Genomic DNA, 72,089 nt, shown 5'->3' with positions numbered 1-72,089 from the left:
GGTAGAGGCTTGGAACAATCTAGTCCATTCCATAGCTAATCAAAAAATCTCTCTAATATTCTGAACAAGTGGCCATCCAACTTCTGCTTGAAGAAGTTCTATATTAGCAAATCCGTTACTTTTTCTAAGTAACCCATTCAACTTTTTGACAGCGTTAGTACTGAGAAATTTTTCTTAACATTGACCCTACTGTTCCTAGCTCTATCCATAGGCCCAACTAAAAACAAATCCAATTCATTTCCCAAATAACAGCTCTTTAAAAATTTGCAGTCTATCATCAAGTCTCCCTTATTCTTCTCTTCTCCAGACTAAATGCCAGTTTCTTCCACTGATTCTCAAGTAACATAGTCTTTAGGATGCTCATCATCTGGATGTGATCCAGTTTATTAATGTTCTTCCTAAAATGTGTCGCTAAGAACTGAATGTAATCTCCAGACATTATCAGACTAGAAATCTGACCATGGTCTAATTAGCATTCTTTAAACATGAAAGACAACTATATATGTATATGCATTTTACAAAGGCACAAAAAGATCCAAAACCCAATAACAACAAAAACCAAAGAGACATTAGCTTCCAAACAGAATAGTCTTAATGCAGACCATTTTAACTGCTTGTTGGAGAATGCTTTAATCTTGACATAAAAAGAGAGGATAGTAGTAGATGAGAGAACAGAATACAGAAAAAAGAACTGCTGAAAGTGAGGCAGGCAGAGAGCAGTGGATGCTCTAAGCCAAAAGACATTTACTAGACCGTACATTCAAACTTCAGATGGGATGCCTCCATGACTTTGGCATATTTGTACTAACTCATAAATCATCTGCTGAAAACCCAAGTGTGCAGTTACAATGTTCTTCTGATTATTATGTCAGTATAACCCATGGTGATTGTTTGGTTTGGTGTGATTAATTTGCATAATGTGACTCAGTGCCTCATGGGAGTGAACTGGAGAACCATTAGGGTAGCCAATTTCCAGGGCAGCTTGCCAAAGCTGATATGCTACATGGAAGGAAAAGGTACTGATCTGAGAACTAAAAAATTCTGGATTCTAATCTCAGCTTTGTCAGTAACTTGGTTGGCGGTCAGCTAGGTGGTACAGTGGATAGAATTCGAGCCCTGATGTCAGGAAGACCCAAATTCAAATGTGACCTCAGACCAATAGCTGTGTGACCCTGTACAAGCCACTTAACCCTATTTGCTTCAGTTGCATCATCTGTAAAATGAGCCGGGGAAGAAAACAACAAACCACTCCATTATTTTGGCCAAGAAAACACTCAATGGGATCACCAAGAGTTGGACACAACTGAATCACACCACATAACCTTGGCTGAAGAAGGCTATGAGATGATCCCAAAGGTCCACTTTAGCTTTAAATGCTTACAAAATAGACACAAGTGAAAAGGACATGTTTCTTATAAAAAACACATAAAATAAGGATTCTAGAAATTTGGTATTAATTTTGTTCTCCTTTTGGGCACTTATTAGATGGCCCAAGTTCAGAATACTGAACTTAAAAGAAGGAAGACCTGAGTTTGGATTCCACTTCAGATACTTGCTCTGTAATCTTGGTCAAATCACTTAACTTTTCTCAACCCCGGTTTCCTCATTTTCTAAAGGAGGGTAATAACCTCTCCCCCCCCCCACACACATCCCCCACTTCATAAGGTTATGGTCAGAATAAAATGAAATATGTATATTAAAGCATTACATATTGATATTCTCATTATTAGCTATTATTTCTTCTTTTTTCCCCTGTACTTTTACCTTCCATTCCTTTGTGCATCAGAGAGAGGCTTAGGAAAGAAACCTAGAGAAAAGGGCTTTTGGAGGTTAGTGCCCCAGGGCTCTGGGTCCCTGCCTGCCTCCAAAGCTGGGGAGAAAACCTTGGGGATGCTTCAGGAACCAGCTCTGAAGCATACTCAGCTTAGGTTCACCCATGAATTCTCATTTCTGGTTCTTTAAATAGCATAAAACCAGCTGCACAGGGAGAATGAGACATTCATATCTTATACCTTTGATTTCTGGCTGACTGTGTTCATTAAAAAAAAAAAAAAGAAAGAAAGAAAGAAAGAGAGCTTTGAAGTCCCAAGACAGAAAGGGCCTAGAAATCTATGTTGTACTTCTCAGAAGATATGAGCATGCACATAACCCAGCCTTTAGATGCTTAATTTATTTTATGTGAAGTTCTTCATATTTCTTTTATTATTATCAGATCATTGATAATAGCAATATGGTGATACATAATAGCTGATATTTATATAGCACTTCAAGCTTTAAAAGCTGTTTATATATTCAGTATTATTTCATTTGATCCTCACAACAACCTTAGCAACTTTGTGCTATTATTATCTCCATTTACAGATAGGAAATTGAGGCTGAAAAAGGTTTTACTTATACAAGGTCACACAACTTGAAGCAGGGTTCAAATAGTTTTTTCTGATTATAAGTCCAAATTTCTATTTACTGAACATCACCTATCTGCTCTCATAACACAATATTGCTATCCATTATACAGCAAGAGGTATCACCATGGAGCCCTAAGGATTTTTTCCTCTTCTTTCCTTCCCCCCCTTTCCCCAACACTTCCCCTTCCCCATTCTATTAGGCCTCTGACTTACATGACTAAACAGCCTTTTAGTTTTATCATCTGATTGGACAGACTGAGAGAACTAGGTTTGTATTAATTCTGTTCTTGAAAGTTATTCAGTCATAAACATTTATTAATCACTATATGTCAGGTACTCTGCCAAGTCCTAAGGAATACAAGGAAATATAAGAAAAAAATCTTTTAAGGACTGTAGATTCTAATAGGAAAGATAACATATATATATATATATATATATATATATATATATATGTGCATGCACAATTACCGAATATATGAAAACTTCTCTTTTGTTTTGATCAAAGCTTTTTTATTTTCAAAACACATGCATAGTCTTCAACATTCAGTCTGTAAAACCCCATGTTCCAAACTCTTTTCTCCCTCCTTTCTTCCCCCTTCTCCATCCCCCCACCAGACAGCAAGCAATCCAATATGTTAAACATGTGCAGTTCCTCTATACATATCCTCACAATTATCATGGTGCACAAGAAAAATCATATCAAAAAGGAAAAAAAAAAACTGAGAAAGAAAACAAAATGCAAATAAACAATAAAAAAAGGTGAAAATACCATGTTGTCATCCACACTAAGTTCTCATTGTTCTCTCTCTGGGTGTAGATGGCTTTCTCTTTCACGAGACCATTGGAAAGGGCCTTAATCACCATTGAAAAGAGATCTATGTCCATCAGAATTGATCATCACATAATCTTGCTGTCTCAATGTACAATGATCTCCTGGTTCTACTCACTTCACTTAGCATCAGTTCATGTAATTCTCTCCAGGCCTCTCTGAAATCACCCTACTGCTTGTTTCTTATAGAACAATAATGTGAAAACTATTGTAAAAGGCAAAGGCATTAAAAATTGGTAGAATAGATAGAAAAGGTCTCTTGTTGAAGATGGGTTATAATTTTATTTTTTAAAAATTTAATTTAATTTTTTCTTTCCCACACCCTCCACCATTTATCATTATCTTTTCCTGTCATCTTAGCTAATCTAATAGATATGAGATGTATTCTCCAATCAAAGGTGATTTAGAACATTTTTTTCATGTGATTACAGATGGTTTTAATTTCTTCAGGTAAAAATTGTCTGTTCATATCTTTTGACCATTTATCAGTTGGGAAAATGACTTGTATTCTTGTAAATTTGATTCAGTTCTCTAAATATTTTAGAAATGAAACTTTTATCAGAAGCACTGGCTATAAAAATTCTTTCCAAGCTTTCTACTTCCCTTATAATGTTGACTGGTTTGGTTTTGTTTGTGCAAAACCTTTTAAATTTAATTAAAATTGTCCATTTTTCATAAATGTTCAAAAGTTCTCTATTTTTTGCTTAGTCATATATTTCTCCTTTCCCCAAAAGTCTGACATAGAAATTATCCCTTGTTCTCCTAATTTGCTTATAGTATCACTCTTTATGTCTAAATTATATTCTCATTTTGATCTGATCTTGGTATAGGGTGTGAGATGTTGGTTTATGCCTAGTTTCTGAGGTACTATTTCCTAGTTTTCCCAGCACTTTTTGTTAAGTAGTGAGTTCTTATCCTAGAAGTGGAGTCTTTGAGTTATCAAATAGTAAATTACTATAGTCATTGACTATTGTGTTTTCTCCATGTTATTCTATTTGTGCAATTCCAATTTAAGTTATTCCACTGATCCATCACTATATTTCTTAGCCATTACCAAATGGTTTTATAAAATAGTTTTAAGTCAAGTATGGCTAAGCCATGAAAGTGGATTTTTAACCAAGTCTTGAAGGAAGTCAGGAAACTTTAAGATATATATATATATATATATATATATATATATATATGAATAATTCAGTTATAATCTTGGGTAGAGAAAAATTTTCTACCAAGGGGTTGTATCTTGGCCTTGTGGTAGGAAAGGCTGCTATAGTTATCCCTTCTGCATTGTAGAGGTAGGGGTTAGGGGTTGAGTCTTCCTGGGATGTAGAAGATCCTTATAAAATTTTTTGTTGCTCTCTTTGTACCAGAGAACACATCTGAATTTTCCCCCTTTTTCTTTTGTGGAATTACCCTACCTTAATGTAAAATTTGGGTTTTAAGTATTTGGTCATAGGTTATGTTATATGACTATACAATTATCTTATGCATTCTGAGTTTCTGATTTTCTCTGTGTCATCTACTGATTTTTGAGTGTTATCTGCAGCCTTCATAAAACTTTCCAAAAAAATTCTCAGCTAATTTCTTATGCTGATCCATAATATTTTTAAAATTTAATTTATTTGGGAAAAAACAGTAAGAAAAAAAAAAGAAAAACAGAAAAGAAATATAAAACAAAATTAAGCAAAACAAAAGAGAACATTGTCATGTGCCCAGAAGAACATCAGGGAGGATTCAAAATATATAATAATAAATTATCACATCAAGAAAGTATATATGTTAGTAGAAGAAATTATATTCATCAGTGCCCATTTTTCTTTACTTCTTTGTAAATTGTTCTTTGGTTCTCTGCTGCATACCTTATTCTTTTTCCCCCTTTCATTCCCCCCTACCCCCAAACAAGTTACAATTAAGAAAAAATATATTTATGTATACATATGTAGATATATACACATTCCTACACATATACCACATACATACATGTCTTTCCTGTCCCTGCTGCCTCTTTAATTAAATTCTGCTCCATAACTTGCCTTGCTATTGCTTAACCTTTCTCCATCCAAGGATTCCTCCCTTGTCTTCTTCCCTCACCCTTTGCTTCCCCATCCGCCCATCCCTCTTCCCATTATTTCTTTATATATTTTGGAGGGTGCTATACCCTTCATGGTATATATGTAATATTGCCTACTGAACCTATTCCTGATATGAGTAAGTTATCAGAACTATGAACCCTTTTTCCCATCTAATACCTTTCTATCTATTCTTCCTTTGCACCTCGTTTTTATAACATGATTACTATTTTTACTTTAACTCTGCCAATCTTTCTTCTCAGCTGCCCTATTGTTAATGTGAATCTTAAATATATAATATACATATATAAAAAGACATAAATTATTTGTCCATGTTTAAACAGTTTGTCCATGTTAAGTTCCTTAAAACTGATCTTTCATATTGGCTCTTATATGTTAAATTTTCTGTTAAGTTCAGGTTTCGATAGATATAATTCTAGGACCTGTGGTCTTTTTTGTAGCTACTGATAAGTTTTGTACAATTCTAATTGTAGCCCCAGAGCATTTGAATTGGTGTTTTTGTTTGTTTCTTGCAAAATTTTCTCTTTGACCTGAGTGTTTTGAAATTTGACATTAATATTCTTGTGTTTTCTATAAAGGATTTATTTGAGGTGGTGATTGGTGGCTTTTTTTTTTTAATATTTTTACTTTCCCCTCATGTTCTATTACCCATGGACAATTTTCATAGATTAGTTTTTGCATTATTGCATCATAGTTCTTTTTTTTTTTTTTTTTTGGTCATGGCTTTCAGGTAGTTCATTTATTCTTGTATTTTCTTTTCTTGTTCTGTTGCCCAGATCTGTCATTTTTCTTATGTTTCACATTCTGTTCTATTTATCATTCTTTATAATCTGTTTTTGATACTTCTTGGTCTCTCATAGCTTCCCTGACTTCCCCTTGCCGAATTCTAATTTTCAAAGAATTATTTTCATCTTTGAGACTGCACCTACTTTTTTATTTGGTTAACTTTTTTTCATAATCTTGTTTTTCTTGGATGGTTTTTATTTATTCTTAGTTTTTCTTCAATGTCTCTCATTTCATTTTTAAATTCTGTTTTGAGTTCTTCTATAAATTCTCTCCGGTCAGGGAGCCAATTCACGTTACTTTTTGGGGTAGAAGTTTGTGTGTGTGTGTGTGTGTGTGTGTATGTGTTTTATTAAAGTGTCCTCCTCTGAAAATGAACCCTGGTCTTCCCTATTCTCATAATATGTTTCAGTGGTGGGGTTCTTTCTTCTTTGCTGGTTCATTTTTTTTTAGCATATGCTAACACGGCTTATTAAAAAAAATGAGAGGATGGTGCCTCAAGCTTCCTTTAAACTCTCCATTCTGACCAGGAACCCCAAATCAAGAGCTCCACCCTTTTGCAAGTACCCATAGCCAACAGTGTCTCTTCACTGCTGCTTCACCAAGTGCTGGTTCCTTCTCTCCCAGAGCCACATCTCAGCAGCACAGCTGAGCCTTGTATTCCTAATCATTCAAGGTTCCCTCAGTTTCCTGGACTCAAACCTTGACTCCACCAACAGTAATGGCACTTCAAACAAATTAATCCCTAGCCTTGGGGTCATTTTTCAGATCTTCTCAGATTGTATCTGGAGGACTCCTGTTCTGCCCCAAGTCATGTTGATTTTTCACTAGTCTATGTTCATTCTGAGGTACAAATTTATTTTATTGGTGGGAAAAATCGGGAGAGCTTGAAATTTACCAACCTACTCTGCCATCTTCTCTGAATCCTCCACCCATGAAATTTTGGTAGAGAAAATTGTGGTGTGAGAGAGTAGCATAGTGATATTTCCTAGAATTTAACTGAGAGAATAGGAAATAAGAATAATTCAGTTTGATAAATCACTAATGATGAGTGGATGAGTGTGATCCATATCTCTTTAATTGTCCCATTGTCTTGCATTCCTTGGTCTTTTCTTATAGCCCCCATTTATTGTCCTCTCTTCCCCTTGGTTCTGTCCCTAACTAGCCGCACTTACTAAAGTGGGGGTGAAGGAGGGGGATGGTGATGATTGGGAAAAGGTTGTTCAATCATTTAACAAGTACACATAAAATACCTACTATGTTCTAGGCAACAAAGCCAAATCTTGAAAATTCCTGCCTTCAAGGAGCATACATCCCTGTGGTTCTTGGAAAGTATGAAAAGGAAAAATCTCCTCACTGTCTGTATTTCTTAGCTGATGTTTTTAGGTTTAGAAGCTCAATTCAAATCAAGTCAAGCATTTAATAAGTATCTACTACTTGAGATCTGGGAAAGAGCTTAAAAAAGTCAAGATCTCCCACTGCATTCATGATCCATTTCTGGCCACTAGACACAGATGATTCTGGAGAAGAGGTGACTTTGCACAGCCATTTTTCAGTTAAATTCAATTCACTCACAAGTCAAAGTGACATTGGTTCTCTTTGAAAATGAAGGACCACCAATAGCTATGTCAGATCCTGTGCTAAGTTCTAGAAATAGAAAATACAGGAAGCAGCTAAGTATAATGGAAAAAAGTCCAGAATTTGGAGTCAGAAGACCTGAGTTCAAATTTTACCCCACCCATTTACTATCTTATATGGATTTGCACAAGTCACCTCAGTTTTCTCATTTGTAAAATGAGAGTTGGATTAGATGGTCTCTGGCTCTAAATACATGACCAGCTGAATGACAAAAACAAAACAGTTCCTATTCTTATTGGATTCAGATTCTCCTAAGAGAGGAAGAAAATCTATATCCACAGTCATTTACAATCTTAAATAGGTTTCTTTCCCTGCTGTTTCCAGTAGATGTTGCCATTAATGTTCCTTTATTGACTTCTCCTTGTGGTTCCACATTATTCTTACATGACAACTTTTACAATTCTTTGTTATTGTTACCAGCCTTCCTTAGGAGTTGCTTTCTAAAATGACTTCTTTCATGACCTTTCTTTTATTATGAGGATTTGATCCTTACAATAGCCTTGAGAAGTAATTAGGAAAGGCACTATCCCCATTTTATAGATAAGGAAACAGAGGCTGAAAAAAGAGAAATGATTTTTATTACCTAGCTAGCAGTGCTGTTTTGTATCATACATTATCTAGATCTATTTTTTTTTTTTTTATAAATGCTGTCATCTTCTGTCTACTTTTTAGTTACTACAGTATCTAGAACCATGTCTACACATGGCTGGTATTTAATAAATATTTGTTGGATTTGACTTTTGAGTGCTGGGGCTGGGGCTGGAGCTGATATATGTTCCAGACTCCATGAGTGGTGGGTGAGTCTTGTGATAGATTTGCAATGGAAAACAAAGGATGCATTTTCACAACTGAGGTAATTAGAAATTGTAAAAAAGAAAACTACCCAAATTAGATGCTTCTTAAGCTTTCTAATCTCATCTTTAATGAAAGTTCTCTTGGCCTATTTTAATTCATGACCTTTTGTTGTGTTCATTCTATACACTAGAGGAGAATCATATCTCAGATATCTTGTTAGTTTTTGAATTGGTCACATGGGCGCTCTGGATTGAGTTCATTAATCTATTATACAATTCCAAAGGGATGGATCCTAATTTAACTTGAGAGAAAAATAAACATATTCTGATCTATTTTTGGACTAGTTAATTTCCACATTCCTTCAATTGGAGAAAAATCAAGGAAACACCAAATAGGTGAAGCCAGAATTCCTATTACTTCCTGAATAATATAGTTTAAGTGCCATCTCTAATACACCTTTTCCTAATCCCCATCCTCCTCCACATTTTGCTGGCAATCTCTTTGAAATAACTTTGTATATACTTTAAATTTACTTATTGATTTGCTTGTTATAACCTTCTCTTCTCCAGTAGAAGACAATCTTTTTGAGGGCAGGTGCAATTTTCTTAACTGCTGGATAATATTGATAGCTGCCATCCTGGTTCTGTTCAGCAAAGAAGAATTAGGAACTGGGAATCTCATGCTCAATCCATCAGTTATAGTGCTTCATCCTAATGAATGGAGGTGTTGGGCAAAGGCCAAGCTCTCTCTGGATCTCAGGATAGATGATCTGAATCCTACTTCTACCTTACTCTGGATGGACAAGCTGACTCAATACTTAGGGAGTATGAGTTTTTGTAGATTATCTCAAATCAATACTCATTTTTTGAGTTGGCATCTTACTGGTAAACTCCACCTCTTCCTTGAACTTGTTCTATTTCACTGAGCTCTAATCACATGATCTTGACTTAATGGAGTTGCTTCCCATAGGAATAGAGAAAACATTCTTGATTCTACTCTTGGCACAGCATCGATAAAAACACACAATAAAGAAATCTGCTCCATAGCTGATTGTTTCAAAACTGGAAGTTTAGGAAATGCACAAGGGATTTGCTTTGTCTTCCTGTCTGTTCTTTATATGAGTGTATATAGAAAGCAAACACAGTTTGTAATTAATCTTCAATTCATATCTACACTAAAACTAGTCTTTAGGTGAAGAATCAGGGACCTGCATCTTGGCTATTCTTTCTTCTCAGCACAGGGCAGGGGATTTGGCTCTGGTGAAAGGTGGTAGAACTGGTACCTTGCCATTCATTGATTCAATGTCTTGGTGTTGGTGTGGATCTCTTATTGCTTCTCACAGATGAGCTCACCATGGTGCAACAGTGAGTGGATTAATTTACTAGCCCAGGCAAGAGAAGCTGGTATCAATTTAGTTAAGTATCTAGCCTGTAAATTTGATCTTTCGTCTACATTACCTCTCTTCTGGTGCTACATCCTATCAATTGCTGCTGTATTCTTCTCTTTTCTCTCATTCACAATCAAAGTACAACATTTCCTGCACACTACAGTGGAGGAACTACGGAGAAAGAGAGACATTAAATTTATATCCTTAGTGCCCAGCCTATAGAAGGTGCTTAATAAAACTTTGTTAAAGTGATGAATGGGTAATGGGCCAATGAGCTCCATCCTTATAAGGAGGCATAGAGTATTTAGTGACTGAATCCTCATATGTTTTTTTGGCACATGCTGAGACATACTAGTTTTTTTCTATTAGTCACATGATAAAGCTAGAACCATGTATGTAAGTGGAACTGGCCTACATACAAAAAGTACTGGCCAGTCAAGATTGGATAGGCTTTTTATAACTAGTTCCTGGAGAATGAGGTCATGCTGGACTAGAGTTCCTTTGGAGCTGGTATGAAGTTGAGATAGCCTCACTCTCTTGTTGCTTTTTAGGTGACATTAGAATGACAATGATCTTGTGTACTTCAAAAGGTGAGGAAAGTGAGCCATCAGAAGCTTGATTCCAGGTTGGAATATTTCCCAAGCTAAATAATGAGGCACAAGGTCCCAAGCAACTCATCTGACCCACTTTAAAAGGAGAGATACAGAGCGATCCACTGGCCATGCCCCATTGGAAGTGAATTTAGTAGGATGAATACTAATTGATACTGTTAAATATATGAAGGCACTATCCTCAGGGACCAAGTTGGTAAAGGGGAAACTGTTACTAACCCTAAATTTTGGAGGAAAATGTAACTTTTATTCTTGCTATATTTTTGCAGTAAGTTGTAAATGCTAGTTGTACTAATTGGCTAAATGGAACTGTGTTCCATTTGGTTGATAATTAGTGATTAATATTGGGGAACACTGGAATAGAGGCTTAAGCTGGTACATTAGAGAAAGATACCTTCAACACTCTGAATTCTGAAGGTAGATGTAGCCTTCCTAAGCTTTGGCAAAGTAAGTTTAGGGTCATCAAAGTGAATGAATACAAATGAATAAATGAATGAAATTGAATGTAGCAAACTTCTGAAAGCAGGTGAAGAGGAAAGCATTTATTTTAAGCCTAGTCCAAATAAGAATTATCTACCTTTGAGTCTCTGATTCTGTAAATCCATTGAGAATCTCACTTTACTATGATGATCTCATTTCTTTTACATTATTTGCCCTTAAGTTTTTGATCTGGCAACTTTCTTCTTTAAGCAAAAATTCCAGTGTTTGCTGAAGGAGGAACCTCAGGGGATATCCAAGTCCTGCCCTATATGAAAAATGGTAACTTGGATTAGATAATAATGACAAACGAATATTTACAGATCATACAAATAGCTAAAGCGAAAATGTTAAGCACATGATAAAAGTGTAAAGATTGAGCAAACACATAAATAGATAAGACTAAATATTTATATTATATTCAATAAAGGACAATTAGATTTGGAAGGAAGCTATAGTGACAGTGAAAGCTGGAATTTCATATTTGGACATGGATTCAGGAAAGCATTATGTTTCATTCATTTGGGGAGGCTTTTTGGAGAATTCAGGATTCCCAGATATCATTTTGAAATTGTATTTTAGGCTTGTACATCTATCATATTGTCACAGTTTCTATAGTTTTAATTAGGATGATAATCTCTGATAGTGAAGAACGAGGATAGTAGTCACTATGCTGGCCTTGCAGTCAGAAAGATTTCAATTTAAATTCTTTCTTAGACAATTACTAGCTCAGTGACCCTGGGAAACAGATGTAACCAAAGTGACTGTTTTTGTCTTGGTTTTTTCATTTGTAGAATATTGAAAATAATAGCAACTACCTCATGAGGTTGTTATGAAGATCAAATGAGGTAATGTATACAAAGTATTTTGCAAATCTTAAAGTACTATGTTAATGTTTAATGTTTTTATTATGAGTACCTGTTTATTTATTCATTCATTGTCATTCATTCTTGAAGAGAACCATGATTTCAGGAAGGTGATGCCATGACTTGCAAGTGAATTGGACTTAAATGAGGGAGGGCTGTGCAAAGTCATTAGCTTTACTATCTCCTCCAGAGCCATCTGGGTCCAGTGACAAGATCAGGACAACAGAACAAAGCCCTGGATGGAGTGGAAGACCTTGGTCTTTTTAAGAAAAGGTCCTCAACGGTGTGACTGAGATAATGCCCTATCAGTGACTAAAGCTAGGTAAGAAATGAGGCAGACAATAACCTCTTTTACCTAGTCAAAAAAAATCTGTCTGGGAGGGGAAGACCTTCAGGATTTCTGGCCAAAGCAGAAACAATTGCTATTTACATTCAATGACCATCAATGACCAAATGAGGTTTGGTTTGTGACCTATTGTTGGCCAATCCATGAGAGTAAGAGTGATTTGGGTTTAAGGCAACTGTCTTAAAGCAAGAAATCTAGTCCACAAGCTCCAAGATATTTTGGGATGTCTTAGTGATCAAAATTTTCATTTCTTTGGGCAGAGCAGATAAGAATATGATATCCTATGTGGACAGAGAGAAAAAACAAAAGGGAAAGGGAAGAAAAGAAGAAAAAGAAGGAAGGAAGGAAAAAGGAAGGAATAACTACATTATTTGAAAGAAATATAAGAGATTACTTTCAGTCCACAGCTTCAAGGTGGTGGGAGGCCTACAGGTGTTGTAAAACACCAGTTTTTAAATTTTTTTCAATAAATTGATTGGTTTTATTTCTTTTTATCTTTAAAAGGTACTATTTGTTATATGTGATGGCTTTCTGGGAGGGTCATCTGGGACAAATAATGGAGAACATCATGAGTGATGAGTTTTGGGTTGTGTCCCCAAATGATGAGGTTAGGTATGGGGTCCCTTTGATTCCCCTAAGATTCAGCACAGGGCAGAGAGTTGTGGGAACCCCTTTTGGTGGCAAAGAGGTACTTCATAAAGGAATTTATGAACCCCAAAAGCTAGACTGGCAAAAAGAAGTTTATTATTGGCATTGGGAAGTCACCTTTTTTCTATGCATGAATAGAAAGACTGAATTCCTTGGTGGCAAGATCCTGACAGAGGAATATAAAGTTTTTAGCAGAAAAATCTATCTTAGTAGAGAAAGTGAATAAGGTCTTATTAGGGAAATAGAGAGATAAAGATAAAGAGGGAGTAACACTGAAAGAGAATATCATTTCATTGGGCAGAGGGTTGCAGCTTATGCCAAGGGGAGGGAGAGGTTCCTTGGCATGGCATGTTAGGTCCTCTGCAAGGAGATGGGTTGAGGGAAACTTGTTTTATGAGCAGCTCTGGGAGCAGTGGGCTGGGAGCAGTTTGAGCTGGAATCAGAATAGAAAAGCTTGGAACTGAATGAGTGTCTTTGGGCTAATCCCCAACTCAATAGAAGTAAAAGTGGTCCTGGACTTAACTAGTCCCACCCAGATAACAGAATGAAACCACTTTATCTTGATTCCCTGAGGTGGGTCTCTCAGGGGAGAGCTTAGCATTCCCCCCAAAGTCAGAGAGAGAGAAAAAGAGTTTTGGGGCTCCCCTCATCAATGAGGATATCAAAAAACAAAAGATAATAAAAATTTAAGTTTTATGATGAAGAATATCTTTTGTAAAAATTTTGCTCTATAATTGCATGGAGAGTTAAATTCATCCATGAGTAGATCTATCACAGACACATACTGCAGATATATAATAATGAAAATCTCTTCAAGTTTAAGATTTTAAAACTGAGATTTAATTATTCTCAGATAAAAATCTTGATGTGTATTACAAAAGAAGGTCCAGTCTGAAGGAAACTATGGTCCATCTATGTTATTGGGGGAAAAAAAAAATCTTTCAAAGAAAGAGTATATAGCATTCTCTTGTTTTTACTACTACAAGAGGCATTACAATAAAGATTGAGGTTTAAGGAGGAAAAAAAAGGGAAATGTTCAGTCTGAATAAACCACTCACACTAGACATAAGGTACGAAGGTCCTTGAAGAAAGCTAAGATAGGTAGGTAAGGAAATAAGTTTTATTAGCCAGCAGGCCTCTAAAGGGTAGATCTTTACCTACTTCTCCAGTACCAAGGTCACCATATTTTCCTGTAGTTTCTCATGACATTCCAGCTTTTTCTCCATTCATTCTACTTCTTCTTTCAACATGATGGGGTGAATAAAACACCAACAAAAAGGCCAGGTCTTGGGTAGTCAGGTGGGCCACAGGAAGTAGCATTGACTGAAATAGTCTTTGTTGAGTTTAAGTGTCCTTAAGTGGGCCTTTTTTGAAGTGTGCCTAGTTGAATTCCTTGTTTTGCAATCCCTGAGGTTATTCCTTAACTATATAAAGTCCTACCCTTATCCCTTATTATTCACTGACTCTTTAAGAATTTTGCCCTTATGGTAGCAAGTCATTATTCCCATTTTTCCCTTTGTTGATGGCTAGCTCAGCTAGCTCAATGTCTTCCCCCTTGTTAATTGTGTTTTAATTGTGTTTTGCTAGGAAACTTAGCCACGTTCTTTCCCCTTGTTAATAGCTAAATTGCCTTTTGGAACTTAGCCCACTGTAGTAAAGTCTTCTTGATTTAGAGATGGTCTAAGTCCACAAATTCTTTTTGAGGTATCTTGTAATGCCAGTCTGAAATCCCAGTATATTTTGGGGTTCAGCCATTGCACTCCATCAAACAGATTGCGAAAAGCAAAAGCTCTAATATTTGTTTTCTATCTCTAAAAGGTCTCTTGCACTATCATGTGCTAATGAAAGGAAGTTTGATGTGAAAGTAACAAGAATTATTGAGGAATGGCTGATGGTATTTTGATTAGGGGTAGAGGAAAAAGCAAGAACCTAATGATTATTAAATACATTTTTCCTCTGGGATAGACAAAGGGGTAATGAAAACATGTACTTATATGGACTAGGAGAAAGAACATTAGACTTTGGAGTCAGGAGCCCTAGATTCTAGTCTTGGATCAACCATTAACTTGCATTAGGAAGACACTTTTCCCCTTTGGGCCCCTTTTCCTCCTCTTTAAAAGTATTTATTAAATACTTACTATGGAACAGATACTGAATTGGGCCATGGAGATTCAACAACAATAAAACTATCTCAGCCATCAAGGAGTTTACATGGGGAGGAGAGAGGATGGGGGGAAAGGAAAGAGAAGGGGTAAATATAGAAGAATATGCAAAATAGGCAGGATGAATAAAAAGTTTTGGGAAGGAGTCTCTAGCAGCTGGGGAGTGGGGGAAGATCAGGAGAAACTTTCTGTAGAAGATGGCATTTAAGCCAAATTTAAAAAATTAAAGATGTTAATAGACAGAGGTAAGGAGAAAGTGCATTCTCTCCAAAGAGGACAGCCAGTGCAAAAGCACATGAGATGAAGTGCACGTGTGAACAGTATGAAATTTAGTTAAACTACAGAGTGAGAGAAGGAGAATAATTATATAACAAAATTATATATAGCCCATAGGTTGGAGCTAAGTTATGAAGGCCTTTAAACCCCAGAGAGAAGTTCATATTCCTAAAGGCAATAGGAAGCCGTTCTGTGTGTGGGAAGAAAGGGGGAGGGGAGTGTGGGGGCAGAAGATCACATGCTGTCAGTTGGCAGTTGCTCCAAATCAGTGGCCCCAAACATAACTGTTTAAGTTGATATCACTATTCTGGCGTGACCCAGAGCTGTCCTTACTCCTAAGATATAGCATGGGGGTGTCATATGGCTAACAGAAAGTCAGAATGAACTTCTCTGTGTTAGGTTATAGTTATCTCTTATCAGTCTCTTTAAATAGTTAGTCTAGGGGATATGGTTGTAAGGTTCAAATTAACTTCTGGTTGTTATTTCATAAGTGAGGAATCACAGGACCCCAAACTCTATTTCCCACAAAATACTAGTACACAAATTTTATATATATATATATATAATATAATATAATATAATATATATATATATAATATATATATATATAATATATATATATATATATATATATTTTTTTTTTTTTTTTTTTTCCCCCTTCTCTATATATATCCCTTATATGGTACAGAGTGAAGGAGTTCTCCCATTGGGAGTGAAGTCATTTAGCTTAATCAACAGAGAAAGAAAGAGAGACAAGTCCTTGATCTCGCCCAAAGAGAAGCTTCCTTAAGTCACTAGTGTAGCAAACTGGGGATAGGGACATGATGCCAGCTTCTCTCATGTCAACTTTTACTCAGTTTCTTTTCCTTCAGCAACCTCTCTTTCTCTTTCAAAGATAGAAAGCCAGAAGTCCAAAGAAACTCAGTAACTCAAAGACAACTCCACTTCTGAAGAGACTTAAGACATTAAAACTCTCTCTCCTACCAGCTACATCCCATCCCTCATTCAGGTACAGGGAATTGCTCTCCACCAATGAATGAGACTCAGAGAGTCTCATCCCAAAGGGCTTTGGGACTAGAGTCACATGAATTTAATGATATGAAATTTAAAGATAAATATATCTTGGTTCTAAAAATGTTGATTCACATCTCAATTCTATTATTTCTTTAGCTTTAGACCTTACCAAGTCACTTTCTTTAGGCTTTTGTTTACTTTTATTAAAATTATTTTGAGCTCTAAATTCTATTTTCCTAAGTTTCTGTGTCAATCTATAATATTACTCTCTGGCTCTTTATTTCTCTTCATAAAGAGTTGTTAATCAAATTATTTATTTGGCTGAGCAAAGGGACAAAGGCTGTATAATATAACTTGAGAAAAGGAAGTATTAAAATCTCAGTTCTAAGTGACCTCTAAGGTCAAATTAGACCTTGGGTAGAAGAAAGAGAGGAGAAAGGAAGGAACTCTTCCTTTTTGGACATGTCCAAAGCTAGTCTGCTTCTGTTAATTATATGAAGCTGGCAAAGTTTAGAGTAAAGGGAAGGAGTGGTGGATTGGAACAGGAACTTGACTTTGAAATGTGATTATGTAGGTGACTACTTATCATACTAGAGATATTAGGGAAGGTAAGAAAGACTACCTGAAAGAGAAGTGTTGGGAGCAGGATGCATTTCTAGGGCAGGCCTCTTGTAGCACTGGACATGGTAAGGAAGGAAGGAAAGAAGAAAGGAAGGAAGGAAAAGAGGAAGGAAGGAAAAGAGGGAAGAAGGAAACACTTATTAAGCACTTATTGTATGTTAGGAAATGTGTTTTGTGTATACAAATCCAAGCCAAAAGAAAGATCTTACCCTTAAGGAGCTAATACTCCAAAACAAACTGAAAGATAGATTTCTGGAAGAATGTTGGGAGACAAATTAACCTCAGCCTGGGATCCTCCCTGAGGCTGGCAGGAAGGAGCACTGACAGAATTATAAATAAGCTCCTTTTTTTCCCCCTGAGGCAACTGGGGTTAAGTGACTTGCCCAGGGTCACACAGCTAGGGAGTATTAAGTATCTGAGGTCAGATTTGAACTCAGGTCCTCCTGACTTCAGGGCTGGTGCTCTATCCACTGCACTATTTAACTGTCCCTAAATATGTCGTTTTGATTTTGTTTAGACCTTTTGCTTTTAGGTAGGCCTTTTGTTCAAATGGACTTTTGATTACTGTCCCACCCCAGGTGGAAATCTCTAGAAACTCCACCTTTACTATATCTAATCATATTTCCTTTATAAAAGATCTGGCCTGTAGGTCCTTGCTAAATTTCTCTGTAAATTTAACATGCTAATCAATGGCATCATTCAACCTCATGGGGTCTTCCTCCTTGTTATAGTTAACTTCTTTTTGGGTTAGTCTATTTGCTAAGCATGACACTAGTTAATGCCTATTAGAATTCTAAACTTCTTTTAGAGTTAACTCCGTGATTCCCCATTTGCCACACTTTAATATTATTTTTCTTCTGGTGATTTTAAGTTCTACTAGGGAACTTCACCCCCTTCCCCTCCCCCCTTCCCTCCCCTTATTAGTTGCTAAAAACCCCTTTCCTTACTAAAAATATGGGTTTGACCTGCTCTTAGCAGCATAAAAAAATCTTTGCCCCTTGATTTAGAGGATGCCTAAGCTTACACATTCTTTTGAGATCACTTGTTCCATGGTCCTGTAACCCCATACTTAAAAAAAATTTTTTTTAATAACTTATTTTCTCCAATACATCCAAAGATAGTTTTCAACATTCACCTTTGCAAAACCTTGTGTTCCAGATTTTTTCTCCTTCCCTTGCCCCAGACAGTAGTAATCCAAGAGACATTAAACATAAGCAATTCTTCTAAATATTCCAATATACTTTTGGAGCCTACCCTGTACCCCAACATTTTGGTAGTCTGGTATAGGGAGAATCTGACTACACCCAGTAACATGAACAGTAGCAGCAAGAGCAGCAGCCACCACTGTAGCAGCAGCAGCAGCATAGTAGTAAATTTTTAATAATAGTAAAAACAATAAAATATCTAGCATTTATATCATGCTTTAAGATCTGTAAAGGGCTTTGTGAATATGATCTTATCTTATCCTCATTTAAACTCTGTGAGGTATGTGCTTTATTATCTTCATTTTATGGAAGAGAAAATTGAGACAGAGGTTAATTGACTTGCTCCATGATCACAGTTACTGTTTCTTATTTTTATTTATTTATTGCCAGGCAATTAGGATTAAGTGACTTGTCTAGGGTTAGGGTTACATAACTAGGAAATATTAAGTATTTGAGGGCAGATTTGAACTCAGGTCCTCCTGATTCCAGGGCTAGCACTGTATAGCTAGCTGCCCCTATTAAGTTTCCAAGGCAAGATTCAAACACAATTCGTCCTGACTCTAAGCCTTACAGTCTATTCTTTTTACAATGTCAGATTGTCCTGTTCTTTATGACACATAAGGTTTTCTTCTTTCACATGACTAGACAAATCATTTATCCTTGAGTTTTGTTTTCCTTATTTATAAAAAGAGAGAGTAAAATGTATAAAAATGAGGTCAGAGCAAAGGCCACTTTCCTCTAGAAATCCTTTGATCCTTGGATGTGTTTGTCCAGTGTTTTGTGGTAAAGGCTCCCCAAATGTTCAGCAGACAGTAATATAAAGGCAACACAAAGGTTTTGATGATAAAAATAAATCAAAGGATATTTAGAAGTGGAAGGGCCCTCAGAGCACCTAATCCACCTTCCTCAGTCACATGGCAGAAACTAGGGACTGACAAAGAAGATAGTAAGCATCAAACAAAAGAATTTAAACCTAGATCCTCTGACTCAAAGGTCATTCTACTACGCTGCCCTCTGGGTGTCTCCATATTTAATCTTTTCCAGTTTTATAAAGCAGTTTGTGTCATTTCATGTGAATCTCACAAAAAATCTAATATCACTATCTTTATTTAATAGATGAAGAAACTGAGCTCAAGAGAGAGAAACGGATTTGCCCAAGCTTGCATACTTAGTAAATGGCTCCTTCTTCAGTGTCCATTGGATTTACAACCATAAGGCAATGTATAAATGAATTATTCTTTATATTATAGATGAGAAAACTGTGGCTTAGAAAGATTTTATAGTTTTCTTATGTTACATAGCTGTTAAATAATAGAGCCGAGATTCAAACTCAGGTTTTTTAGCTCCAAATCTAATGAACTTGATAGGAAATATAAAACTTAATTTCTTAGTTTTTTTTTTTTTTATGATTCACAATATCCTAGGAAACCAGTTGAAATACCAGATCCTAAAAAAGATTGTAAATGACCTGACAAGCTATTAGAATGAAATTTATTGGAAAGGGTTGGATATTCTCTCATAAGACACACATGGCCCAGATGACCAAATCTGGGGGTAGATTTTCTAGGGGACTGCTCCTTCCATTAAAAAAGATAGCAAATCCACATTTTCTGAATTTCTAAGTGGTTTCATGTCTGAATTAATAGGGATAACTATACTGTCCATGCATGTATCTCTTTCCTATGTTTTTGACTCTTTCTGTTAATCGTTTATAGAGAGTGTGCCTGGACAAAGTAATATCTTATTCCTAATTCTTGTGTATGGGGCAACCCTGGATTCTTGAAGGCTATTTATTTTAAGTGAGTTGTAAGCTCAAGCAAACTGCCTCTGAAAAGGCTGTGGAAAAAGCAACAGATTGTCTATTTTCTAAGAGTGAACATAGTTAATTACAGAGAAATACATGACTGATCATTTGTTAAATATTTTTTGGTCAAGTCAGCCCATGAAATAAAGACATTTAAAAAATGCTTTTCAGTCTTGTGTGCCTTCTTCTGTCTCTACCAAAATGCTGGCAGAGTGGTGAGAATGGGGACAGAGAGTGCCAAGAAACTTTACCAATGATCATTAGGGAATTTAAATTTGATTATTGCTACTCTAAATGTTACATTTGGATCTAATGATCTTTGAGGAAAGCTAGAGCTAGAAAAGCTGAATCATATACATCTAGACTTTTTTTTTTTTTTTTTGCTATAAATAAAGTCAGAAGAGAGAACGAAGTTTTAGTTAAATGGAAGAAGGGCTAACAGGTTTTTCTTGGAGAGATATAGGAAAAGGAGTTGGCGGAGTAGGTTTTATTGTACTCTCAAAGTCAACAAGAAACATTGTTTCGTGGACTAATTGGTTATCACATTTTGCAATACTAATGATAAGTATTTTTAAAAAAGATTACCATGGAAATAATTTTAATTTATGCACCAACACCTGTTGCTGAGGATGAAATGATAGAAAGATTCTACAATGAACTTCACAAGACCTTTTATAAGAAATCAGCATATACTCTGATATTTGGTGAGTTCGATGCAAAAAGTGGGGGAAAATGAGTTGGGAAGAAATATATGGGAAAGTATAATTCAAAAAAAGGAATGACAGAGACCAGAATTATAGATTATACATGCTTCTATATGATGAATACTTTCTAGAGAAAAGAATTTGAAGAAACAGACATACTAAATACTATTAACATTATAAGGAATGAAGAAGATTATATTTTAACAGAAAGGAAAAGACTTGTTTTTGACATGAGAATTATCCCTGAATTAGGTACGTGAGTAGAGTAAAACATTAACTTGTCAAAATTAAAATCAGAATTAGTTAAAAAAAAACCCTAACAAAATAATAACAGTGATAAGAATCAATACATAGTTTAAATAATTTAAACTTGAACAACTTAAACAAGTAGTTGAAAATAAAAAAAAATAGGTAATGGAAATCAGAAATGATAACTATATTAATTTTATTTAAACAATTAACTAAAGCAAATTAATTATTAAAACAAGGATGGCAGAAAGTATCTTAGCAAATATCTGACTTACTTGCCAAAACAAGAGATATCAACCCATAAGACTGGCTTATATTATATTTTCGTTTGCAAAATCTCATGAAAAAAAGATGGATGGTTATGACAATATTGCCATTTTATAACAATAAAACATAAAAAAATGAATAGTAAAAACAGTTTAATAAAAGTTTGGGAAGAAACAATTGACAACTTTAGCATAGTTGCAAGATACAAAATAAATCTACATAAATCATCAGCATTTTTATATGTTACCAACAAAGTCCAGCAACAAGAGATACAAAGAGAAATTCCATTTAAAATAACTGTAGATAATATAAAATATTTGGGTCTCTCTCTGTCATGGCAAAGTCAGAAACTATATGAACACAACTACAAAATACTTTCCATGCAAATAAAGTCAAATCTAATCAATTGGAAAAATGTCAAATGTCAAATGGAAAAAGGTCAAGTACTCATGGGTAGACATGAGTCTACTTCCTAAATTAATCTACTTATTCAATGCTATATCAATCAAACTCCCAAAAATTATTTTACAGATCTAGAAAAAATAATAATAAAGTTCATCTGGAAGAACAAAAGGTTAAGAATCTCAAGGGAATTAATGGAAAAAATGCAAATGAAGGTGGCCTAACTGTGCCAATCCTAAAACTAAAGCAGTGGTCATCAAAACCATTTCGTATTGGCTAAGAAATAGTCTGGATCACAATAGCATTTTCACTCTTTTTGTAGTTGTTTGCTTGCATTTTGTTTTCTTTCTCATTTTTTCCCTTTTTCATCTGATTTTTCTTGTGCAGCAAGATAGTTGTATAAATATGTATACATATATTGGATTTAACACATATTTTTAACATGTTTAACACATATTGGATTATTGCTTGCCATCTAGGGGAGGAGGTGGGGGGAAGAGAGGGAAATCTGGAACATAAGGTTTTGCAACGGTCAATGTTGAAAAATAATCCATGATTTACACATATATTACCATGTTTAACATATATTGGATTACTTGCCATCTAGGAGAAAGGGTGGGAGTAAGGGGAAGAAATTGGAACACAAGGTTTTGCAAGGGTCAATGGTGAAAAATTATCCTTGCATATATTTTGAAAATAAAAAGTTAAAAAATGAAAAAAAGGGAAAAATTATCCATGTATATCTTTTGAAAATCAAAAATTTTAATAAAATTTTGAGAAGAGATCTAATTAAGCAATATTATCTCCAAGGCATGTAAGATCAAGAATAGAAGAAAGAAAATACTAAGAAAAATGAAAAATATATATGTAGGTTACTTTATGAAACTGTTTTCATAAGGATAATGGAACCACCACAATTGAACCATAAAATCATATGCTTCAAACAAAAAAAGTTTGAATGGCACTAAAGAAAATCAAAAAATAAAATAGATTACTTGGACTAAGTGTATATGAAAGACATCCATGCTAGAGAATAACCAGTTATGAGAGTGTTGAAAGATTTATTTGTAAGTGTTATCTAAAGGAGAAGATACCAAAGTCATTGACAATATCTCAGAACTTAACACCAAATAATCTTGCCTATAAAACATCAATAATTATTTATATGCCTATTCTCCATATATATATATATATATATAAAATCTATATAGGAATTAAGAGAATCTTTAATAACTGTGTATATATATATATATATACATATATATTTATATATATATTTCTAAATTTTGCCTGATATATATATAGAAATGGACCACATATTTACCATTTCACAATTGACAGCAAGATAAAGAGAATATAAAATACCATTGTGTTTATTGTTGGTTGGTTATGAGAAAGCATTTGATTCAAATAAACAAAATGTCATTTTAACAACTTTTCCAACACATTTTTTTCCATATGTGCATTAATATCATCCAAAATTTCTTTGAAGATTTAACTGTTGGTGTTTTTTCTTCTTTAAATATAATAGTTCTCTCTGGGAGAAAGCAGGTTTCTTGGGAGGTTTTCTGGAGGCAGCCTTAGTTTCAGTTACAATCAATAATTACTCCAAAATGCAGCCAGCTGGTAAAAATGCAAACATTTATTTCTCCTTCCAAAATAGCCTGGTTAGTTGAGGCTTATCTCTCTGCTTGGTTCTAAGAGCTCTTGCAGCTTTGTCCTTTGCTCCTGCCTCTGCTATCTTCAGCCTCCAGCCAGCACCAAGGTGAAAGTTGTAATGAATCTCTCTTGCCTCGAACAGAGGGCTTGTGGGCTTCCTCGCAGAGTGCTCCTCTCCGACCCCTGGGAATGTTCCCAAGTAATTCTGTCTAAGCTCTAAGAGGTTCCTCTCTATATATGATCTCCCAAAGGTTAACTCCTCCTCTGAGAGAGAGGGATTATGGGTTATCTCCCAGAGTGCTCTCTGGCCCTAAGAACTTCAAGGGAGGTGTGAATTCTGATATCTCTTTCTAAACCCTGAAATGTCCCAAACATGTGAACTCCAATGAGTACTTAAATATTTCTTGCTTCCATGAGCTCTCTAAAGGTGTGAACACAAGCATCATTTCTATCAGTTGTACTTAGTACCTTGTTTCAAGTTCTGGCCCATAATATCTCCTTCTAAGATCAAATCAATCATACTGAACCATGCTAAATTAGATAATTATTGTCTCTATCAACTCTAATGGCTTAACAGTTTGTAAAGATTCCAACATTTAAAAATAAAAATGATGCTACTAAATTATATCAGGTGATTTCAAGCTGCATGTTTGTGATGGAGGAGATTCAACATACAGTCCAGAGTAAAAAGATATTTCTTGACAGTGATGTCTTCCAGATGCTCCTGTTTGTGGATGACGTATTAATTACATTACAAGTCCAAGAATATCATAGAACATTCTGAAAAATATCTAATTAATCAAGGGAGTTTAGCTTATTCAATCACACAGGGAAGACCAAGTGGATGAAGAATGTCTGTTGTCCAGATATCAATCTATATTTGGATAGAGAGCTATATATGTATGTATATCTGGGGCAGACAGTATGGGAGGACAACAAATTGGACCCAGAGTTGAAAAGGTGTTTGGATTACATTTGGGAAATTGAAAAACTTGTACTGACCTCGAATTTCCCATTGAAAGCAATGATTTTTATTTTTAGTATCAACATTGTATCAGTGTTGATATATAACATTGAGACATGGAATACAATTACCTAAAAAAACTAAGATGAATATGGCTCTGAGGTCCATGGAGAAACATATTGTAGGATTAAGCAATTTCATTATGATGAACAATTAGGAACTCTGAAGAAGAATAGGAATGATACAAGAAATTGTATCATAAGAAGAGAAAATGATCTGACCACATGGTGATACAAAGAGATGTTAGAGTGCTCCACTGATAGCCTTGTAATAGAGAAATTGAGAAATGCTTCCACGATTTTGACTGTGGTGAACTTAAGGGAATACATGAATGAGTTAAAAAAGTTGAGAAGGCATGGATGAGTTGTAATCTAAATGAATGAAAGGAACACTGGAATCAATGATATCACAGATCCATTTGAATATTTGAGAGAGTCAGTTCAATTTATTACAGATCTGCCACTGAGCCAACGAATGAAAAATATTTATCAAGTGCTTTCTAGATATAATTTGTGATGTTGTTCAGTTGATTCAGTCATGTATGACTTTTGGTGACCCTATTTGGAGTTTTCTTTGCAAAGATACTTGAACAGTTTACCATTTTTTTCTTCAGCTCATTTTACAACTGAAGCAAATGGGGTTAAGTGACTTGCCCACACAGTATCTCAAGTTATATTTCACCTGAGATTTTTTTGACTCCAGACCAGGTGTTCTATCCACTAACTATCCCATTAACTGCCCCACTCCAGTATAAAGAACTGTGCTCAATAAAAGAAATTTAAACTGAAAATCAAGATAATCCCTGTCCTCAAGAAACTTTCATTCTAATAGCCAGAGAGGTGGTTTAAGTGACTAATCAAGTACTGAGGATTCAGAGACAAAGCAGATGGTTACCTTTAATGCCATTTCCATTATTAGAACTATACAGGCTTCTGATGAAGAACTATTTGACAGTACTAAGAATTTTGGTGGTAAGTAAGATATTTTCCTTCACTGGGTCTCATTTTCCTTAGTCAGGTGTCAGTCTGGATAATTTCTAAGATCTGCTCCACCTTGAAGATCCTTTGATCTGAGAAATTTGACTGTCTATTCAGTATGGCATCAGGCCCAATGGGCAGCATCTCTCACTGGAAAGATCTTGTATCATCTGGCATGAGATTTGAAATTCCATCACTATAGAATTACTTCTTTGTGTCTTAAAGACTTTTTGATGATGGGAGGTTCTCCCCTCATTAGAAGTCTTTAAGGCATGTTATTGGAGCACTTCTTTTGGGTATGTCTTGGACTGAATGCCACTGAAGTTCCTTCCAAGTCTGAAGTTCTGTGACTCTGATCTCCAGAGGTCTTTCATGAAAATGCAACAACCCCTTGAAAGGAAAACAAAGAGAAAAGAGGGCAGTCTATTACCATAAGGCTCTGGTTTCTATTCATGTTGAGATTCAAATTAGGCTTCCTGAAGGTCTGCAGTTAGTCTTCAATGTCCCTTGTAGAGGCTTGGAGAGTGTTAAACACATCTATATGAGAACTACCTGGACATTATATTTAGTAGGCAAAAGCTCCTTATAGACAATGGTTCTTTATGTTCCTGACCTATCCATGAACTTGTGGGAACAGCCCAAATCAAATTTAGAATGGGGGCAGTTATATTAAGAAAGCTCATTATATTCCATTGTTGTCTATCCTGGGTAATGCACTGGTATTATGGACTTCTCTCAAGTTGTTAATAATGGTAAAAACCAATACCATGAATGGAAAGAATAATGCATACTGTTTTCAGAAAGGCCATGCTGTAAGAACTTTGCCCTAGAGTGAAATTTCATGGCAGCTTTCTACCCAGGATTCATTGACCCAGATGTAAGAAGATGTCATGATTTTTTAAAAAAGTGTTTCTTATTTTACTTTATCCAATTTTGACTTTTTATTGGCAAGGGGAAAAGGGAGAAAATTATCTTTTCATTGTGCTGCTTCAACATATAAATGACAAAGTCATATACCTGACTCATTTCTGCTTTTTCCAGGCAAGGTGATGATATATTTATGAATTTCTTCTAAAATGAACATTGACAAACTACAGTGTCACCTTTAGAAGATAACAAGAATGGCAAGAGGATTCAAAACCATGTCAAATGAGAAACTACCTAGCCATGTGGGATAGTGACTTTCTCAGTCCTAAAAGCATCAAAGCTCAGGTCAGACAGTCACATGGTGAAAAGAGAATTAATATTTCAGGTAGAGGTTGGTCTAAATGTCCTTTGAAGTATAGACCAAACCTAGGATTCTGTAATTCTGGGATAATCCTCTCAAGTGAATTGCAAGTGGTCATTGGGAAGAGCATTCGTTTTGGCTTCAGTTAACCTTGGTTTAAAGTTCTGGCTCTGCTACTTATTAGTTATTAGCTGTAGGATCTTGGATAACTTGTAATGTCTGGGCTAGCTTTCTGGAGGGTCTTGGGATGGGCCTTTGGTCTTTAGATGGAGAAGTGATGAAGGCAGGAGAGCTACCACAAGGCTGGTCAAAGATGGAGTTTGGAATCTGTAGTCTCTAGTCTTTGTGTCTGTGCCTGAGAGAGAGGCTCTTTCTGTGTCTGAGACTCCCTTAAATATCTCAGTACCATTATATCAACATATTCCATTAAGTATATGTTTAGAAACCATTATCTTGAACTGAGTAGGTGCTTAACTATAAACACCCTGCTGTCCTTGATTCAAGTACACCTTTTCAGAGTTCCACCTTCTACAATAAATGATTTTACTTTTCTGAGACTCAATTTCTCTGAAAAAAATGAGGAAATTGTGTAAAATTTTAGTCATTAAAATTTGAGCAGGAAAGCAGGACTACCTCTTGCTTTTCTTTGCATCCCCAACACTTAGTAAAATGCCTGGCATATAATAGGTACTTAATTAATACTAGTTGATTGATTGAGGGATGATATTTTTCAATCCTAAGATTATGGTTCTATGACCTATGTAATGAGTATTGGATAGGTTTTATGGGTTCTTTGAACTTCTTTCAGGTGGGCATGCTTTGGGATTATGGCTTTTCATGATCCAGTGCGTATGATTCAATAATCATTCAATGGTAATCAAATACTGATAGTACTTGCTATATTTAATTCAATTTTATAAACATTTATTAAGTACCTATTATGTGTCAGGCACTGTAGTCAGATCTAAGGAAAGAAAGTAAGAAACAAAACAGTCCCTGACTAGGAGGTAGGTACTTATATGGGAAGGAGTGGGAAAAAGAAAGCAACTTGTTCACAGATAAATAAATCAAAACAAAGAAAATAAGTACAAAATCATTTCCATTGTGGGAAATATATTAACAATTAGGGAAATCAAAAAGACCTATTGGTAGGAGAGGGTTCCTGAGATTAGCTATGAGGGAAGTTGGTTCCAAGAGGTGAAGAGGAGGAAGAACATTTCAGGCATGGGAGGAAGCCTATGAAAAGACACAGAGGCAGGAGATGAAATAGATGTCAAATGAGTCCAATTTGGTAGAAATGGAGCAGGTCAGGGAACTAGTGAAATGGTAGCTGTAATGTTAAGCATAAAATGTGATTGAAAACCTGTATACTATTTTATATGCTTCCCATCCTTCACACCCTCCCCTGAATCTTTGTGGCTACTCTGTGCTACAACTTCAGAGGAGGAAAGCCTAAAACAGATATGTCTGGCAGGGAATAAAAGAATATTGAGTGCATACAGTCCATGTGCAACTTCTAGTTTCCATAGTAACCAAGCAAAGAAAATTTGCTAAAAGAAGACTAGAGAATAAGTGGCTCCAAGTCCGTATGATTGTGTCTTAAATCCTTTAACATACTGAACAGGCTGTTATTATCTTATTTCTCTGTTCATATCCTTTATTATTGTAAACTGTGAGGGGCTCCAGTTCCTTCCCCAATGAGGGGACTGGCACAAAGGATAGGATTTCTCTGTCACTTATACATCTCTTATTATGTCTCCAAACAACAGGTGCTTCCAAGACCAATGAGCAGTTGTTCACCTAATAGAGTGTGGCTGGAGTCAGGCTCCCTGAAGCCTGCGAATCTATGGAGACTCTTGGTCTGCTGTCATGGACAGTGCACAGAGAATGCAGACCATTAGTTTAGGATGTGGAAGAACAACCTGCATGCTCCAGCCATGGAATATGGAATAGGGTAGGTCCTCATTGGAACAGAAATGCCCAATTCTCCCCCATCCGGAATTTCCATGTCACTTTGGGGCTCCCTGTGATTGTCTGTTATTGGAATCAGTGCCTGGACATCTTTCTTTAGTCTGACAGTTGCAATGGCAGGGAAATATACAAAGACGAGTGCAGTTAAATCTTGCTAGCCTCTGAACTGATAATTAAGCCAATCTTGCCTCAACTTCCAGGCAATCTTAAATCCTCCTTAAAGAAAATAATATAATTATTATCAATTAATGCCTTTAAGAAGGGAGGTGGGAGGTAAAAAGAATGTAAGAATCTGGAACACTGGAGGGGCCACCATTATTATAGGAGTTGGAAGATTTTGGAGTTGGAAAGGATCTTGGAAATTATTTAGTTCAATTCACTCATTTGGCAATAAAAATAAGCTTACATTTCTGTAAAATTTTCAGAATTATAGAGTGGGTGTTTCACAACAACCCTGCTAGGGAGGTAGTAAATGTTTTAACTAATGTGTAATCATTTTACATTAGGAGGAAGCTAAGACAGAAAAATTATATGACTCTTCTAAGATTTCAGAAAGAGGCAAGTGGGTGGTATAGGAGATAAAGTGCCAGGCCTGGAGTCAGAAACATTCATCTTCCTGAGTTCAAATTTCACCTCAGACATTTACTAGCTATAAAGTCACATAACCCAGTTTGCCTTAGTTTTCTCATCTGTAAAATGAGCTGGAGAAGGCAATGGCAAACTACTTTTCTTTGCCAAGAAAACTCTAAATGAAGTCAGGAAGAGTTAGACATGACTGAAAAAACTGAACACCACCTTGGTACTGGAAACAGGTCTTTGACTCCCAATCCAGTGTGTTTCTTGCTACCCCAAATTTCTTCCTATTAAGTTGTAGTGTAAAGTGACTTACTTATAATGTGGAGATTTGGTGACCCATACATAGGAAAACTTGTGGCTCAAAATGTAGGATGGGGACTTTCTGCTATTGTACAGGTTTGTATCTCTGATGGAGCCTTTCTTCATGATGCTTCCTCTTTGTAACATTTCATAAATGCCTCATTGTTGCTAAGAACAAAACAACCATGGATGAAACCATGATTCAGGATTTTAATTACTTGTGTGTAGTAAACTTTGCTTTGGGCTCTATCTAGAGGTGGTAGTCTTTATCCTCCTCAATAATTCAATGTCAGTCATCCCCCTGCTTCAGGACCCTTAATGGATCCCAACTACCTTAAAGATCAGACTCATTCAACTAGTGTTGAAAACACTTCATTATTGGTCTCAAATTTATATGACCCCTTTATCTTTTATTTCTTCCTTCCATTCTGAAGCTGCATCCAAACTGGTCTACTTCTTGTTTCCTGAAAGTCTCCTTGTATTCATTTGAAGCACTCCAAACCTTTGTGTTCCTTTTCTTGGAATGCTGTTCCCACTATCCATGTCTACCTGTCAAAAAACCTGAAAATTCAGCTTAAAAAGTCAAATGAAATTGCCCCTATTCTCTCAGAGCCAGGAATTTTAGCCAACTCCCCTCTATAGTGTCAAAACATTTCTTTCCTCCCTCATTCAGTAAAATGAGGGCAGGAGGTAGATGATTTTAAAAATTGTTTCCAGCTTGAAATCTATGATCTCATTTCACTTATCGCCTTCTGTCTCATTTGCCTAAATATCTTATATTTTTTCTTAGACTGGAATTCCCTGAAGGCAGGCCCTCTCATTTTATTTTATTCTATTTTGTTTCTCTCATAGCTTATAGTCAGTCAATCATTAACATTTGTATTAAGAGCCTACTACATGCCAGGCACTATACTAAGTGCTGGGAATATAAAAAGAGGCAAAACTCAGTCCCTGACCTTAAGGGCATGGGGCTCTACAGAGAAGAGGTATGGTATACGTGTTGGTTGAATGTATAAGGGACAAAAAGATGGAGTGTGGTTGCCCCTACCACCAATAATGAAAAGACCACTCACAAAGTACTTTTTCTCAGTGGTACAAAAGTAGAAGAATGACCATTGAAAAAATTCAATTCTACAGACAAAATTTAGCACCCACTATGTGCAGACTAAGACTCAACATAAACAAGGACTAACACATCATTCTCTTTATGGAATAGATAATTACATGTCCAGTATAACTTCAGAGTAATTTAAATATTTCATGTATTATGCATTTATATACACTTGTCTGAATTACAGATGATATCACAGTAATAAATATATTCTGTCCATAAAGTCTAGATGAGGAAACGGGAGTAAAACCAAATTTAAAATCAGTTTCAACTTCCTGAAATCATTTCTGTCTGTTAACCATTTGAAGTAAGCTTACTCATTAAACCCTGAGCCAACAGAAATGAACCCCTGGCAGGGAAAGTGGGCTGAATGTGGAGACAATAGACACAACTACATATGTGGGAAGTAATTTTGGTCAAATCATTTAGCTTCTCTGGGCTTCAGTTTACTTTTACTAAAAATTGTCAAACTAGCCAATCACTAAGTTCCTTCCAGTCCTAGGCCCCTATTCTTATGTTTGTTATAGTGATGAGCAAATGACTTTTAACTCAAAAGTTATGTGGGACTTTTAAATTAAGTCTTCTCTCCACTCCCATCCTTGGGACTTGTCTTAAAAAAAAAAGCTGGATCAAGAATTTTTTCTGTTTTCAGGAATGGGCAGAAGCTTCACTCTTCTTCATCTTTGGGAGAATGGAAACAATGACTGAAGGAAAAGAAGAACTTAACTGAGGTACTAGGGTGATGGGTCAAATGAGCAACCTGGGTTTTAGTTACTATGACAACCAGACCAACAATTAGGTCACATTAGCTGTAGATGCACCCAAGGTCCGAGAGAAAGGGATGAGGGAATGACACTCCACATGTCATCGAGGCTTCCTGTTTCTCTCTTTGCACTTTTCTTTACAGTTGATGATGAGTTAATCCTCCCAATGGGGATCTGATGAGGTGGATCAATGCTATTATCCCTGTTAGAGCTCAATATTATTATCCACTCTAGAGCTCATTATCCTATCAGGCCAATTACTCTGTTGTTAAGGTTTCCTGTAGACCCTATTGCAATGATGCACCATTTTGGGAGTGCCGTCTCTGTTGCCTTGGAAATATTGGTCCTATTCTCTTGGGAGATGCAGGAACAAGGGTAGTTTGTTTATAGGAAGGAACTATTGCATAGTCTGTTAATAGTCTGAAACTGGCAGTCTAAAGAACTGAGACTAGCTAACTCTCTTTGGACAAGTATTCCATTCTACTTTTCTGAGATTCAGTTTTCCTATTTATAAAACGAGCAAAGTAACTTTTCTCCCTTCTTCCAGAGCTGTTAAGATAAAATGAGACAATACATATAAAATGAAAATTGAGATATTTACAGTTATATATGTATATATAAAAGGTTATATATGAAAACATATCATAAAGATTTTATATTTCAAAAGCATATATAAATATCAAATTGTGTATGCATACTTAAATATGTAAAATATATCATATATATAAATAGGTATATAAATTATATATGTATATATACATATTTATATTTATAAAATTTCTTTAGAAATACATGTACTAAAGAAGTATCAGAGATTATAAAGACTGCATTTACCAAAAATAGAATTAAGGAAGCTAAGTAAGCAGGCCAATTTTGAAAATAATATCTTGAATTTATACTTTTTAAGAATGCAAATGGTATAAAGTAAAAATTTGCAATTTCACATGCAATCTTCTTTTTGTGTTCTATACTGTATGTAGAAATGCTTATTTTGAGCATTAAGTTCAGAAAAATAAATTAAAAAATTAAACAAAAATGGAATTCAAACCAGGTTCATTCTATTTCTAATTTCAGGATCACAAAGTACAAAGTCTATGGTCATTTTTTTGTGGATTTATTAGGTCAACTTGTTGAAAGGACAGATCTCAAAAACAGTCTTAAATAGATTAGAATTAGTTGGTAGTAAAATCTTTAGTGGAGCATCCTAGGAATCTATCTTTCATCTTGCACAGTTCACCATTTTAATTAATGATTTGGAAAAAAGCATGGGTGGCAGTTTTTTCAACTTTTCAGACGATACTGTGAGGGAAAGCCAACATGTCAGATTACTTTGGGAGGATCTCATTGGAATGCAGCAATTGGATGAATCTAATGAGATGAAATATAATAGAAATAATGTAATATCCTACTATTTAATTAAAAAAAATCAACCTGAAAAGTACAGGAAGACAGCAGGATTGTTAGAGAAAATTAACGTGGAAAGAAAAAATTTGAGTATATTGGTGGACTGCAAAGTCAGTGATGTGACATAACAAACAACTAAATAACAACAAATTACAACATAACTAAAATGAAAAATAAACAGTTTGGCTGCATAGTGGGTTTAGGGTACACAGTATTCAGACACTTATAAGGTTTAGAATAAAGAAAATGAAAGTTCCATTGTTGTCTGCCCTGATCTGACTAAATCTGGAGTAAGTTCTGGATGTTACATTTTAGAATAGATACTGGCAGACTGGAACACATCCCAAAAAGCCTTATAGGCTGTTGTAAAGACTGGATTGGGTACCATACCATATTGTTGATAGGTTAAAAGAACTAAGAATGGTTAGTTTTGAGAAGAGAAAACAATATTTATATATGACATACTAATTGTTTTTATTTTTTTTTAACAAAGTTTAATTGTTCAAATATCAAGTATTTATTTTTTCCCCTCCTGCCTCTCAACTCTACTGTAAAAAAAGCAAAGCAAAGCAAAATCTTGACAGATGTAGATTCAAACAAAATAAATTCTTGTATTGGCCATGTTCAGAAAGATGTGTTTATATATTTAGTCTATGGATCTCTCTGTTAGGAGGTATTGGCCTTCTGAAATTATGGTTGATCATTGCATGCATTCGGTTCCTTAAGTCTTTCAAAATTGTTCCTTTTTGCATGTTTTCAGGTATAAATGGTTTTAGTTTTGTTCAGATTGTTGTGCATCCATTAACATGTCTTCTTAGGTTTCTCTGAAACTCTCTCCTTCACATTTTCTTATAGCATGATAGTATTCCATTTTATTCACATACTTTAATTTGCTTAGCCATTCCATATTTAATAGAGATCCTTTAGTTTTCATTTCTTTGCTACCAGAAAGAAATTTATATTATTGGACATGGATTCTTTCCCTCTTTCTTTGATCTCCTTAGTATATGTCTAGTAAGAGACAACTGTCTTTAAATATTTTAAATTCTGGTATATCGATGAAAAATTAGACTAGCTCAGCTTGACCCCAGAGGACAGGGCAGTGCATTGTGAAGAAATTATAACATAAAATTGTTAATAATTAAAGTTATCTAGAAGTAGATTGGGGGACCTGGTGGAGATAATGATTTCTCCATCATTATAGATCTTCAAGGCGGGATGGCATTTGTCATGGATATTGTACAGACAATCCCTAGACCATTACTTTGTTATTTATTAAGTACTAACTTTGTGTAGAATTCTGCACCACTATTGAAGATACTGAAAATGCAAACACAAAAATAAGAACTGAGTTTACATCACACTAAGTCTCTTCCAACCCTGAGATTATATAATATTGTGGCTTCTTCTTGGGAGAGAAAGATCTCTTATTGCTGGAGCCATTATAAGATTGTTCATTCCATTGTTAGAATTTATTAACATTCCTGGAATATTTTTGTTCTATAAGAAATGATGAGCAGGCTTATTTCAGAAAAGCCTGGAAAGATTTATATGAAGTGATGCTGAATGTAGTGAGCAGAATCAAGAGAACATTGTACATATAACAACTAGATTATGTGATGATCAACTGTGATAAACTTGGCTCTTTTCAACAATGAGATGATTCAAGGCAATTCTAATAGACTGGGGATGGAAAATGCCATCACATCCAGAGAGAGGACTATGGGGACTGAAGGTGAATCAAAGCATAGTATTTTCACTTTGGTGAAAATTTTCTTTTCTCAATGTTCATTTTTTTTCTTGATCCTTTTGCATTTTTCGACATTACTAGTCACATTCTCCTTCTACATGCTATTTATTCTCATACCTTTCATGATGCTACTCCCTCTGGCTTTTCTACTCTCCTTTCCAGCAGAGGCTAGATGGTCACTTGTCATCATGTTAAAAAGGTGCTGCATCCACTAGGCAAGATTCTTTAAAATTCCAGGCTTCTATCACTCTTTTCATCTTAATAGACATGAAACTTTGGAAAACAGTATTGAATTGATGGTAGTCAGATGGGGTGGTGAGACACAAAGCCAGAAAATCAAAGCAACTGTGGTAAGCAAACAGGACAGGAGAAAATATAATCCTCATCCTTGAGCAATTTGGAGTCTAAATGAATGAATTAACACAGACATGGCTGGGATAAAAATATAATATTGTGTAACAAACAATTGTGATGTGAGTTAGGGGACTACCTCTGGAAGCAGAACCAGAGTAGTTAATACATTAGAATGTGTATCATTCACATCAACATAAGTGCTATATGATTTCTGAAATAAGTGTTATATATGTATATGTACATATATATATATATATATATTATGTAAAATAAACAGAGAAGAATTTTTGAAGGAGATGGTTCTTGGGATGACTTCAGGGATTCCATTCCCAAACAAGACCTATGTGCTGCTTGAAATCTTAGTAAGAGGTCCACTTGTAAGGATGTGCCAGGTGTCTCCATTTATCTCCTAGACTTTTCCTTCCAAAAGAGAGATGATTCTGCTTAGGACTGAAGTCTGGAGATAGATGGTACTATCTTCTAACTAAGGGAAGAAACGTTTGGAGATTGATAGTCAACAGCATTCAATCGATACCACTAACCATAGTCTATTGATGGATTTTTATCTGGTTATTTTTCAGAATCACATATCTTCCAGTGGAGAAGGACTTAAACATATACAAAGAGTAAAAACTGGTAAGTTTGGGATATGTTCCAACCCCTTAAGCAGAGAATGATTTTTTTTTTTGGTGGAATTTATGTCTTCCTTAAGGTCCCTCCTCTGGCCACACATTACTTTTCCCTTCTGTAGATAGAGTGCTCTCCTATGCTCTAGAAATGAATGAAAAGAACAACAATTATTCATGAATGATCCAAAGCGTGTGGTAATCTTATTAATTTTCTATACTTAGAAGCAAAGGCTGATAGGCTTCCTCCATAGACATGTTGACACCTCATTAGAACTTGAATTGGGCTAAGATGATTACATCTCTCTTATTTTTCATATCTCCTATTACTAGCTAAAAATGATCCTAAACAGCCACTGAAGGCTGCAAGAAAATGATAAAATGAAGAAGTAGGATGCAGATACCTCATTCTGATCAACACATTTACCCAGATAAGAAGCCCTGACATGGAAGGAAAATCATTGGGTTAGGGACACTAACATTCTTTGGGAAACTGATTACCAACTGGTTTTTCTCATGACTGAAGACTAAAGTGAAATTATATTTTTATTCGAGTGACTTAAATTGAATTTTATAATTTTTTTTGCTCTTGTCATGTGACTAGCCAGTCTTCTTTCCCTCTCAAATATTTTCCTTGATTGTATCTTTTATTTCTCATTTCTTTTAGAGATTCTCATTAGTTAAATGTTGTAGCCTACCCAAACCCACCACATTCCTTTCCATTATTTTCTCTGTGATCCTCACTTTTAGTTTTGAAAGAAGTGATTTTCCATGTCCTTGCTGCCATATAGTAACAGTAGTAAAATGTTAGTGTTTGAAAGATGGGTCTTTCATGGGAAGTTTTAGGTGAATAAGAGCTTCACAGATTTACTCCAATGGTATATTTGTGATGATGTCAGAAGAAAGTTAGAAAGACCTCTGTATATTGGGTGGAATTCTGTGGGGTACTTTAGGGATGATAAGGACAAGAGGGATATGGAATGGGCAGGCTCAGATAGACTTCTATTTACATCAGTGATGGGGATTTCTGAATTGATGAAATCACAGATCCATTTGAGTATTTAGAAGTTTATATACATAATTAGTTCTTTTCTCCAATATCTTTAATCTCTTTCCCGCCTTGAATCTATCTTTTTTTGTTTTTTATTTCCAAATCTGCATAAATTTCTTTATTTAAAAACAAGCCTCAAATTCTTCACTCACCTTGATTGATTCTGTTACTCCTTCAAGTTATAGCCTATTCATTCATTCTCTCTTCTCTCTCTCTCATCTCTCTCTGTTTGCCTCTTTCTTTTTATTTTTTGTCTCTATTCCTAGAATCTATGACTTATATCTAATGCCTCCAAGAGATATGGATGTGGATGTGTATGACTGAGTTGTTTAAAAAGCAGCCCAATAAATGAGAGAGGAAAATGAGATAAGATAGAGATGGCAGACAAGAACTTATGTGAAAAAGATATGTGTTATTTAGTGGAGAACAAGATACAACTAAGTCAGTAGTGTAACAGGACAACCAAAAAATGAATCTTAGGTTTCATTAAGAAGCATGATATTCAGAACAAGAGACATCCAGCTTGACTCTGATTAGATCATAACTGGAATATTGTATTCAGTTCTAGATACCATATTTTTAGGAAGAGAACTGACAAGCTGGAGAACATCCAGTGAAGACTGATATAAAGACTTGAAAACATATCTTCTGAAGACTGGTCAAAGGAATTAGGTGTGCTTAGGTTAGAGAAGAGAAGATGTGTATGTATGTGTGTGTGTGTGTGTGTGTATGTGTGTGTGTGTTACACATAATGAGAAAATTGATAGCAGAGCTAGCTTAATGTAGAATGCCTTAGGGAGTTGTAAATTCTTATCCAATAGAAGTCGTTATGTGAAATATTTATGGCTATGTGGCCATTCTTCTGAGATCTTATAGACAGGATTCCTGTTTAGGCTGGGAGGAGCCCTTCCAATGTTGTGTTTCCATGATGCTATATTTCTATTTACTATTTATTGTTTTTTTAAAAAATTATTTCTCTTATTTTTAGCCTAAAATATGTTATATATATGATATATAAAATATAACAAAATAAACATTTCTACAACAAAAAGAGATGATTGCACATGAAATTGCAAATCTATTATGCACAACTTGCTATTCCTTTAAATATATAATAAAGTTATCATGTACTTTTTTCTTTTTTTTTTCTTCCCTCCTCACTCCCTGCTTTTTTATCCTTGTCGTCTTCATTCTCTTTTTGGTATCTAAAACTGCTGACTGTGCACTAAAGACTTTTCTCCTCCCGGTTGAATTAGTCTAGTTAAACTAGGTTAGTCTTTCCCTGAACTTTTGCAGCTACTAGAGTCATTTGGCTGCTCTCTTGTAGTTTTCTGTGTGTAGCCCTTTCCCTACCTATACCCTGTTTTGGTGCCTTGTTGGTTGCGATGGTGTTCTCAAAAGGCTGCTCTCTCACTTTTATAAGATCTTAGAGCTGGAAAGATATTTGGAAATCATCTTGTCTGATCCCTTATCCCTTAGAGGTGAGGCAAGCATAAATATCAGAGTGGAAGTTAAATTCCAATCTTTCCACTCTAAATCTAAGGTCCCATGCTTGCCCCCAAGAATAGCTTTTTTATCCTCCTTGGTTTGCTTGTCTCAGTGTTTCGATCATCTTGATAATCAAATTTTCCCTTATATCCAACTACAGTTTTTCCTGCTTTGATGTAAACTATTTATTCTTCTTGGATATTTTGTAGGCATTTAGAACAGCTAAGGTAGTATTTTCCCTTCCTTCTAATACAAAGCCTTATCTGTAGGTGGAGATAAATATGCATATACACATACATTTGATATATGCATATAAATAAACCCACATGCATATATGTATATATACATATATATACACACAAACACATGTATTATACAGATATACAAGGGACATATAGGAATTTGTATACACAAAGCACATGGACATATAATATACATGCAAACATATATGATGATGAATACAGTATCTTTCTCTTTGGAAATTTTTTCTCCCTATGAGAAGAAAAAAAGAGAGACATTAATTTATATATGCTCTGAAAGGTCTCATAAGAATGTTTTTAGTATAAGTGTACTGTTTATTTAAATGTACTGCAAATGTAGTATTTAGTGTACTGCATAGTTCCTTCTCACCACATACTGGTTATAGAAAAGACCACCACAGATAGCTAATAAACTTCTTTATTAAATTCAGGCAATAAACAGAAATTGAGTAATTTATAAAAATTAAAATAGATGAGTCACTATATAAGAGTAAATAAGAATTTTAGCTGGGAGAAAGTTAAGATCCCAACTCAAGCATGAATAGATAGAATGATCACACCAATGGGAATCTAATCTTAGCGATCTCTAGGGTGACAGACAATGTTTACAGCTTTGGGGAGATTCAGAACTGATTCAATGTGTGACCTCCTCTCATCAGCCTTTTCTGAAATATATTTTCAAACCTACATGAATTGACAATATTGTTGGCTCAGGAATCTCTCTGGTGATCAAGAGACAAGACTCTCTCCCTGTAGAGAGCAGATAGCACAACAAGAGTGTCATGCAGAAACAATACCAAACTTGAGAGAAAGTAGGCCTACTTGTAGATTTAAAAAACAAACAAAAAACAGCATCAAAACCAAAACCTTCAGTCTCAGAGGAATTAACTCATTTTCTCAAGGTCATACAGCTAGAACTAGAACTCTGGTCTTCTAATTTCCCCAAACTTTTGTGCTCTTTGCACAATACTGCAGCCTTAAGTCCAGAAGCAGTGAACTGTATCCCTTTGGGTGGGAAAATCTTTAGAGCAGATTATCAGGAGATCTGGATCTGATTTTTGGCTCTACTTTTGACCTTATGCAAATATCTCTTGCATTTGAGTTCATAATTCAACAGATCACAATAACTCAGAGTTGAGAGTCCCTTTAAAGACCATCTAAGCTAAAATATAAAACCCCTTCCACCCTAACTTCAAGTGGTTATCCTGAAGATGTCTAAAGAGGGAGAACCCACTGCCTCCTGAAGCATCCCATCCTAGGTTTAAATAGCTCATTATCTGGGCAGTTTCTAATTTTCTTTATTTGTAATGTGAATGTCTGGGTTAGATTAAATATTCTTTGAGGTTCCTTCCTGCTCTACATTACTACTATCTTATTTAAATTCTAGTCAACATTTTCACAGAGAAGAAATTTGGGATCTCTTTATCTGTTTTTCTCCTGAATCTTTGGGAGAAAGTGTGTGTGTGTGTGTGTGTGTGTGTGTGTGTGTGTGTGTATACGCAAGACCCCCAAGTGGTAGTTAGGTCAGTTATTAAATTGCCTGTAGCCCCTGGCTGCTGAGACAACACCCAGACAAGAACATTGGGTTTCTGACTCAGAGAGTGTAGCAGGATACGGTCCAGGTTAATCTGCAAAAATACAATGTATTGCAATTCATGTGAGTATGTGCTGCCAATTACAAATAGAAGCCCTCAGATTTTTTTTTTTATACCAAAACTTGAGATTGAATTTGAAGCTTTTTTTCTTTTCTTTTCTTTTTTCCCTTTCTTTCTCTCTCTATCTTTTTAAACCATATTTTAAGGTCATGGCTGGGAGTGAGGTAGTGGACCATTGGATCTCTTTTCTTTCTTAGAGCAGATATCAGTCCGTCTCATTGGGATGTCATGTTGAGGTGGAGTAATGTTTTTGACCACCTTTTTGTCCTTTCATCTACTCAGCTGGTTATGTTGTCACACTGATCCCTGGCTCAGTTCTCACTGGCTCTAATTCCTCTGGAAAGATTGCTGTCCAGATGTTTAGCCATTTAGCAAATGTACTTTCCTGATTCTTTGGCAGTGTTACTTTCGGATAGTGATAAATATTTGATGTTGTTAGTCCTGTGGAATGCAAGTACAGAAATGACCAGAAAGTCTCTTCCTATCTTGCTCCACCCCTACTGTTGAGTCTCTTATAGTTCTAATTCCCTTTGCAGCATTCCAGAGAGTCAAGTCATTGAACGTTACAACATACTAATGTGGTAACTCACTAGGGAAGAGACAGAATGGAGATTCTTGGTGTCTTATCCGTTGCAGTCTCTCTGGGATTCATGTACAGAGCCTCTCAGACTGAAGAAAGAAGGTGTGTGTGTGTGTGTGTGTGTGTGTGTGTGTATGTGTGAGATGGGATGGGATGGGGGGAAGGACTTGATTGGCTTCAGGGAAAAATTGGGAAGTAGGCAGCATTAATCTTTGGTGCTGTTCCATCTCTTTCCTAGGGGACTTGTACTTCTCTCAGAAAATCCCTTCATGCTCTGCTCAAATGTTCCCTTTGAGCCAAGATAACACCTGATTCTGTTAACTTCTTAGAATCCTAGAAACATGAAATTTTCTGGAGGGGTCTGGAGGGACCTCAGAGATCAGACAGAAGAGGAAATAGAAGCAAAGAGGGGAAGCAATTTCTCCCAAATTACAGAATGAATTGGTGTAGTTGGGTCTCCTGACTCCCAACTCCTGTGCCGTTTCTACCATTTCATCTTCTTTAATCTAATTATCAGTTCAGTGCAAGTGATTTCCAAATCTATATATCCAAACTTGGACTCCTCTCAGAGTTCTATTCTGTGTTACCTACCCCCTTCTGGACAGCTTCATCTGAGTCACATTGGTACCTCAGATTCAGTGGATTCAAGGATAACTCATCATCTTTCCTCCCACATAGGACAGACCCCTCCTCTCAGCTGTTTTATCCTCAAGCTCCAGGATTTAAATTCCAGAGGCAGGTTCCTAGGAAAAATATGGAGTACACATGTTACAAGGGAAGAGGTCAAGAGGATGATTAGGGTGGAATGTGAAGGACATCTGGAGTTAACTCCATATAGTAGACTATGAAATGTCCACCAACTAGGAGAGTCAGGGCTAAGAAAGAATGATCTCTAGTTCAGAGAAGTTAGTAGCAGGCAATTCGTCAATGAGTGCAATGATAGGCAATGTGAATGGCAGGAAGAAAGAATATAATCTTGGACTTTGTACTTTTTCATATTTATTCCTTCAGTATGCTGTTACAAAGGAGTACTCTGACAAGGCTTTTGTTGGCTATCTGCTGTGCACCTTCACAGCATACATTAGATCCTATTGGGAGGTGCCATTCTATTCCACTGGTAGAGTGGAAAGAGCACTGGGTTGAGAGTCAGAAAGTCTGGGTTACAGACCAGATTATATGTCTTGGTGGCCCTAGACAAGTCATCTTACCTTGTTGCTAACAGCTACAAAATGGGGATAATAATATCAAGGAATAAAAGAAAGTGTCCTATATTAGAAGTTGGGAGGCCTGAGTTCAAATCTCAGTTTTGACACTTAGAAATAAAGGAATAAAGGTGCAAGGAATCTTAAAAATCAGCTACTCTACTAGCTGATATAAAGAAACAAAACTATAACTAGGATGGGATGACTAAGACTCTGCTTCAGGGTGACTAATTTAGATGACACTGACCACTCTTCTGTAGCAATATAGAAATTGCATAGCTCAGTACTTAACAAGAAAAATTATTTAAAATAGAAAACTACCAGATGGTGTGCTCCTCACTTTGTCCTTCCCCCGAATTGGCATCCTCAGAAGCAGTCTTGTATTGGGGTCTTTGACTTTCCACAGTGTTCTGGTCCTCAAATGAGGGAAGGTTCATTTTGCTTGTCCTCCCCCCTTAATGGAATGTGTATTCCATGCTGTTTGCTCCAGGAGTGTTACAAAAATTCTTTGTTACTTCTCTCAGTGAAATTATAGCTAAGAAAAGGAAAGTTACTAGCTCAAGATCATACAGTTACAGAAAGCAGAAGAGCCAGAAGATGAATTCTCATCTTTAGACATCTACTATGTTGCATAACTCTTGGTATGTAACCATCATTACCGTATCTCTGTTTCTTCATCTGCAAAACTGAAACATTAATACCTGAAATCTCTCTCATTGGTTCGTTGTGAGGAAAGTGTTTAGTAAATGTTAAAGTGGTACAGAAATATTGAGTTATTGTCTACTTTACTGAGGTGAGGAATGCCAAAGTGTTCTAGAAAGCACCGAATGTCATAAATACAGAAAAAAAAAACTTTTTTGGGGAGTGTAACTTTTTTTCCTTTCCCTGTTATATCTCTAATCTAGTGAATTCTTCACAAAGTTTCATGATTTGAAAATTAAGACTAGATTAGGCCTCGGAAATCTCTAGTGGAAAAAGCATTTGACTAATCAGAGGACTGGGCTCCAATCCTAGTATTTACTACCTGGTCTCCAGTTTCTCACTTGAAAATAGGGGGACTGGTTTGGAGTGAGGGCTGGTAGCCTTTTATGTCATAGAAGCCTTTGGCTATCAGTCTGGTGAAGCCTATGGACTCCTTCTAAAAATAATGTTTTTAAATAATTGAGGGAAATACTAAATTTTGATTAGAGAAGAATAAAATGAAGATATTATTTTCCCCCCTCATTTAAATTTGTGGATCCCTTGAAATCTCTGTGGAACTATGTAAGAACCACTGTTCTAGAGCAGGGATTGTTAAACTACTTACTATCTGTGAGTCAAACCTGGCCTTCTCCAAGTCTTTTCACCATTCCAAGAGCCAAGAATGTTTTTCATTTAAAAATGTAAAATCATTCTTGGCCTTCGGGGTTGACCAAAAGCAGGTTGCCAGCAATTCAGTCCTCCAGATGTAGTTTGCTGATCCTCTATTCTAGAGTGTCCCCAAGGCCACTAAATCGCTCATCCTGAGTGAGCAACCACTTTATCATTATAAGATGATGTACTTTGGGTCTAGCCCAGCATCACTTTATTCACATTTAACAAGACTAGTGATCCCTATCATCTCTATGTGCAAATATGGTAGAGAGGACTAGTAGCATGGAAATAGGTCCTCTATTACTTAATTGTGAGTGTGAACTTGGGGAGAAAGCTACTTGTAATGACACTCAGCGATACTGTTTCCAATGAGAAACAAATGCTGAACTCTAGCCCATTTCCCCCAAGACCCATTTTAGAAAAGGAACCAAAGAGATTTCTCAATGTTTTCCAGCAATAAATCAGATGCTTAGTGCATGCCATGTGAAATGGAAAGGACATAGTGAGCATTCAAATTCAAATGTCCCATTCAATATTTAAGGGAAATCAGAGAGAATTGGTCTTAGTCATGGACTGGGCTCTTTGGGTGCTTTGAGGACCACTGAAGGGCAGGATCAAAGTCAACTCAGATCACAGAAAGATACTGCCTATATCTTTCACATTTTTGTGCAAAAATTTAAAGTGACCTTTGGGTACCAAAGGAACATGGATCATGGATCTCAAGTTTAAATAGAGTTCTAGAAAATTAGAAATGTTCAGTTTTGGTGGCTAGGTGACACAATGGATAGAGTGCCAGGCCTGGAGTTAGGAACACTCATGTTTGTGAGTTCAAATTTGGGCCTGACATTTACTAGCTATGTGACCCTGGGTAAATCACTTAATCCTTGTTTACCTCAGTTTCCTCATTTGTAAAATGAGCTAGAGAAGGAAATGGCAAACTACTCCAATATCTCTGCCAAGAAAACACCAAATGAAGTCATGAAAGTCAGCCAGTAATGAAAAATGGCAACTCCCTACTCCCCCCTCCCCCAAATTGTATAGAATTTTAGGGCTTACAAAGGGTTTTGTATATGTTATTTCTTTTGATCCTGGAAATAGTCCTAAGCAGCTGATTTGGACCTTTTATTTTTTTCATTGGAATGGGAAGCTCCCAGTATCAGCAAATCTTTACTAGTTTATAGAATTGCCTGGGATCCTTAGGGTTTAAGTGACTTGCCAATAGTCACACAGCTACTCTGTGACAGAGGCAGGACTTGAAGTCAGATCTTCCTCACTCTAAACCTGGCATTCTAGCCACTGTTCTACACTGTCATTCTCTGAAACAGGTACTACTTAGCAATATCATTGCATTTCACACATGAGAAAACTAGAGGTTATGACATGGCCGTGGCTATAAGAGGATAGGGATAACAATGTGAGAGTCAAGCTTTGAATCCAATGATGCCTTAGTCTCTCCTATGCTACACTGAGTATTTGAGTGTGGGTAAGAAGAGAGAGCAGAGACAAAGCCATAGACTGTCAGAACTGAACAGAATATCTAGACTAATATCCTCTTTTTGTGTTGTTTGGTTATTTTTCAGTCTTATTCAGTTATTCATGACCCAATTTTTTTTTTGGCACAGATACTACAATGGTTTGCCATTCCCTTTAACAGATGGGGAAGTTGAGGCAAACAGGGGTAAGTGACTTGGCCAGGGTCACACAGCTAACAAATGTCTAAGATCATATTTGAGCTCAGGAAAATGAGTCTTCTTGACTCCAGTCTGGCCTTCTACATTGCACTACCTAGCTGCCCTCTTTTTACCTGTGGAAAAAACTGGGGCTCACAGGGCTTAAATGACTTGTCTGATCATGTAAATCTTAGAGCCAGGACTAGAACCCAGGTTTCCTTACTTATATGACAATTTTCTTTTCAAATACCATGAAACCATTTTACAACCAGATGCTACTCAGATACTGGTCTCTATTTCTTAGCCAATGGTTTTGTTTTCACATTATTCTCTGCAATTTTTATTAGAAACCTCCAAGAGCTAAAAATGGATGGGAGGGCCACCATATAGCGTTGGACACACAAGGGCACAGTGAATGGGAGCTGAAATCACTCCTCTTATATGCTTCCCCTGCTCAGTGGAGAAAGTCTCTTCCTTCTATTCCTAGCAGTGATAGAAAGGGATACAAACTGTATCCCTTTGACTTAATTCCTCTTGTGAAATGGTTTGAGCTGCAGGATTTTGGATCAGGTTGGCAAACCCTTCACTGTTGGGGGTAGGGGAGGGCGTTAAGGTCTAACCCCAAGAAATTGATGCTCTGGTTCTGGGCCAGTCAGTCGTGTCTATGCCCACGCAAGCACTCATGCAGACAATGACACTCCTGACAATTTTGTTGGGGTATGGGGGTGTTACGTGGGCGAGAGCATTACTGACCTCTGCTGTTTCATAGCAGTAAAAGCAGCTCAAGTGCCTGTATAGCCTTCTCATTGGGTGAGAGAAACTGAAAAAGTGGCCTTGGGAGGGCCCTTCCCTCTGAATCATGGTGAGTTGAAGCGTGCCCCAAGCACAGTCTCCACCTCCTTCCAGCTTGTGCCTTACTCTAGCTTCAGTATCACTCTCTTTCATTGCTTCTGAAAAGTTTGTATCTAAAATTCTCATCTCTTGGTTCCTCAAAGCTCGTAGAATTCTACGGAACTCATGGAATGTTGGTTTTCCTTAGCTTTCTTCTTGCTATTATTTTCACTGAAAAATTACCTTTGATTTATAATCTCTCTATCTTGCATGAACATAATTATTGTCATGTTATCTCCATGGTTAGAATGAGAACACCTTGATGACCTTTGCTTTTCTTTGTATCTCCTGGGCTTCCTTAGCACAGTGCTTGGCCTGGCAGGTAGTAAATACTAATAAATATTTGTTGATTGACTAATTGTTAGTCTGACCACCAGCCATTTCTCCACTGGAACTTCTCTGCTCAGTACTGAAGGCCAAGGACTCTGGCTAGAGGGTCTGGCTAGCTCTCCTAACAATTTCTTTTGCTCAGCAGAGGAGTCAGTCTTTAAGATTATCTGGCTTCTCTTCAGAGGATTGAATCTAAAAACAAAGAAATCATTTGTAAATGAAAAATTTAGAACACCGTGCCCTGAGCTCCCTTTTCTTTCATATCTGTCATAAGATTTAAAGCTGGATGGGATATCAGGCTGTATATTGACATCTTTAGGATGGTAAACTAAGGTCAGGAAAGGGGAATGACTTTCTGAGAATCACATAGATTGTAAAATGAAAAAGCATGATCTTGTGAATGGGGCATTGGACATGTAGATCTGGTCGTCACCGATAAGAGTGCCTGGTTGACCCAGCTCTGCTCGAATTAAGAGACTTAGAGCTGTGCCAACTATGCCTGCTCAGGCGCCGAATAGTAAATAAAGAGTTCCGATGTCTTTGTGGTTTGTAGAGAAAAGTCATCGAGTAATGAACATAGGTAAAATGGCTGAGGCTAAGCATTGAACTGTAAATTCAAAGACATTCTTGGAGTTAAAAAGGCCTGGGTTTTCAAAAGAAGGGGGGTGGACTTGGTGGTCAACATTATGGTGATGGAACCTCTCCAAATCCAGCATGGCTTATCCTTAGATGCCAAATATAGAATTAATACTGGAAGCCTTTCTGACTTGCTGGGATCTACCAGAGCTCAGACTCCATAGGGGTATCTATGAGAAGCCAGGGTCAGTTTCTTGCTATACCTGCAGCATGGGACAAAATCCTTAGTGAAGAGTTGTTTTTAGCTAAAGAGAAAGCATCTCACTCCTCATCTTGTTCTCTGTACCTTCAAGTAAGATAAATACATTCTCTGCCATCCAGTTCTATCAAGCTTTAGACCTTAATTGATTAAGGGTAATCCAGGGCTAAATGTATCTAATGCCAAGGAAAACACTGAAAAATAATTGAACTACTATACAGCCAGTGACTTTGCAGGTAGTATTGTGGAATGCATTGAATTGCTGACCATAGAATCAGACTGTGTAGCAGAAGGATCCAATGGAAAAAGAATTGGAAAGAGGAAAGTCGGCCATTGTGTTGACATTTGAAGTATACCCCAATCTTCCTAGTGTCCTGAAATTCTTTGCATCAGTATCACTCTTTAAGAACAGGGTTCTGAACTGGTTTTTTGTTGTTTTTGGCATGTCCTGGCCCCGTTTATCAGTGGTGAAACCTATGAACTCCTTCTTAGAATAATGCTTTTAAATAATTGAAAGAAATGCTAAATTTCAGTTAAAGAATAAAGATGTATTTTTCCATCTAAATTTATAGTACTCCTGAAAACTATTTATAGACTCCAGGTTATAGACTCTAGTCTAGAGGGAGCTAGTGGAGAATCATATTGAATCATATTGTTTATTTTTTGTTTCAAAGAGGATCAATGATATCATGGGGCAATGTCTGACTTGCTAGTGAATTGGATTTAAATGAGACAGAGTTGCACAAAGTCATCAACCTCACTTTTTCTTCCAAAGTCACAGAAGTACAGTGGCAAGACGAAAGTCAGAATGACTGGTAATAGCCCAAGATACAGTAGATGACCTTGGCATTTTTGATGTCTGACCAAGCTTTAAGAACTCCACAGCATTGCTTAAGCCACCTTTATGCCCATTGGAACAGATTGCTCTCATCAACCCATTCTGTAAGGGGAAATCTTCATAAGTTTGAGGTAAATATCCCTTAACTCACCAAAAGGTTTGAGGCTTCATTTACCCTTAATCTAGTTTAGCTTGTCGGATTTGAGGAGCCCTGAAAAGGTCTTTGCAAGCTTTTGTACCAGAAATGCTCATTCTCCCTGAATGCTCCATGTATCCTACAATGAATAGGATATTGGACCTGGAATCAGGGAGACCTGAGTTCAAATTCAGCTTCAGACACTATCTGTGCAACTCTGGACAAGCCACTTAATTTCTGTCTGTTTCACCTTCCTCAACTATAAATAAATTAGGTATAACAATAAGATCTATTTCCAAGGGTTGTTGTGAAGGAAAAATGTGATAATATTTGTAAAAAGTTTTTAGCACAGTGCTTGGCATATAGAAAGTGCTATAAAAATGCTTATGAAAAATTTTTGAAAAGGCAAAATCATGGCAAATGGAAATAAAAGGAGTTGTAGGTTCTATTACTAGCTTTGCCATACAAAGTCTCTGGAACCTTAATTGCTCCAGATTTTACTTTCTTCCTCTGTAAAATGAGGGAGTTGGGCTAAATGGTCACTGAAATCTCTCCCAAAGCTAAATCTTGTGGTTTGTAAATTCAACCATTTATACATAAAAGTGAAGAGAAAACTTTCTAGGACTCTTATACTTGGCAATTTTTTTTTAAATCTTGGAAGCCTGATCTCCAAAATGTGAAATGTAAGTCTTTGTTTCTGTGAAGTATATTTCAGACTTCAATGAAGTGTCATTGCAGGTATTTTTCGAGTTTTTTTTTTTTTTTTTGGTTATTTGGGAGTATCTTGATAATTCTGGAATTTTCTCACACAGAAGCCACCCATTCTACCTGTGTATGAGTATGGTTCTAGAAATAGAAGGACATACAGGAGGGTCCTAGCATCCCAGCCAAATGGGATTCCTCTGCTCTCTTTGTGCACTTTCTCTCTCTCTGTCTCTGTCTCTGTCTGTCTGTCTCTCTGTCTGGCTTTCTCTCTGTTCTCTCCTCCCTCCTTTCTTCCTTTCCATCCCCTCTCCCCATCACTCACCTTCCTGATGTAGAAGACAATGAAACATTTGAATTTAGCTTCAATGTGGAGTTGCATGTGTAGAATGATTCATCCGGAGAGTATGTCCTTCATTTCTAAGTTGAAAAGAAAATGAAAATTGTCAGAGATGTTTCAGGAGGGCAGTACTAACCAAAATGGGAATTAAAAAAAACACATCAAAACTGAAACCCATTCCTAAAATAGTGACATTAAAAGCAAATGGGAGAGAAATAATCTTGGAAAGGGGTGACCTAGTTAGTAAAAGAGCATCCATTTATGATCAATCACTCAAGAAGAGCAATGAAAATGACTGAAAACTGAAAAGTAGGGCCTGGCAAGGACAGCTAAAGAAATTAGGACTAGATATCTCTAGAAACAGAAGACTAAAGGGTCAGGACAACTTTATGACAATCTCTAAAGGTAACTAGGGAAGTTCTGTGGAAATACTACATGATATTAATAGACTGTGGACTATGTTTAGTTGCATTTTTACCTGAGGTCCCTTAGGAAAAGTATGCCATTGACAGCTCCAGACCTTCTGTCAGAGACCCAGGAAAGTATTTTGAGGGCAGAGACTTTCTTACTTTTGCCTTTGTATCTCCAGTGGCTTCCACAAAGTAGACATTCAATACACAGTTTCTGAATAGTATAATCACCATCATTATCATTATCAACATAGTAGACATTAAGATAGCCCCGTAAGATATATAATACCTTTATATAATTACCACAACAGAACCTCATAAGAACATTGTGCAAAAAAAAATGCTGTTATTAACTTACTTTCACAGCTGGGAAAATTGAGAAGCAGAGAAGTTCTGTAACTTGCTCAGGGTCACACAATGACCTTGAGCCCCATGTCTTCCTGATTAAGTATAAGAAGTGTAAAAGACATAATTTCTGGGAAATTAATCATTGTATTAATCAGGCTAACAAATAATTAATGAAAGGGATCAGTGGTGCTCATGAATGCCAAAAGACACTTCATGGAACCCACTCAATGCCTATATTTCCTTTGAAGAATGGATGTTCCTGAGGATGGCAATTAGAGTTGTATAATTGGTTAACAAGTAATGAGATAATTAATATTATAATGAAAGATGAATGACTGATTCCTCTTGCTCCCAGATCACCTCTAGCTTTGGGTAATATAGATGAACAATCTATTTCTATGCAGACTAGGTTGAATGGAACATTATGGGCTGGGATTTACCTTAGATTAAATTTCTTGTAAGGTTCTTTATTGGGTGGAGATTTCATTTTCTCATTCATCCTGCCATTCAGAGAACTAAGCTTTGACCTAATCTCCAAATGAGCAAGGCAAAAAATCCTGGATCTCCCCAATATTAACAGTTGGTTATTTAATAATCATTTTTCTCAAGTGTCCTATCCACTGTGCAACACTGTATCTCGGCATATCAAAACCTTGCTAGAACAAGGCTATACTTTTTTAAAAAAAGACCTTTTTCATATTGATTGTATCATTTCCTTCACCTAATAAGACTGTGAGATAAAAACATGATTATCTCTTCTTTTCCAGATAAGGAAAGAAACAAAAACATATGAAATGAATTGTCCAGAGTCAAATAACTGTATCTAAATGAGTTCCCAGATTTCCTGCCTTCTATTTCATGAGATTTTCTAATAAGCCACAGGAATTATTTTTGTTTCATCATGTAATCCAAATGAAAATTGTTAGATTTTTACATAAACATTTTCTTTAAATCAGGGCTTAGGGAAACTAGGACATGTTCTATGTTAGCTGGGCAGTATTCCTTCATGGAAACCCTCAGGAATATGATTAGTGTCCAAATGCTTAAAGCTACCATTTTGCTAGAGGGATGGAATAAGTGACTTTGGAAAGAACTTCCAGGCTTATTATTCAGTCCAATCCAACAAATATTTATTTACATAATGAGTTTTTTTATCTTATTTCCACAGTGGGCTTTTGAGTGTTAAGAATTCAGGGAAGCTAGTCCAAATAGGAATCCAAGATGGCTGATGATGACCATGTCTGAAGTGCTGGAGCATTTCAAAGGCAGCCTAATATTAACTCATTTATGAGGTTTTTTTCATTTGAACCTACAAAATGGAAATTCCAGGAGAATTTAGGGAAGCAAAATGTAATGTTTTAAGGTGGAATTCAGCCAGTGCTTTAAAATAGATATTTCCTCTAAAGGGTCCTGCTTTCAATATTTCTCATAGTCATCTGACTCCATTATCAAGGTTTCATCAGGTAGCCTATAAATCAATAACCAATATGTCCATTTCTTTCTCTTGGACATCTTCTCCCTTGGGCTTATGCTGGTATGAGTTCGGAAGTTCTATCTCTAATTATAGTAACTTAAAGGGAGCACAGATCAGTTCTGGTGGGATGAGTACCTTCTCTCTAAAGTGGCAGAGAAGAAAAGACATAAGGGACTAGCCAAAGTAAGGAATTTGGGGTCATTGCCACATTAATGGGAATAAGAGTACTAGGATAATTGTATTTTTTGTTTTAGATCTAGACTTGTGATTTCATGAGTTTGGGGAAACAGATTAGCAACTCATCTGTACCTTCAATCCCAGAATTGTTGTGAGGATTACATGAGACAATATTTGTGAAGTGCCTAGTCTACTGTCTAGCATTTAGTAGGTGTTTCATAATTGCTTTTCCCTTTCTTTCAATAACTTTCTCAAAGCTCTAAAGAATAATTTATTATGGATCCAGGAGAGACATCCCGGATCAGATGGCAATAGCATAGCAATTGGGTAAGATTTGGGATGGGAAGGGAGTACTGTGGAGGCTAGTGTAATGTGCTAGAAATAAATATTGCTTTACAATGTGAAAAAAGAAGGAAACCCAATTAGGTGAAAACTGTTTAGTTGCATTTTTATTTGGGGCCCCCTAGGAAAGGTGTACACTGAACACTTAAGCATCTTATGACCATCCTAGACATTCTACAAGAGGCTCAGGATCAATAGATTCTAAGATGCAGTGAGCTGTTATAGAATTTAAGAAGTATTGGTTTATGGATTACAACGGGCAGGGTTGCCCTCAATAGTATTTCTTCTTGTCAGATTCTCATCCTGGTTCTGCTCCAGCAAGTTGCTTAGGTTGGATAGAAGGGCCATTAGATCTAAGTGGATTTTTACTAAGGAAGAACTATACTAATTGTATTGAGCTCGGTGGACCCTGCTGAGGCTTAGAGATACTTTCACTTTTGTATACAGGTACTATTGATAGAGAATTGATTGTAAAGAACATTATTTACTTCTCTTCTTTACCCCCCCTTTTCTTCCCTTTCCTTCTCTCTCCTTTCCTTGCTCTTCTCATCTTTCTCTCTCCTTCCCCTTATATTTTCCTCTTTTCTTTTTCTCTTTTCTCTTCTCTTCTCTTCCCTGTCTTCCCTTCTGCTCTGTCCTCCTCCCTCTTTACCTCTCCCTTCTTAGGGAGTCTCAGTACATGTTGATCCTGCCTCTTCCTGGTTTTCTGTGCTTCTGAGATGAAACATAGGCTGCTGATTCAAGGTTTGAGAATTTACTGGCACATGGCTGCCAGAATGTTCTAAATTTTTGAGAGAAGTTTAGCTTTTTGATTTCTAGTTGCCTAAGTTGGGAGGCAGGGCTGAGAGAGAGAGTTCAGAAGCATCACTGGGAGTCTAGACCAAATTCAGACATACCAGTTAGCTCAGTGCTGAGACTAAGTCAAGACTCTGAATAGGGTTTGTTTTCTCCACAGGCAGAATAGACTTTTGTGGTATACTGTGAGACACTGCCCCACCCATGAGTTTGAAATACTAAGAGTAGAAGGCCCTGTTTATGATAGTCACGCTGTCCACAAAGTGTCTTTAGCATACGTATATATTATCTGAGAGAAGTAATGATAATAGCTTCCATTTATATAGTGTTTTAAAACTACAAGAAGCTATCATGCATTATTATGTTTCATCCTCACAATAATCTAATACTCCTATTTTATAGATCAGGAAACTAAGACTCAGAGAAATGAAGTAGCCTATCTATGTTACTTCTCAATGTGGATAATATATTATTAACCTATTAATCCTCGGGGATGGTAGTGCTATAGAATACTAGTTGGGAAACTAAGAGAGCTAAATTCTAGTGCCACATATGCCTTAGAATTTCCATCTGTTAACTGAAACATTACACTAAATAATCTTTAATATCCTTCTTCACCTCTAATATTTTATGATTTTGATGCCTGACAGTTATTTACCTTTGATACCTTAATAGGACATTAATTTAACTGACTAGCTTGCAGTTGTTTTAGGAAGCAGAGGGGAAGGGCCCAAGGATTACTGGGGTAGAAGGGAAAAACCATTTGATTCAGGTACGGAGGCTGGGAAACTTATCAGAGAGATTTGAATGGGATGTTACAAAAGGGACTTTAGATGTGTAGGGGCACAGTATAAAATCTCTATTTTGAATCTGCCATCTTCCTGGGTTCCCATTTGCTGCAAGGCCAGGACGCAATCCCAGCCCCAGCCCAGCCCCAGGCTTGGCTGACTTTCTCAGATTCTTTTCCTGAGGTGAACCACATCATTTACAACTGCTCTTTAAATAAACCTGTCTCTGTCTCTTTTGATAGGTGATGGCAGAAGAAAAATTCGGAGAGAGAGGCAGCTCTGGACACTGAACTCTGAGCTAGAGCTAAAATTGCACAGTGACCATAGCCACTCAACCATTTTCCTGAGGGTGAAAGGAATTTTCTCTTGAGAGAATGGGGGGAAATGCACTGTTAAAAGGTAAAGTCCATGCTTGGGTTCTCACCCTGATTAAAGAGGCCAGACTCAGAAAGAGGAGTTTATTTACATCCCAAGTAGGCTTGCCACTGGGCTGTTTGGGATTCTAATGGAGCCCTGCTTGTACAGAGGGACAAACCTCCAAACAAGGACAAAGGTATTTTGTTAGGATCCCGCAATCATGAGGGATGGAACTGATGCCACTTCAGTTCCTTCCTAATTATTTTGATTGGCCCACATTCCAAATAAGAAGATGGGGTTAGTGAGCATGTGTGGCAGCTGTTGACATGTACTCATTATAAGGAGATGGGATTATTGCCAAAGAGAAAGGATTAGTGCATGTGAGACTACCCTTCCCTGCCAGCTGGCTTCACATAGCCAAGGTCAAGCAAGGTTAAACTATGTGGTCCTTTCAAAATAAATCTGTATTAAGGACTGGTTTTTACAAAATAATCCCCTTTGGTGCTAACCATACTCATGGTACAACGGCAGAATTGGATCTATATCACTCCTCTATTCTCAAGTGCATCATCCTCATCTCTGCTGCTTGTGCAGAATCAATTTGATAAACATTGATGGCTATGAACTAGGGAATTTAAATTTGCAGCACTAAACAAGTTTACTATGGCCATGAGTATTGCAAAAATAACATTTCCATATTTCCTTCAATATCATAAAAAAAAAGTTGAACAAACTTAGTTGAGTTAAAATCTAATAGGATCCCTTAAGGAGACAAATCTTATTAAAGAGGTTTTATAGGCAAATGAAGTCAGGTTACAGATTAAACGGCTTAGAGGGTCTCACTATGTATTAATATGAGAGAGATCTATATATCGCTAAAGTCACCAAGAAAATTCAGTAAACATTAAACACCATGAAACAGAAAGAAAGCCAAAGTAATACAATAAATACCTAGTTTCCTTATAACCTGGTAACCCATTTTCAATGTTCATTTAATCAGCACATTTTATCTTGAGTCCCAGATAACTCATGTAGTCATTTGGTCCTTAGAAACAGCTTCTTTTGGACATTTTGTTATAGGTCTCATTCTCAGGGCAGTTCTGATGGGGGCTCCTCCTTGTAGATTTGGCTTCTTTGGCCAAAAGTCACTTGCAGGGATTCCTAGATAATTTTGCCAAAATATTCCAGTAACAAGATACTCTCTTTGAGCAACATATGACATTCCTCTTCAATGGTGGACTATTGGCTTCATGACAATTAAGACAATTATATCTAAAAATCAAAAGTTAGAGCAATGAAAATTGTGGACCCAAGAGATTTCACTTCAGATAGCAAAATTTCACTAATCATAGGTTAGGATTAGATTATTTTTATTTTTCTCATGTTTCAATAACAGTTCAAATGAGCACATAAGGACATTTTATTTATCCTTTTATGTATAAATTAGGAATAACCACATTATGGAATTTTACAACAAAGTAAATACAGGATAGTTGAGTCAAAACCTAGAAAAATTTTGGTCACTGTAAGCTTCTGATGTGTTTCTATTAATCTCTAAGGCAAAGGTGAAATCTTTGACTCTTAAGTTCTATTGGTTCAAAAATGTAACTTTAATACATACTATATATCAACTGATACAATTTTATAATTTTCATAAAGTGATAGTCAAATAATTTCAGATGAAATTCACTCTTCACTATAAGCAAATTTGTAAGTTTCCCACTTTGGTTGAAAGTGGTCTGAGTTTTTCAAATTTTAGCTCTTGAGAATTTTTCAACAAGCTGACTAGTGTGGCTGATAAGATCTTGTGATTTTGCCCAACTAGAAAGTGCCAAGGACCAAGAAGGATAATTTAAGAGGGCTATGTTGAGAATTCTGGGAAGATGGTGGAGTAGGTTGGTGAATTTCAAGCTCTCCTGATTTCTCCCACAAATGGAACAAATTTGCGCCTCAGGGCAAACATTGATGTGAAAAATCAAGAAGATTTGGGGTAGAACTGGTGTCCTCCAGGCACAACCCAAGAAGATCTGGCAAAAGATCACAAACTGGGGATTAATCTCTATAAAGTGCAAAAATCTCTGGGCTAGGTCCTCAGAAACACCAACGGGGGACCTCTCCAGCTAGCTAAGTGTGGCTGGAACCTCAGCAGGAACCATAGAGACTTTTACAAAGCTCCCAGACTGTCAAGTGGGGGTTTGAGTCCAGAAAAACTGAGTCAACCTCTGCTGATTGGGAATAACAGGCTCAACTGTGCTGCTGAGATGGTCCTGTGCAAGAAGGAACCAGAGCCTAGGGAGTGCAGAAGCAGCGGGCAGAGAAGCTGCTGGCTGTGGGCACCTGCAGGAGGGTGGAACTCTTGGTTTGGGGTCCCTGGTCAGAGAGGAGAGGCACCATCCCTCTCCCCCCACAATTAGAAGTGCTTACACTAATACCATTTATTAAAAAAAGATGAACTATCAAAGAAGAAAGAACCTCACCATAAAAACATACTATGGGAACAGGAAAGACCTGGGTTCATCTTCAGAGGAGGACACTTTCATAAAAAAAGCTTCTACCCCAAAGAGTAACATGACCTGGCTCTCTAGCCAGAGAGAATTTATAGAAGAACTTAAAACAGAATTTAAAAATCAAATGAGAGACTTGAGGAAAAACTAAAAAAAAAAAAAAAAAAAAAAAAAGACCATCCAAGGAAAACAAGATTATGAAAAACAAGTTAACCAAATAGAAAAGTAGGTACAGTCTTAAAAATGAAAATAATTCCTCGAAAAGTAGAATTGGGCAAGGGGAAGCCAGTGAAGCTATCAGAGACCAAGAAATAACAAAAACAGATTATAAGGAATCAGAAAATAGAAGAGAATGTGAAACATGAGAAAAATGACAGATCTGGAGAACAGATCAAGAAGGGAAAATGTGAGAATAATTGCACTGCCAGAAAATGGTGACCAAAAAAAGAGAATCTTAACACAATAATGCATTAAATAATTTAAAAAAATTGTCCCAGAGGGAAAGAACATGAAGGGAAAGTAGAAATAGGAAAAAAAAATCCATTGATCACTACCTCAAAGAGGAACTTTGTGGAAAACATATTGGGATATTTTTGCCAAATTTTAAAACCTCCAGATCAAAGAGAAAATTTTGCAAGAAACAAGAAAAAAAAAAAACCCAATTCAGATATGCTGGAACTACAATTAGAATTGTACAGGACTTATCAGCAACTAGAATAAAAGATCACAGGTCCTGGAATCCTATCTACTGATAATCAAAAGAACTAAGCCTGCGGCCAAAAATATCATATCTAACAAAATTATCTATAATTTTAAATGGAAAAAGGACATTCAACAAACTTGCAGATTTTCAGGACTTTCTATCAACCAAACACAAATTTAACAGAAAATTTAACATAGAAAAACCAATTTCAAAGATTGATTTTAAGGAACTCAACATGAACAAATTGTTCCCCTCTCTCCCCCCCACCCCCAAGGGAAATGTATATTATATGTTTAAGATTCACATCAACAATAGGGTAACTGCTCAAAAGAAAGACTGGCAGAGTTAAGGTAAAAATAAGGTAAAAAAAATCATGTTATACAAATGAGGTGCAGAGAAAGAATAGAAAAGGAATCTTTAGAAAGGGGAGAAGGGCTTGTAGTTCTGAAAACCTACTCATATTGCAAATGAGTTTAATAGGCAACACTAATGTATACCATAAATGATATAGCACACTCCAAAATCTATTAAAAATTAAGGGGAGAGGGTGGGTGAATGGGGAAGCAAAGGGTAAGGGAAGAAGACCAGGGAAGGATGCATCCTTGGGTAGGGAGAAATAATGGAAAAGAAATAAACAAAAAAAGAGATCTGTGCTACTTTCCTCCCAATAGTAAGTTTTTATTATTATCTACTTTAAAGCAAACATTTACTTTCTTTTTTGCTTGGTTTGTTTTTATTTTTATATTTATTTTTTTACCAATAGTATTTTACTTTTCTAAATACATGTAAAATAGTTTTCAACATTCATTTTAGTAAGACTTTATGTTTCAATTTTTTTACCTACTTCCTCTCAAGACAGCAAACAATTGTTTGCTGATTGTAAGGTTAATATAAATTTGGATTTTGCATTCAACAGGCATAAGCTCAGAAAAAGAGGATATAGAAGTTTATTACTACTCAGATCTTAAAGCAAATGAGGCATAGGAGGAAAAAAAAGAAGCTTATGACAGAAAGGCAATACACAATAAAGACAACATAAATAAATAAATATAGAAACATGCAACACACAGCATCACCACTCCAAGAAAGCACCAACACCTGACTTTTCCAGCTAGGGAATCCTGGTCATAGTTTTCAGGGTACATGGGTGGGAGAGTCCCAGGCAAAGTGTCCTTTTTTGAGAGAGATTCTGAAGCCTCTTTTCTGCTAATAGGCTGAGAATAAAAAAGGCACTACACTATTCTCATTTGATGCATGATTCTTGAGATGAAGCAGTCTTCTAGGTGCAGGATGCTCTATTTTTAGATGCCCACCAAGGAGAATATTTGTCCATTTCTTTAGGATGACTGATTACTCAAGGAACTGGCCAGTTTTCCAAAGTAACTATAAGTCAGCAATTTAGGAAACTTATGCACCTGGAAGATGGCTTTTCCCTCCCGGCATTCATTCGATAACCAAAAACATGTATTCATGTTCTCAGCAAAAAATTATACAAGAAAAATGCCTGGGAAAAGACATTGGAATTATTTAGGATTCCTTACACTGATATAGATTATACATATCTAATACTTTTAAGCATATTTCCATTTTGTCATGTTGTGCAAGAAAAATAAAATGCAAAGGGGAAAACATGCGAAAGAAAAAGCAAATAATTAAATAAAAAAGGTGAAAATACTATGCTTCAATCCACATTCAGTCTCCATAGTTTTCTCTATATATGTGGATGGCATTTTTCATCCTAAGTCTATCAAAAACCATGTTGCTGAGAAGAGCCAAGTCCATCACAACCGATCATCAAATAATCTATTACCTATTCATTTCACTCTGCATCAGTTCATATAAGTCTTTCCAGGCTTTTCTGCCATCAGCTTGCTCATTATTTCTTATTGAACAATAATATTCCATTAGATTTATATATTCTTCATCTGATGGGCATCTACTCAATTTTCAGTTTCTTTCCACTACAAAAAGAGCTGTAAAACAAACATTATCAAACTTCTAAAAACACATTCTTTTGACAGTTCAATTCATAATCTAACAGCAACCAAATTAAAAGTTACTTTTCTAACAGCATTTCTTATACAATGGTTTCTAAAGTTCATAATATAAAAAATGTAGAAACACAATAATAACATATACAATATCATGTTAAAAACATACAAAAAATTTATTGCCAGTCAGATGATATCAATTCAGTTGAATGCATTTCCATATTATCTTAGGAAATCAATCATTTTATCACTTTTAGTAATCTATATTGGTTGCATTCAAGACCAATACAGAATAACATTTACATAGTGTTTACCATATCTCGGATACTATACTAAGTATTTTACAATTACTGTCATTTGATCCTCACAACAACTCTGGTAAATGGGTGATAGTTTTTTTCTTTACAGATTAGGAAACTTTGGTAAATATGTTGTAACTTGCTAATAAATTACACAGCTAATAAATTTCTGAGACTGGATTTGAATTCAAGGTTTTGCTGATGCACCTATTTCCCCAACATAAGGATTTTGCATTAAGTTATAATTTACCACAATTGTCCTAATTGGAGAACACATGTCACTATAAATGAGATCACATTATAATACCGCAAATTTCAACCAAATTAAATCTGGATTTATGCTCACTAATTGTTACAATTCAAAATCTCAGTTTCCCTAAGGACCATTAGCTGCCAGCACCTCAATTTCAGGGTCCATTGTTTTCAGCTGTTAAAAGATTTCATTTTTTTTTCTTTTCTCCTCTTCATAATCCTTTTTTGGTTCTTTAAAAATAACTCAATGAATCAAATCAATTTCTTAGTATTTTAACCTAATCTTACTTGAATACTTTAAGACTATTGATAAAATTCACACCTCACCTTTCCCCAGAGTTTTTCAATTTTAACTGAAGCCCTAATGGGATGGGGTGAAGGAGGTCTATGTGGCAGTCTTGCATTGCTAACCCTCTTCTTTGGAGATAATGAGATTCTAAGAATTGGGACCTTTGAATGGTCCTTCAAGGATGGAGTGTTATTTGGCTATTCAAATAATTTTCATACTTCAGATTTACTTCTAAGAGTTTTCATTGGGTTAAAGTCATTTCTTGATATAATACATTTTTGTTTGAAATTGCTAATAAGTATTTCTCTAAAAGTTTTTCATATCCTTCTTATCTCCATGGAATCAAACCCTTCTCAAACCTTTTTCCAAAAACCCCAAATTCTTTACTTTCAAACCCTCCATTCACACAATCAATGCAACCAGACTAACTTTCTTTAATTTTCTACACATTCTCCTACCTACTTAAACTTCCTCTCTTTCTTTTTATATCCTCCCAGTGGACTTTAATTAAAGTTTGCCAACTTCGAGATTGAGCTTTCATTTTATATTCTGATGGTTCACTTCTCTTTACCAACACTATTTTCTTAAGTCTATCTTATTCCTCAACCACATTCTAGTCTAACATTTAACTGAATCTGTCTAGTATAGATTTCCTTATGCAATACCATTTGCATAGTCTAAATTTTGATGTCTTAGATATTATTTTACTTAAACAATTAAATATTTTTGAATCATTTCAAACTAGCTTCAGTTCTGCTTATTCTTTAGTAGTTGAAATCAATTTCTATCAGAATAAAATATATCTATTCTCCTCCAAGGAGGAAAGAAAGGCTGTTTACACTTAGCCTTAATCCTAATTGCAAATATTGAAAACAAATATGTTTTTAGCAATTACAAAAATCTTTAAACCATAGTTTTAGAAATTTACAATAAAGATATTACATTTTAGTTACAAATTTTTAGTCTATAGTTTATAATGCCATAATTTTCTACAAACCAGAAAAAAGATTTCCTTCCTTTTCTTCTCTGTCTTTATCTCTGCAATCTACCACTTGACCAAGGTAGTAAAGACGGAGAAAAATAATCTTGATCCTAGATAGTTGAGAGGGCTGTTTTGAGATTCTACCTTTCAAAGCCTTTCTTCTATTTTTGTCTCACATCAGATTTTTTTTTTTTAATGTGTGAAAGTGTTCTCCTTTAAACTTTTCCAAGGTTAAAAAAAAAGACTTTGTGTGCTAGAGAGCTTCTGAAGTAAAAAAATTCATCAAGCTCACTTCACTGCCTACCTGGGGCTGCCAAAATTTTCACTTCCTTCTTCAATCATTATTCCCTACAAAATTGGTTTCTGGCCCTCAAACTACGGCTGGTGGGCCAGATGCGGAGCTGAGGATGATTATCCCCCTCAACCAGGGCTATGAAGTTTCTTTATTTAAAGGCCCACAAAACAAAAGTTTTTGTTTTTACTGTAGTCCGGCCTTCCAACAGTTTGAAGGACAGTGAACTGACCCCCTGTTTGAAAAGTTTGAGGATCCCTGACTGACATTCACAGTGTCATGGTCTTTTGTTTTTATTTATTTTTTCTTTCTCCCAGATTCTAGTTTTTCAAGTTTGGTTTATAAATGCCTAGTTGATAATTATAAAAAATTCTATATTTGCATGGTTAAATTTATTTCCCATAATTACAAACTCTAATTACTGAGTTTAGCTGTAAAATAGTTGAATGATTTAACTGCCCAAACTTCAGGAATAACGAATAAATAAGTCCCAAACCTAAACTGATTCTTTATGCCCAAAGAAAAAAAGTGGCACAAGGCAAGAAAAGTGATGAATATGAGGTTTTACCTTAACACTAGATTGCCAAAAAAAAAAAAAAATTCAAAAACTTTATAACTAACTGGAGGATGGATGGTGAGGGAAATCCACTCACAACTATAATCAGGCAAAGGTTTGAATGTCAATGTGGAAGGAGATCAGGCTTATTTTACTGCTGGTTATAGTCACATGCTCTTGAAGATGTCTCCTGTTTTGACTTTATTAGATTATCAGCTTGATTTGAATCTTTGGGCTGTTCCACCATCAATGACTGCTGCTCCAGTGTGATAACATATTAATATTGTTAATTAATATAAATATCAATAATGTTAACATGTTAATATTAATATTTTATATAGTATCATTGCTAATTATTAATATATTATATATTAATAATGTTGTTTAAGTTATTGTTGTCATGATCACCTGCAATCAATTTAAAGAATCACAGAATAAAAAATCTTGAGAATTGAGAGAGACCCATTAGTGGCCATCTAGTCCAATCCATACATGAAACAAGTCTTCCCTATAGCACAACTAATGAGTGTTTACCTAGTATTTACTTGTAAGACCTTCCAAAGAGGTAAAAACCCAAACAGATCATTCTTCTTTGGAAAACTCTAATTAAATATTTAATCCATCCATTGATCAGTGAATTAGCATGGATTACATTTTTACTTTGTGTTGGAAATGTGTTCCCACTTTATCTTTGCCTTTTGGCTTCTCTGACTTCAAGACTCAGCTCAAATCTCACTTTCTTCAGGAGGGCTTTTCCTTTTCATTCCTTCTTGCACTTATTTACACTGTATATATCTCAAAAGTACAATTTCCTAGGTGTCATCTGCTTCATTAGAATGTGCCCTTAGGACAGAAACTGTGTTCATGCCTTTCTATGTATCTCTGACACTTAGCACAGTGCCAGACACTTTTAAGCTGTTTTAATTATTAAGAAGTTTTTTTCCTGACATGGAAGAGATTAAATTGACCTTCTTTACATCTCTACCCATTGCTCCTATTTCTGTTCTCTGCTGCCGCAGAGAACAAGTCTAATGTCCCTCACTTGGAAGTTTTTCACATATGGTTGAAGGTAGTTAATATGTCCCCATTAAAACTGCTTTTTTCCAGACTAAAATTTGTCCTGTTTTTTCTTCAGACCATCCTTATTGATCATAAACTCAAAGCTTTTTGCAATCCTGGTTGTTGTTCTTTGGAATCTCTTTAGATTATCAGTGTCCTTCCCAAACCATGATACCCAGAACACAATATTCCACATAAGGTCTACTAAGGACAAAGTACAGTGTGACTATCTTTATTCTTGGAAGCTTTGCCTTACAATGCAGTCTAAGATGGCATTAACATTTTGGCTTCCATATCCTACTGCTGACTCATATTGAGCTTGCAGTCCACAAAAACCTCCAGATCCTTTTCAGAATAGCTAATGTCTATCCATGCCATCATGTTTTTATATTTGCAAAGTTGATATTTTGTACTCAGGGCAAGACTACACGAGGCAGCTGATTTCTTCAGTGGCCAGGTTTTGGGAAGACTTGAATTCAGATCCTGCTTCAGGCAGTCAGTAGCTCTGAGACACTGGACAAGTCATTTAATAGTTATCTGCCTCAGTTTCCTCATCTGCAAAATGCAAATAAAAATATCAGCTAGTTCTCAGACGTATTGTGGAAATGAAAATAATATCTGTAAAGAATTTTTAAATTTTAAAATGAAAAATATACATAATTAATACAATGGACACAAATTTAAAAGGTAATGTAAATTCTGTTGTTACTATTATTGTTTTTATTTTATAAAATTAAAAAAATTAATTATTTTAATTGTTTTTATTTCTCCTATTGAGGTTCATCTTATTTGATTCAGTCCAGTGCGCAAGCCTGCCAAATCCTTCCAAATCTTCACTGTCATTCACTGTGTTGGCTATCTTTCCCAGGTTGGTCCCGGCTGCAAACTTGTTGAGCACACCATACATGCCTTTCATTTTATCATGCAATTTATGCTTCTCAATGAAAATAACAAACATCTGTTTAGCACCTATAATATTCCAGTCACTGAACATATGGAGAGAATGCAAGTCATATAGTTCCTGCCCTCATGGAGTTTACAATTTAGTTGGATGATGAGGCATGTATAGAAATGGTTGTAAACTTTAAGTAGTTTGCTGTATAGGTATACTCCCTTTACTAGTACAGTCTGTATTCATGGCTTTTCATCTTGTGGTTCTGAATCTGACTTAGATTTACTTACATAAATTCTCTCTAGGGTACCAACCCAAGGAAGCCCTTTTCTTGTTTTTTTACTATTTCATGGATCTCTTGATTGCTTTGGCTAAATACAACAAATTGGGGCAGTGAATATAGCCTGGGACTGATCTTTGTGAGTTCAAATCTGGCTTCAGACACTTACCAGCTGTATGACTGTGGGCAAGCCTGTTTGCTTCAGTTCTTGCTTTGTAAAAGGATCTGGAGAAGGAAATAGCAAACTATTCCAATATCCTTGCCAAGAAGACCCCAAGTGAGGTCAAGAAAAGATGCGACTGAACAACAAAATTGTCTACACATGTGACTTAATTCCTTTTTTGATCATATATATTCTTGATTGTGTTTGTAACATCATTTCTTATATTCCTATTATCACTGAAAATTTACTATAGTCAATTGACATCTATTGGGCACCTCTGCAATTTGAATTCTTTGAAGATACTGGTAGTTCATGATTTGCAGCCATCTAATGTTCCTGGGAAGATGTCAATGTTAAAAGGAAACAAAGAAGAAACCAAATATTTATTAAGCACCTGCTATGTGCCAGATACTGAGCTTAGTGCTTTATAAATTTCTCTTCTGATTCTCACTATAACCCAGGAGGCAGATGCCATTATTATCCTCATTTTATGCTTGTGAAAGCTAAAGCCAACTTAAGTGACTATCTCAGGGTCATATAGTTAGTAAATATCTTTGACCATTTGCCATTCAAATATTCCTTATTACTATTGCTTTATTTGCTGCCCCACTTAGCTACTTCTAAAAGATGTGTGTGGATGTGTGTGTGTGTGTGTGTGTGTGTGTGTGTGTGTGTGTAGAAACAAGATGTAATCATTCAGAATACTAGATAATTTTCTAAAGCAATTATTTCAAATCTTTTCTTAATATTGATTATGGGTTCAACTCTTCCTCTATCTGCAGACCTTGTGGTATTGATTGACTAATTCAGTGGGCTGATCATCCAACAATATGCTATGGTTTGTACAAGGTATACTCTTTCTGACTTTGGTTTTTCTGGCCCAGATTGCCAGACCAATCTGCTGAATGACCAATGCTCATTGAGAAGTCTTTGTGATGTTTTGGAGTTTGAGGCAATAAACATCTTAGCAAATAAGTACAAAAAGTAAGTCAAATATGTGTTGCCTGAGATATATTTAAGGGGAACAGGTTCTTTCTAATGAGAAAAAATCAAGGAAGATTCCATGAAAGTGAGTTTGTGCAGAACCCTAGAACCAGTCCCTTTGGGAACTGGAATAGCTGTGGTTGGTGTCTCCTGCGTGTTATGAACAAGTGCTTGAAGAAGAGCTTTCAGGAGCCCAGTGGATAAGAGTGCTGGGACTGATGTCAGGAAGACTCATCTCCCTGAGATCAAATCCGGGCTCAGACATTTACTTTCTGTGTGATCCTGGGCAAGTTACTTAACCATGTTTGCCTCAGTTTCCTCATCTGTAAAATGATATGGAGAAGGAAATGACAAATCACTCTAGTATCTTAGCTGAGAAAACTTCAAATGGGGTCACAAGCAGTTGGAGATGATTGAAAATTACTGAACAACCAACAATAATCAATATATTTAGACCTGGAACGAACTTTGGTGATCATTTAGTCCAATGCCTTCTTTCTATAGTTGAGGAAACTGAGGCCTGTTGAATACTATGGGCAAATGTTCTGAGAGAGTCTTTAGGAGTCTGGACTCTGTCCTACAGGAATGAGGAACCATTGAATGTTTTTGGGTGAAGGAATGGTAGATACCACATATCTGGCCTGGACCTTTAGGTATATGAAATTGAAATATATGGGAAAGTGAGATTCAATTTATAAAAACTGAATTTAAATGAAAGTGCCAAGGGCCATGTCTTTGATGTAATAGGAGCATGGATTTATATCTGGAAGGGACTTTGCTGGCCACTGAATTCAATGTGTTTCTTTAATAGAAGAGGAAACCAAGAGACAACCACTGATAGGTGTCTGAGGAGAGAGTTCAACTCCAATCTTCTTAAATGTGCCTTTTAAGACACATTTCTTCTGAAAAGGCCTCTCAGTGTCTTTTCGGTTTTACTAAAAAGTCCATCTATATTGCTCACTAGAATGTGAGAGTGAGGCATAAAAGACTCCATATTTAAAGATATGTCATCATAGAGGGAAGAGAAAAAGGACATACCTTCATCAAGAGATATCATCTGCAACCAAATCATTTCCAATGGAGCAGTAATGGACTGAACCAGCTACGCCCAGAGAAAGAACTCTGGGAGATGACTAAAAACCATTACATTGAATTCCCAATCCCTATATTTATGCCCACCTGCATTTTTGATTTCTTTCACAAGCTAATTGTATAATATTTCAGAGTCTGATTCTTTTTGTACAGCAAAATAACGTTTTGGTCATGTATACTTATTGTGTATCTAATTTATATTTTAATATATTTAACATCTACTGGTCATCCTGCCATCTGGGGGAGGGGGTGGGGGTGTAAGAGGTGAAAAATTGGAACAAGAGGTTTGACAATTGTTAATGCTGTAAAGTTACCCATGCATATAACCTGTAAATAAAAGGCTATTAAATTAAAAAAAAAGAAAAAAAAAGAAAAAAAAAAGAGATATCATCTGTAAAATGAGGAGGTTGGACTAGGTGACATCTTTGAGGATCTTCTCCAATCCCTATACCTGGCATCCTGGGATCTAGATCATAAAGAAAGAAGTAGATTAGAATAGTTGGAAGAGCTGTGGGCTAGGAGCAGGAGATCTCCTAGGTCTAGTTTTGCTACTAAAACTTGGGGCACTTCTCCAAATCACTCAATCAACTAAATTTATTAAGCATTTAATATGTGCTGGGCACTATGCTAAATGTTGGGGATACAAAGAACAGCCACAATATAGCTCTTGATCTCAAGAAGCTTATATTCTAAAGGGACAACAGCATGCAAATAACTAAGTTTATACAATTTGTGTGCCATGTAAATGGGAGGTAACCTCCCTTAAAGAAAAGGCACTAATAATGGGAAGGCATAGGGAAAGACTTTATATAGAAGGGTGGATTAAGCTGAATCCTGAAGCAATCTGGAAAACCTAGGAAGTAGAGATGAAAAGAGAAAGCAATTGTAACATGGAACATTTTGTATGGGTAATTACATGTAGGCTGGTATCACTAGATTGTAGAGTAATAGAAGGAAATAAAATATAAGATAACTAGAGAGGCAGGGAGGGATCAGGTTGCTATATTTTATATTTGATCCTGGAATTCATAGAGAGCCACTGGGATATTTTGAGTAGAATGGTGACATGGGCAGGTTTGCACTTTAGAAAAACATTTTTTTTTTTTTTTTGGCAGACTAGTGGAGAATGGATTGGAACCAAGTGTAAGATGATGAGAGCAGTATCAAAATGGAAACTGTATAAGAGATTAGGGATGGATGAATCAGTCTGGGAATCATTTGTATAAAGATGATAATTGAATTCATGGAAATTGATAAGGTTTCCAAGAAAGATATCATAAAGGAAAAAAAAAGGATCCAGGAAATAGTCTTGAGGGATACTCCCAAATATGAGCATAATGTAGTTAAAGAACTAGTATGGGAAACTGAACAGAAATAGAAGAATTGGAAGAATTAGTCATGAGAAGAAAAAATATCCAGGAGAAGAGGGTAATGGACAATTTCAAAAGTTGCAGAGAGATCAAAGAGTATCTACATAGTTTAATAACTTTTTGGGCATAATTCCAGATTGCTCTCCAAAATAGTTGGATCATTTTACAATTCCACCAATAATGAATTAGCATCCCAATTTTTTCCATATCCTGTCCAACACTGATCCCTTTCCCCTTCTATCATTTTATCCAATCTGATAGGTGTGAAATATTACCTCAGGGTTGTTTTAATCTGCATTTCTCTAATCAATAATGATTTAGAGCATTTTATATGACTATAAATTGTTCTGATTTTTTTCATTGGAAAACTGCCTGTTTGTATCCTTTGAATATTTATCAATTGGGGAGTGACTTGTAGATTTGACAAAGTTCTTTATATATTTTTAGATATGAGATCTTTATCTGATTGACTGTATAAAAATTCACCTCCTCTCCCAATTTTCTGTTTTCCCTTTAACCTTGAATCTATATATATATATACATATATATATATGATATAAAACCTTTTAAATTTAATTTGGTATCTTTTGATTCAGGAATACCACTACTTGCTATATCCCAAAGATGATTAAAGAAAAGGAAAAGAACCTATAAGTTCTGCTATGTTTATAGCAGCTATCTTTGTGGTGGAAAAAACACTGGAAATTGCAGGGGTGCCCATCATTTGGAGACTTGCAGAACAAATTGTGTTATATGAATTGTGATGGAATTACTATGCTATAAGACATGATGAACTGAATGATTTTAGAGAAATATGAGAAGACTTACATAAAATAATGAAGAGCAGAACCAAGAGAACATTATGCAATATTGTTTTAAGAACAACTTTAAGTGAATAAGTTATTTTGACTATTGAAAATGCTCAAATCAACTATAAAGAACATATGAAGAAAAGTGTTATCTGTGCATAGAATGCTTATGTGTGTACACACACATCTATTTGTATCTAATGGTAGCCATCTCTAGGATGGAGTGGGGAGAAAAGAAAAAAAGAAATTTCTTTGATAAATTTGTTGTATATTTTAAAGCAAAAGCAAGTTGTGCACAATAGATTTGCAGTTTTCTTGTATAATTATCTTTTTGTTGTATTATGTTATGGAACTGCTTGTTTTATTCTATAAATTAAGAATAAAATAAAACAAAAAGTTGCAGAGGTGAAAAAGGAAGAGAACAGATCATTAAATTTGGTATTTAAGATCATTGGGAACTTTGGAGAATTAAATTCACCAAATTTATTAAGCAGCTATTATGTGCAAAGCACATAAAAGCCGCCTGACCCCAGAGTCAGGAAGACCTGAATTTAAGATCAGCCTTTAATATATGCTGACTATGAAACTTTGGCTAGGTCCCAAACTCTCAATACCCCAGATATTTCTCTAAAACTGAAGATTGTTAGAGAAGGTGCTGAGAGATAGGGTTTTTCTAGAGGAATCTCTAGGGGAAAAATGTACAAGACACTTTGCTAAGAACTGGGGATGTGCTCTACTTCCTATTCTTAAGTCCCTTGATGTCTAATGCATAAAGACATATAACTTAATATTTGTGTTCAAAGAAATGATAAGGTAAATTCTAAAGAGAAGTCCAGGTAAAACTGTGAGCAATTTGAGGAGCTAGAGGACTTTATTTGGGGCAGGTTTTGTCAAGGAAGGACCTAAATTAATATTTGAAGGATGGGAAGGATGTCAGCATTTGGATGTTGGTAAGTTACTTTCCTTCTATGAGACTCAGTTTCCTCCTTAATAAAAAAGGTGTTGGGGCCTATAATCTCTGGGGTCTTTTCCAATTCTGATGTTACTGTGAGTGGGCAGTCCTGAAAAGGTGTCATAAAGAGGAAACTAGAGCAGATGAAGAGAATGACAGCCAGCAAAGAGCACGTCAACACCTCAGCTAAGCATGCTCATCAGCTTCTGTCCTGCCTTGATGAAGAATCCTATTAACATTTAGTCAGCTTTCTATTTAGAACAACTCTATCTCAACTGGTATTTTCACTTGGAACTGGCATTCCTGCCTGCAGATGGGAATCATTCTGAAATCCGCTCTCTAAAGGATCCTATCATAAATAAGCCCAGTGGCTCCCTTGGGATGAGAAAGTTGGGCAAAGCTATTTCAGCCTGGAGAAAAGGTCAGGGACAGGCAGGGGGTGGTGCCGGGGTCCTGGGGGATGAGGGATGATGCTCACCCAAGCAACTGTTCTTACAGTTCTCAGGGATCCCAGGTATAGACACTGGCTCTGTTCTCGGGCACTCATCTCCATAGAAAGGCAACATATTACAATGGAGAGGACAGTGGGACTGGACTCTGGTCCTGTAGCTAAAATCTTGTAGACTCTGGGGATCTAACTAGGTCCAACTTTCTTTCTACATAAAAGAGTTTGACTGGAGAGCTTCTCAGGCCCCTTTCTTCATGGCAGTACAAGTTCTTAGAAAGCTGTGGAGAGAGGAAGAGCTGGCTTCAGAGACTAGCTCAGATGCTTACTAGTTATGTAATCCTGGGTAAGTCTCTACCTCTGTGACCCTCAGTTTCCTCATTTGTCCTTATCTGTGGGGATAATGATCATTTATTAGTATTATTATTAGTAATATTTTCTTGGTAGGGTAGTTATGAAGCTCAAATGATAAAATGTTCTTAAAGCATTTCACAAACTTTAAGACATTTTAAAAAAGTGACAGCATTCTCCTCATAGAACTGCTGTGAGGACCAAATGTATATATAAAGCACTTTATAAACTTTAAAGCACTATATAAATGCTATTTTAAAATAATATTACTACTAATAAAATTAACATAATAATACATAATATAAAATTATAATAATATTAGTTTTAACACTGTACAAAATAATAAGGGTAGTCTTGCTTACTCCCAACCCCTGTCCTCCTAAAAAATCACTCCGTCACCACAAAAAGAAAGAAGTGAATGAGAGGAAATAAAGGTGTGTTTTACAGATATTTGAAAACTTCTACTGGGTTCAAGGCATCCTTCCAGGTTTCCTAATCTGGAGTTTAGATGACTGGGCCCTGCCCTCAGTAACCTTACAGTCTTATAGGGGGCTATAGTACAAACATGGTACACCATGATATACAATAGTTAGAGAGATGAAGAACAGAGGATTGTATGGAACAGGTCATTACTTTCGTTCTTTCTTTCTTTCTTTTTTTTTTTTTAATAAAGTGGTTTATTTTTCTATTATATTTTTAAACACTTGCAGTGGATCACAGCATGACCTCATTCCCAGTAATATAACTCTCCTCAGAGTTGTACTGTGAGCCAAAGAATTATAATCAAATAAATCAGGTAAAGTCCTGGTGGACTACAATATGGCTCATACATTTCAGTATAAAGCTTAACAGCAGATCACTCCTTTAGTAGCATCAGGGAAGACTTCCAGGAGAAGACATTCGAGTTGGACTTTAAAGGCTATGTAGGAATTCTGGATGATTGTGCATGTGCACACATAAGTCAGTTCTGTCTCTGAGGTCCCATTTATTCCTGGGTGCTATGATCAGGCCTGGAGCTGATCAGTTTAATTTCTCAGTATTGCTGAGCTTACATCCTTAGTAGTCTGATGACCTTTAGTGTCTCAGGCACAGGGTTTAGAATGAAGAGAGGCAGCATGATATGGTGAAAAGAATGCTGGACGTGGCACTCATTACAGCTGTGTGATCCTGGAATGTCACTCTCTTTAAGAACCTCCATTTTTCTGTATGTCAGATGGGCACAATAATAATTATAATACCTACCTAATTGGATTGTTTTGAGAAAAGACACTTTACAAACCTTAAAGAGCTATAGAAATGGGAGTTATTCTCAGAAGCTGAAGGAAGTCTAGAGACCACCATATTGTCTAATTTTTTTTAAGACAAATGATAGTCACAAAGGTGTCTTAATTCCCCAAGTCACTTTGCCTTTAACCTCAGTCATTTGTTCTTCATTCTAAACCACACAGGCTCCTACAATTCCAGAAGACAAAAGATCATAGCCTGAGAGAGAAACAGAAAGAGACAGACAGACAGAGATAGAGATAGAGATAGAGAAACAGAGAGATAGAGAGAAACAGAGACATAGAGACAGAGGCAGAAAGACAAAGAGACAGAGACAGAGATAAAGAGACAGAGACAGAGAGACACATTGAGACACACAGAGAAAGAGACAGAAAGAGAGAGAGAGAGAAAAAGAAGAAGAAGAAGAAGAAGAAGAAGAAGAAGAAGAAGAAGAAGAAGAAGAAGAAGAAGAAGAAGAAGAAGAAGAAGAAGAAGAAGAAGAAGAAGAAGAAGAAGAAGAAGAAGAAGAAGAAGAAGAAGAAGAAGAAGAAGAAGAAGAAGAAGAAGAAGAAGAAGAAGAAGAAGAAGAAGAAGAAGAAGAAGAAGAAGAAGAAGAAAAGAAGAAGAGAGGGAGAGGAGGTGGGAGGGAGGGAGAGAGAAGGAGGAAATGATCCTTATTCTTGTCCTGGAGAATGGCAGGTCTTCTTTTTCAATGCAGGAAAGAAAGCAGCATTAAAGAGGAGGAGAAAGTAAAAACTAGCATTATTGAGTTCATGATCAGAAAAGTCCAGGATTTAATGCGACAGAACTGCCTTTACATTCAGTGTAGCAGTTTCAGTTTTTTAAAATCATTGACATCTTTGGTTTATACAACATCTTCATTTCTGAATGACTCCTCCTTTACATAGTGAACCGTTCCTTGTAACAAATAATAAAAAAGGCAGTTTAGTAGCAAAAACATGTTAATTGACTCTTAACAGTATATGCAATGTTCTTTACCTATAGTAACCTCTTTTGCAGAGAGGGTGAGAGGTTCATTTCCTCCTTTCTTCTTCAAGGTCAAGCTTGGTCATTATAGTTAGAGTCCATCTAGTTTTTCTTTTGTTGTTCTGCATTGTCTCCAACAGTTTTCATTTTCCTTTTGGTCATCTTTGCCAAACTGATGGATATGATATGAAACTTCAGAGTTATTTTAATTTACATTTCTAAAATTATTAAT

At 36.0% G+C, this 72,089-nt stretch overlaps 1 long non-coding RNA gene across 1 annotated transcript; it reads left to right on the top strand.

Annotated features, from left to right (window-relative positions):
• Nucleotides 1-24,899: 24,899 nt before the first annotated feature.
• On the top strand, nucleotides 24,900-55,798 carry LOC116421767. The gene is made up of 5 exons (XR_004232287.1): nucleotides 24,900-26,448; nucleotides 28,234-28,418; nucleotides 31,075-31,153; nucleotides 35,276-35,330; nucleotides 53,228-55,798. It is a non-coding gene; the product is annotated as an uncharacterized LOC116421767 (long non-coding RNA).
• The last annotated feature ends 16,291 nt before the right edge of the window (nucleotides 55,799-72,089 follow it).

The sequence above is a fragment of the Sarcophilus harrisii genome, chromosome 2 (genome assembly GCF_902635505.1).
Source record: "Sarcophilus harrisii chromosome 2, mSarHar1.11, whole genome shotgun sequence".
Lineage (NCBI taxonomy): Eukaryota > Metazoa > Chordata > Mammalia > Dasyuromorphia > Dasyuridae > Sarcophilus > Sarcophilus harrisii.
Note: the sequence above shows the minus strand (reverse complement) of the source record. Positions and strands in the feature narration are given on the sequence as shown.